General features: G+C 39.4%; 1 protein-coding gene and 1 pseudogene across 1 annotated transcript; one reads left to right on the top strand and one right to left on the bottom strand.

Moving 5' to 3' along the window:
• Nucleotides 1–5,811: 5,811 nt before the first annotated feature.
• On the top strand, nt 5,812–15,749 carry LOC139461605 (uncharacterized; annotated as a pseudogene).
• A 24,997-nt stretch (nt 15,750–40,746) lies between these two features.
• LOC139461981 (E3 ubiquitin-protein ligase rfwd3.S-like) lies at nt 40,747–67,812 on the bottom strand. The gene is made up of 15 exons (XM_071243473.1): nt 67,767–67,812; nt 65,715–65,834; nt 64,197–64,313; nt 60,464–60,859; nt 58,733–58,818; nt 57,210–57,312; nt 56,500–56,678; nt 53,486–53,606; nt 52,078–52,179; nt 48,646–48,809; nt 46,379–46,582; nt 45,096–45,190; nt 43,452–43,543; nt 41,650–41,838; nt 40,747–41,023 (listed from the first exon to the last, which is right to left on the bottom strand). Exons 2-15 carry the CDS (start codon nt 65,814–65,816, stop codon nt 40,874–40,876), a joined length of 2,100 nt encoding a protein of 699 aa, XP_071099574.1. The 5' UTR covers nt 65,817–65,834; nt 67,767–67,812; the 3' UTR covers nt 40,747–40,873.
• Nucleotides 67,813–72,089: the final 4,277 nt, after the last annotated feature.

Raw genomic sequence — 72,089 nt, 5'->3', positions numbered from 1 at the left:
TGACGAAAATAAAATGAAACGGCTATTCATGGACATTGCTAATATGAACTTATACACATCCCTAGAAATGCGTACATGCTGCAGTTACATTTACACTTCTTGTAACACTTGTCCAAAGGAAAGAAATATCGTATGCGACACTAAAAAACTACCAATTGCTATGTAAACAATGTTCTAACAAACAGGAGATAATCAAAGGTTCCTTCATACATGTTGTGGCCGATATTTACGTATGATATCATTTTGAACATTGACAAATGTCCAAAGTGAAATTAGAATCTAATTGTGTGAAAAAATGTATAAAAGATATGCAAAATATACAAAATATACATCATAACTGAAACTGTAAACAGCATGATACAATGATCGTGTGCACTCTCATTCAAGGACCTTCACCTCAAAGAAATTACCAAATATGTACAACAATGTTGACATATGACATCACTACCTGTGACCGACTTTTACAAAATGGCGTGTTCACTGTCAACAGTACGCGGGATTTTACGACGGGACTTTCGTTGATTCAGGGATCGTATTTACATAAATGTGACATGTAAGTAATCAGAAAAATTCTGACAATCTATGTACTGTTATTTGTGGTTATAATTTTCATTGAAACAAACCGAAATAGTCAGAAATTCCGATAAATACCGTTGTCGTTGTGCGTAATTTTGCGTCAGTCATGGCGTCACACAGGACGGTAACTTTGCAATGATTTGATATTTTCAACAGAAGTTGTCAATGTATCTATTATAAGTTCCCTATTTCTTCCTACGATTCTCTTCCCATGAATATTCTGCAAATGTTGAGCCAATATTTTGAACGAATAGACGAATGGTTAGCTCAAAATAGGAGAAAATGCTACAGTGTGTAAAATCTGTATTTTGCTTTGTTTACACTTCAAACAAGTGCAGTTTTTCGAGCACAGCGTTCGTTTTCACACCTGACATATAATGCTTGATTTCATCCAGGCTCTTCGTATTGGTGGCAAAGACCATTGTTCATTGGATTCTAAAATGTATGAGGAATTCAAGGATGTGTGTATCGCAGCAAAGTTTGAAATATACGGGGTGTTACAGGCGCCTCATAACCTGTGTACCTGAAACGTGATTTTGTAAACACTATCCAATATGGCGGAAAGTTCACTTCGGCGTTCGTGTTTGCGTATTTTCCGAAACATTCTAAACGATTCTAGGGTTATCGGAGACGTTTTGGAATGATCATTGGTGATTTCATAAAGGACAGATACCCGTGATCAATAATATGCTATTTTTGAAATTCATTTCTCCGAGTAAATATCCGAAATTTAGATTCCAAAACATGCTGTAAATAACGCGGCGAGGTGTGATTTAGTAATGTGTAAAAAATGGCGACATTTACGAAGTATCTAATTTTCAGAGGTCATTTTTTGTACTTTTGCTTGGCCTAAAAAGCAAATGAATGCTATCACGGAACAGGGAATCTCCCACCTTATTCAAAACTGTGATGTGTATTTGTGTGCATGGTGTATGTTGAATTTTATTCGACTTCAAAGTGAGGGTTGTAGAGGAAGGACATATATGTCCCTCTGGCATCCAGGGGGTTAACTTCAAAGAAAACGTTGTGAAACAAAAATGTTTGACGCCATTACAAATATGCTACACCCACTATAGTGCATCATTTCCTACTGATAAATTATTGTGACGTGGAAGAAATATCATCATGAGTAGTGGAAATGTCATTGGTGTTACCGCCTTGTCCTGATTCAGATAAACACACTGCATAGCATGATTGTCAACAAGCACAAAGAACATGTTCAATAAAAACAGAATATTGAAATTATAGTATATGATCATTTTGGTAACGTGAAGGACACAGAGAAGAGTAAATTATCAATTTTTCTCTTTATTTCTCACAAAGAGTGATACTCCAGGTTTTAAAACATGGTGATATTAAAGTGAGATTCTTTTTTTTTCTAGGCAGAGGTAACATATTAGTTTTACAATAATACACCGAAAGAAAGCTTGTATTTATTTTTTATTTCGGTAACTATAATGCTTGCACCAGGGACAATAGATTTCCACTGATTCTTCAGTATATTTGAAATATTTTAAAATTTTGTTTCATTGTGTTGGCGTAATTTACCCAACTATTTTAGTTTAGATGTTTCTTGTTAAATCACTAAAAGTTTGAATTTTCTATTTTTATTTTTGCTTATTCAACAGGAGCAAATTTTGATAATGCCACATATATATATGCGATCACAGCATCACGGGAAACTCTACTCTGAACATTCCGCTCACTGGTATCAGTGAACTCGCTATGTTAGGAAGGAGGTCACCGGTTGTGTTGTCATGTTAGTATACCACAACAGATTGTCGTAAATCTAAGATAGCCCCATACCTGTCGTAAGTTTATTTTATCCTCATCCAAGATGGCGGCATACTTTGCTATACATAATTTTCAAACAAATAATCTGCTTTAGGTTCAAACATTTCATTTTGTTAAACTGTGTGATTCAAATTGAGACGTCGAAAACACGAAGAACGCATCAAAGATTTTACGTCAGAAATGTTCTTAACTGCGACAGCTATCCACATAACTATGGAGTCGATAGCTTACAATATATTTCTATCAGAGTCCATGTTGAAAATTTAGGAAGGATAAAAACGGAAGGTGTCTGCAGGATATAGTAATAACCGTGACCTAATTGATAAGGCTCGCTAAATACAATGTTTATTCCTAATACAGGATATTTACCATCCCCAAACACACTCGCGTGATAACCTCTGTATATTTGTATGGCATATTCGTATGAAGAGTATAGTTAATATCTTTCTAGCAAAAGTAGTTGTATTTTATTTCGTTTTCGTTTTCAAAACAACATGTAGGTTATCCTCATCATTGCATTCTTTTAAAACAGGTGATTAACGGTATAGATGTATTTCAATAAATATACTAGCAATTTCTTAAGATTTTGAATGCAAAAGTTAAGGACACATTTTGTATCGTATTTTCGAGAATAGCTATTTGTTTTATATTTTAAAAATGTAGATACTTGAGACCATTCAGACAATAAAATCATTGTAAAGGAAAGGGCCAGCGGACAAATACCAGTAAATGTCCTCAGCAATGCTGTCAGACATGCAAGACGTCATCGAACTACGTTCGGGAATAGATTTCAGAAAATTATAATGTAGTAATTTCGCTCCTCAGCCAGATATAAATCTAATCAGACAAATCAGTTTGTTAGCTCTACTTAATTTAAGAGGATAGAAAAGGACTTCATTATGTGTATGTTCACGTTAACTTGGGGCGTGACAATTCGAAAGTTATCTCCCTTTGTAAACGAAAATTAGTGTCACTTTCAAATTTTGGAATAAAAAATGGATCTAGATAGGTAAAAAAATAACTTCATCATCTAAATACAAATAGCTTAATATTGTATTTGAGCCCTATTTTTATTCGTGAAATATATTAGATATTTATATAACAAAACAACGTCAACAAACTTACATTGTCATTCAAACTCGCTCGTGTGTGCGCTGCTTCTGAAAAAAAATTGCTTTCAGTGTTTCCAGGTATAATGTTGGTCTTTTCTCTATAAACTTGACATTTTACATAAACACAAAAAACAAGCAGTATTGTCAAACCGACCCAGTATATACATCACGTAACATCCGACTTGAACACGTATCTTATATGCTGAACGCCTGCTGTTCGATCAAAGGTCTCGTCATTTAGGAGATAAACCTACTGAGTTTTGAAATTTGATGTAGTCTCACTGTTGAGTAGATACCTCTTATTTTAATTTGGAACTAAGCACTTTAGCGCGAGGTTTCAAATGTATTAATAAGAGGTACTAATTTATTATATTAAGTTTCCATTAACAGTTGATGTAAGTATTTAATGCTGATCTTCATACAAAAGCTTCCTTTTAAATGTCAGAGCGTGAGTTTCCTTGTACAAATATCATATATATTGTTGCGTGTATGATTTGTGGTATACCAATCACCATATACTTGTATCAAAGTTTACTGAAGCATTGACAGAATGTGATCTTTTTTAGCAATATGTATTTTTTTTGTTAATTTATTATATGTGACAGGGATCTGGCAAAACACAGGTGTGTGTGTTGGGGTAACTTAGAAAAACCAGATAATCACTAAATATATAATTATGGGAATAAATTCCGTTTAAAATATGTTTTACTTACAACTGTTCCATTTTTTTATATTTCACACCCACAAATCCCCATATTAATTTGCTAACAAAGCAACGTTAACCATCGTTGTAAAAAGATAGGTTTGGAAAAGTGGCTTATGTCATAATATGTCAGTCAATATGCCGAGACTATGATATACATGACGTTTCTACTCAAGAGTAATGTCTGTCAAAGTCATATTGATATTTTGAAAATAGAAGGTATCATGGGTACATATCTCTTAACTCAGCTAAGCTGACATATATTGTATGTTTTGGTTGGTTTGTTGTTTAACGCCGCACTCAGAAATATTCCAGCTATATGACGGCGGTCTGTAAATAATTGGACCAGACAATCCAGTGATTGATATTATGAGCATTGATCCACGCTATTGGTGTCGATGACATGCATCAACGAAGTCAGCGAGCTTGACCACCCGATCCCGTTGGTCGCCTCTTACGACAAGCATAGTTGCTGAAGACCTATTCTACCCCGGATCTTCAGGGCTCCTGTGTGCTTTGGACATGATATATTGAAACAATATGATTGACCTGATCAAATTCAGCCTTCAGTCTCTATAGTAACATGTCCACTTGTCAAAATTTTAATTTTTCAATGCAACATATCGAAAGTAGACATTTAATTATTTAATCGAAAGTAGACATTTTATTGAAGTATGACCTATAAGGGTCTGTCACAAACAAATTTGTGAATAATATCTATCTAAGAAATAAACGACGAGTGGGAGTTGTTTATCGCACAATAAAACACTGCAGTGAGAATAAACCACGAGGGGCGCATCAATCAGGGCCCGGTTGTTCAGAACCCATTTTTTTAGACGTCACGTTAACTCCTTACCAACCATTAGATATTTAACCATACGTTATATTGGTTAACAAGCCGTTAAATTACTGTTGAAAGATCAATAGATAATAATTAGGTTAGCTAACCACTTGGTAAAATTTTAAGTTATAGTTACAACACACCGAGGCGAGTTGTTTGGGCAGTAAGAGCACGGTTTGGCTTGGCATTTGATTGGCAGACAAAAGGACCGAGGGGCGGAGCCCCGAGCTGATCCTTTTGTCTGTCAATCAAATGCCAAGCCAAACCGTGCTCTTACTGCCCAAACAACGAGTAGGTGGGTGTGTTGTAAGTGACTTGTAGCACGGGTTGCGACGGTCATTCCAAAATTGCGCGAGTTTGTGTAAAATTTAGTGACGTTTAATATGACGTTAACTTTTAACGTTAACGTTTAACTTTTAATCTAATTGTTAAATCAAGTGTAAACTTTGGAATTTTCAAAGGCACATTAGAAATGTCCACTATTAATTTTCCGAATTTAGCAAAATGCGTTCTATGTCCAGTTGTTTTTATGTTTGACAGTTACATTGTAATCTTTTAATTAAGTTTAAATTTCTATTGTTTTGTTGTTGTTTATTTACGTTGTTACTCTTGAACACTGTGTACAACCCTAAAGAAACATTGTAAGTTTGAAATTTCTCAAGCCAGTAGGCGGGGCTTGCTGATCTAGGCACCAGCCAATGGTAATAATCTTTAACAAACCGTGCTCTTACTACCATGATACAGCACGGGTAAGATCAAAGGCATCGCTCGCAACCCGTGCTACGATGACCGAAACAGCGTCGATGACTGAGGAAACTCCAAGGAAACTAAGAAAAAAAAGGAACAGGATTTTTTCTGTGGATGAAGAAAATATCATCCAGTCATTGATGGAGTACAAGTCACAAGTACTTCATGAAAAACTGAGCATTGAATTTACCAATAAGGAGTATAATAAGAAGTCTGCTATTTGGATGGTTATCACCAAGGCAGTGAACATGAAGGGCGTAGAGCTTCGATCTGTTGATGAGGTGAAGGAGAAATGGAGCAACCTGACAAGAAAGGCCAAGAAAACCTTCAAGGACAACACCCAGCAACAGAGATAGACCGGAGGGGGGCCCCCACCATCCGAACCGAGTCAGGCAACTTCTCGAATTGTGCAAGATTCAGCGGCATATCAGCGGAAATTCTTCCAAGTAAGTGCTTTCATAGTAAAATATTTTATAAAAGCTGACAATATGTGCTAAAATAAGTGTGTATGGAATTTTACTTAGCCTACTCCCTTTCATACGTTCGAAAAAACGTCTGTTTTTGTTGACAGGGAATACCCCTTTTCTGTATTTAGACATGACCTTTTTTCGAAAGAATGTGTCTTCCATTTCTACAATATCTGATTTTGGTTTGGTTTGGTTTGTTGTTTAACGCCGCACTCCTATATGTCGGCGGCCTATAAAAATCGAGTCGGGACCAGACAATACCGCCAACATTGTATGAACTTATACTATTCACGAGATTCACGAGTATTAATATCATATCAACCCGGCCCGTGATGCTGTAAACTGTAGAAGAATCACGTAAAAAAGAATGTTGAACACAATTTCGTGAACCGCCGTCAGGCGAAGGAATCTGACAGAATGTCACTACTGTAGTGTCAAAGTCGAGGGCCCAAGCCTGTTGATGTATCAGGAGCCGATATCTGATCTAACAATGGATACGTAAAGTAATGCTAATCCAAAATCGTATGTCATAGTTTTTTGTTTTACGTTTATATTTCACAAATTCCTCTGTTAGCAAATATTATTTATGAGCAAGCTTCCGTCCTATAAAGTCCCAATCTCATTAAAATCAGACCTCAGTTCTCGCTGCCGCTAAACAAAGATCTGAGGACATCCAATTAGGGGTCACGTCAGAACGACCTTTCATCCGACCAATCAGAGCATCGCTTACCAGATTATGAAAGTGACAGTCGGAATCACACTCCGGCGCAGTGGTGACTCGGCATAACACCACTGCCACAGGCTAATTTGCATATCACGTGACCGGACTTTTCCCTTGTTTGTAAACAAACGCGCTTTTTCATATATAACCGTATAAATCGGACTAATGCAAGTAGTTGGGGGCGCTTGACATATTGTTTTGCATAATTATATAGATATGCTACTACAACCGCGACAGTGAGTTGCATGACAATATATATTTATACATCAAAGTGACCGTATCGCTAGCTCTCCGTTGGGCTTCGATGATAGCACGTGGAGCCGAACAACCAATGTAAACAAAGGATAACTACGCAAAAACAAGTAGATGTTCACGTATTAGGATACTTCCTTAATGAACCGTAACCATTCTTTGACATTTGTTTATGAAAATGTGTAGACTTGTCAAACATGAAACGGATGAAAAGCATATGCAATATCTTGAATGGACTGTGAAAGATGTGACGAATCGTCACATGGCGCTGGCCTGTGGCAGAGGTACTTTGCTGGCTGGCTGCCGGCCGCATGGAACTCTGAACTCTGGGTAGGAGAGTGAGTCGGAATGTGATTTCTGATGATACAGCCTCGAAAACGTTAACTCCGAACGATAGATCCGGGTTTAACGACTGTATCCATACAATCTAGACCATCTATTAGCCATTCCAGAATGTTCTTTTGTTCAGGTTTCAAATTTGTAATCGAGAATTTGTCAAAATATGTTTTGAAGCGTAGTCGCCAATTTGAAATTAGTGCCGTAAAGCACGAGAAAGCTGCCTTCTGATTGGTCATTCCATTGGTCGGTCAAAGTTCGCGAAAGGTCGGTCTGACGTGACCCGTTATGGGATGTCCTCAGATCTTTGTTTAGCGGTAGCGAGAACTAAGATCTGATTTTAATGAGATTGATTAAATCCTGTCCAATAAGTTCATATCACCCCTTCGGTGTAAGTTAAATGTGCATGAACTCAAGACCTACTTACGGAATCATGGAGAATGCGTTTCAGGGAAGAAGTCGGACTTAATTTTGCGCGCCAGAGGTGTAAGTGATATTGGCAAACGATCTATTGAAGATGTTTGTGCAATCGACGTGGTCAATGTGAGACAAAGAAGATTTGAGAAGCTTCTGTCACCTCTCGGCGAGCTTTTACCAGACCCATTACCCCTGGAACATGGCTGGGATAGCAATGTTGAACTTGTGCCATGCTACAGTTGAAGTGATTAGTATAAGCATTGGGTTTTGAGCAAACAGTAAACACTCGACACAGATCCAAACAACGCTTAACGTCTGTTGAAAGCTAAAGTTTTCCATGAAGATAGACACGTCCATACAATCCAATATCACCATATATCCAAGGTCTTTTCGCATTGTTATGTCAAGGTGATTTCTTCAATGCCAACGCGGAACATGAAAAAAAAACACGGATTATGGTGTGTGTGTCCTGTCCAAGGTTACTGGCCGAGTACATGCTGCTGGATGCATGAGTACTGTAGGGTAAGTAGCTCAAAGGTGTCATTTGCATTTGCTGAAACGTACCTAAACTAGAGTACGTATGATTGTTCTGCAATTGAATGAATTTTGAAAAACAACCAAATGACAATATTGCATTTTCACTGTGCAGTAGGCCCACTGTAAACCCATATACATATACATGGCATGAGGTTGTAATATATAGCAACATTTTACTGATCCTACATTATTGTGTTATGCTACTTAAACTTTTGGATATGGAATATTTTATTTAAGAATCAGTGAACAATGTATTTGTTTCAGTGAAGGTGACTCCTGGTGCTGCTGTCCTTTATGCTTTAGTTCACATCTCAGAAAAGAAACTTGAGGGATTACATGCATCTACTTCAAGGAATGCAAGTGGGACCAGCCCAGAAAACGCACGAGCCCGGTTAAATCACGAGATATGACATTCACAAAACACAAGTGGACAGAACATATAAAGATAGCAACAATTTCAAAGCAAGATGCTGCTTATGCAAGTTGTAAAACAACTGTCAAACCAATAAATGTGGATAGATTTGCTGCAAAACTTCCTAAAAGTGCTCAACATGCCTGGTTGTTACTGCCTCAAGAGTCTGTTGTCAGTATGGCTGAAGAACCAGATGTAACAGTACCTTCCCTTTACTCAAGTCGTTTTCGTCTATGCAGACACCTCCGATTTGAAAAGTGAGGAGTGTGCGAGCCATTTTTCACAGTATTTCAGTGATTTGTGCCTCTCAGAAGAAGACAGTTTAACTATAGAGAAGAACACGTGGTCAAGTAAACCATGAATTGTGGAGCTCAGCAAGGGAAGGCCGATTAACCTCTTCAAATTTTAGACTTGCTTGTAAACTGAAACCATCTGATAACCAACCCTGATAATGCAGGTGTTTTTGTTATTTATCAGTCGTCCAAGGCGCCGCGATTCGATGTGCAGAGTTGCGTCCCTTCGGCACGCCAGAAACCTATGATTGTGGGGTCGAATCCTGGTTCGCCTCGATTATGTTTCAAGGTTTGTCAGCACTATGTCCTTGCTCGTGGGTTTCACCGAAGTGGTAAACGTCTGAGACCTGCATCACTTCGGGCTTTCCTCCCACATTAAGCTGACACGCCGTGATATAACTGGAATACTATTAAAAGCGGCGTTAAATCCAACTCACTCACTCCTTCGGTAATGATGGTCTAGAATAGGGACGTAATCATGAGCCCACTGCAAGGGGCAAATATTCAAATCTGCTGATAAAAAGATAAAAGTAGTTACATGTGGTCTCTATGTGCTGAAGGAGTATCCTCATCTCGGATCCAGTCCCGATGATTTTGTTCAAATTGGAAATAAAACTGGAAATTAAGTGTCCTTACAAGTGGCGATTTTCCACTATACATGACGCTGCAGGGGATCCTAAGTTTTGTTCTTCACTTCAGGACCTGTGTAGATCCGGGTAGAGAATAGGTCTTCAGAAACCCATGCTTGCCGTAAAAGGTGACTATGCTTGTCGTAAAAGGCGACTAACGGGATCGGGTGGTCAGGCTCACTGACTTGATTGATGCATGTCATCGATCCCAATTACGTGGATCGATGCTCATGATATAAATCACTGGATTGTCTGGCCCAGACTCAATTGTTTACAGACCGCTGTCATATAGCTGGAATATTGCCGAGTGCGGCGTTAAACAACAAACTAGCCAATAATCTTCACTTCAGGCAGGAGAAATTCATTTGAAACTAAACCATACACAGTACTACCAAATACAAGGACAAATCATTTGTATCCTGTGTAATTGACATTAACGGCTTCGCACATCAACCCAATTAGATGATATCTAAAACGTAACTGCAACAGAATAAATGTGGGTGTTGTAGGTGGTTAAGTTTATTTCTTTAAAACTACAGGTATATGGACTCGTAACTAAAGAAAGTGTTCATTCCACTAGCTCAACAAAATGTAGGGCTCTCTGGGCCCATTAAAATGAGATCATTTTGAAAATATTTTTGAAAATTCAATTATAACATCTTTATTATGTAAGTTTTACAAATCCGAATTTGAATTATTTATACTGGACAGGATTAGGTAATCGTTTCACATAATGATGTAAACAGACTTCTGTCTTTTCCCTTTCCAGTCAGATTTCATGTTTGTGAAAAAGACACTGTTATGAAAGATGAAGAAGGGTCTTTTGACATTAAAAGTTTAAATACCTGCCTAAAACCTTACAGCTGTTTGTCTTTTCTATCACCCGCTGTTATCGTTTAGTTGTGGACAGTTGAATTCAGTCTCCCAGCTGTGGCATACCTACGGAAGCCTTTTAGGGCCATTTGGCTTTTTTCCTTGAAATTTCAAGATACTTAGTTGAAATTTCAAGATAATAATAAGAAATTTTTATTTAAGGATGATTATCTTGAAATTTGAACTTAGTATTTATCTTAAAATTTCAACTTAGTATCTTCTTGAAATTTCAACTTAGTATCTTAAAAATTTCAAGTCAGCATCTTGATATAATTTCTTTTATAAAAACAAATGGCCTTAAAAGGCTTCCGTGCATACCAGAAGCTTTTATTGAAATGTAATGGTTGGTACATTAATGGACATGCTGTTTCCCTCCTTGGTGCTGGCATTGAAAGGGATAAAGAAGAGACTTGCTCGCTCAGTCAGTATGTGTCCCAAGTGTGTGAGCGGGGTATCTATGTTTCAACTGCGACATGGTGTCTAAGTGAGCAGCTGAACTAACATTATTATTACCGTGGCGTCCATCGTCCGTACGTCAACACATTTTTTCAAACGACTTCCTCTTCTGAACCCCTGGTTGGAAATGAACGAAATTTGACTGGAATCATCCCTAGGCCAGGGGGCTTAAACATTGTACAAATGGTGGTGTTGACCCCAAGGGACTGAGGGGCGGGGCCAAATAGGGGTAATTTGGCTATATTGCTTTAAACGACTTCTTCTCTGGAACTAAGAGATAGATATCAACCATAATTGGTTAGAAGCATTCTCCGGTGGTGAGGATTCAAAATTGTACAAATGGTGGAGCTGAGGGCCCCCCCCCCCCCCCGTTTGCCCATTTTCCATTGCCTCTTATTATCTATGACCACTTAAATACTGGCTTCCATACCATCAGCGGTAATTACTGTTAAGCGTTGGCCTCTATTGTCTATTGCTAATCACTCATCAGCGCCTATCATGTTGCTTCCCTTGTTATTTTCCATCCCTTGTTATCTTATTAATTTTGTTGTCCTTACATGTACATATATATGCTCTCTGCATTCATTAACTCTGATGAAGGAGTAAGCATATACTCCGAAACGTTGAGTTCCTCATAATAAAGAAGTCGACATCCATAAATTCTCTTCCTTAAAACTGTTTAGTTGGCGGGGATATAGAAACGGGCTCCGTCCGTCCGTCACGTTTCGTTTCCGGAGCATAACTCAAAAACCGTTCAATATTTTTTCATCAAACTTTGCAGGTCTGTCAGGTACATGCTGAACTGGTGCCTTTTGCTATTAAGAAATTTTAGAAATTTCTTTTATTTACGTTTCCATGGCAACAAGATGGACTTAGGTTCTGTGAGGGTGGGGTTCGTTTCCGGAGCATAACTCAAAAACCGTTCAATATTTTTTTTATCAAACATTGCAGGTCTGTCAGGTACATGCTGAACTGGTGACTTTTGCTATTTGGAAATTTTAGAATTTTTTATTTTTTACGTTTCCATAGCAACAAGATGGACTTAGGTTCTGTGAGGGTAGGGTTCGTTTCCGGAGCATAACTCATAAACCGTTCAATATTTTTTCATCAAACTTTGCAGGTCTGTCAGGTACATGCTGAACTGGTGACTTTTGCAATTTAGAAATTTTAGAATTTTTTATTTTTTACGTTTCCATGGCAGCAAGATGGACTTAGGTTCCAAACTCTCTTTTTTTTACAATTTCAATGACAAGTTCCACCTCGGTTAAAAAAGGTTAGGGTTTGTTTAGATTTAATTATGTCACAAATTCTGCAACAGGGGCGGGGGATATAGCCACGTTAGTGGCAAACTCTTGTTATCTCTGTAACAAGATCCCGGGAAGCTCTGTATCTTACCAGCAGAAAAGAGCAGGTCCTCATGCAGTGACTATGGGTACAGAGCAATGCTGAAAACCACCTCTGGTTCGCCAGTATCAGGGAGACCTCCGGATTCACATCGTACCAGTTGTTTCCTGTTACACATATGGCTTCCGTGGGATAACTGAAATACTGCTGAAAATCAGTGAAAATGAGTATTCAACCTAACTCTACTCACTCATCATGATCCTCATTAAAAACGTTGTTCCTTTCATCATTTTTTATATTCTGTTTCACTGTAGAAACGTTTTGCAAAAAAAAGGAATAACATTTATTTAGTTCGACTGAAACAACTGGTATGATTAAAATTGATTATGGTTTTTTTCCGTTTTCATCCATTCTGACAGTGATGCAAGCACTCTTACCACAGGCACCTGTACACAACAAAATTGCAACGAACAGTAAAAGGAATTTATTCCAGATAAGATGTGAGGAAACTCTCACCTTTTCGCAAACACCTGGTATCATCATATGAAAGTGATTCATAAACACATTAGAAATTGGCCCTAATCCTGTAGTCCTTGCCAAACTGGCAGAAATTTGCCATATGTCATTATAGTGAGTGAGTGAGTTGTGTTTAACGCCGCTTTTAACAGTATTCCAGTTATATTGCGGCGTGTCAGCTTAATGTGGGAGGAAAGCCCGAAGTGATGCAGGTCTTAGACGTTTACCACTTTGGTGAAACCCACGAGCACGGGTATGGTGCTGACAAACCTAGAAACATAATCGGGCCGAACTGGGATTCGAACCCACAATCATAGGTTTCTGGCGTGCCCGAGGGACGCAACTCTGCACAGCGAATCGCGACGACTGGGCCACCTGTGCCCCCATATGTTATTATAACAACTAGCAGACTAAACATGTTAGTTTCTACCACTGCACATAGTCGGAATCGTACATTCGATTTCTTATGAATATAGAAAGGGTTTTGTCTCTTTTATTTACACCAACACATCAATGGCATTGAACCACAGTATTCTTTTATAGTTTTGGGCAGTTACATGAACCACGCTTGTTTACATTATTCGTCACACTTACTGTACTAAATTTCGACATCTATCATTTTCGGTTTTGATATAGCATTTGAGATATTATTTTTCAATGTTTGAATTGACACAGTTCTCCACAAATGACTTTTGGCAGGATCTTCTATTTGTCCACAATCGTCATGCATGACAACTGAAGTTTCCACACTTGACCCTGAGGACTTGATACAAATCTGCTGATGGTCAGACACATAATGCTCATTCCCATTGTCACTGCCCCTGGATTGCTCAGTCACTGGCGCTTGGGCCTCCCTTTGTATGGTACTCTCGTCCGAGTTGGAATCAAACTGAAAATTTCTTAGCATTGGCACTAGTCCCGTAGTCCTTGCCATACTGCCCAATAGTTAAGGTATCATAAGGACTAGTAGTCTAGTAGATAAAATGCCACTTTTAAGGGATTTGCTATATGCTATCATTCTAAGGACTAGGGGAATACACATGTTAGTCTCTACCGCTGTAAAAGATAGAAAAGAAAATAATAACTGATGATCACAGCAATTGCTATCAGATCCTTGCTGTCGTGTTGTCCATTCTCAGGATTAACAAGAAATCTGTAATAGATCTAATTTCAGATTACCCATGTTCATTGCAATTCTGTATTTTTGTCTATACAAGTAAAAATACTCCGAAATATTGAAATTTTCTACATTTTGAAGTTTCTAAAAGTATGTAAATAATTCGAATATAATACTCTTATTCTGTTTGATTGTTTAACAATATCGTAATTATAGTCTATCTTTTTGTAAAGTATTTGGTCTTTGGGGGGAATCCATGCATCATTAAATAACATGAACTTTAAGCCTCAGTAATATATTGTTTATGTATACTTTACCATGATACGTGTTTTCCCCCGAAAATGGATGGTATTAAACAACGTCTGAAAGGACCATCCTGAGAGTGTTCCAACCATTGGCGTTGGATGGTGTTGTGTCTGTAATCTTTTTTGACAACTTGAGCCGTCGAATCCACGCTTTCTTTTGTGATTCATTCGCTAGAAACCTATGCAATGTCACCACCCGTCCATGTACCCGCTTCCCTCTACAATAATGCTGCTGTTTCTTTCTCGTTTCGTTCATTTTCCAAAACCTCCCCGGAAGTGAACGTCAAGCGCGTGATTTGTCCGTTCTATCTCTGTTTTCGAAAGAGTTCGCAAGGGGTAATAATAAAGTAGGGGGATATAAGAACTTATTGGAAAGGACTATATATGTAGAGGTCAAGGTCAGTAAGGTAATTATGCATGTCATTGATCCCAATTGCTTGGATTGTCTGGTCCAGACTCGATTATTCACAGACCGCCGTCGTATAGGGATAAACAACAAACAAAACAGTGAGGTAATTAATTGTTAAAATATAATAAAATGAATAATTTAGTTACATGCATTAAAGACGAAACGATTAGTCAGTGACATAAAGACGCAGTCAAGATAATTTCGGTCTCCTGAATTTGCAATGAAATGAATATTCTGTTGATGTTAGTCAACACATGAATAAATATTTATATTGATAATTGTTTCTTCCTCCAGATTGTCCTTAACTTTCATCAGTGGCTGATCCTGGGCTGCCAACTGGTGCCACAAATCCTACTTCAGCAGCTACTACCTCAACCCAAACATCACAGAATCCTGAAGACAGAGACTCTCAAGTAACAGAGCACAGTGAAGCCACACCAAGACTTGATGACGGACGTCCAGCCAGGCAACTCAAGTACAGAAAAGAAAGTACAAAACTCAGTTCTTCAGAAAGAGTCTATCAATTACAGGAAAGCCTTCTATCAGGAGAGCTTGAAAAAAAGAAAATGGAAAAAAGAAGAAGCTTAAGCTACAAATTCAACTCCTTGAGCAAGTACTGCAACGTGATGGTATTGACAATTTCAGTCGATCTCAACTGTTACTCTGTGATGTAATACACCTGCAGTTTCATTATCACTATCTTCAATTCGTGTGTCTTCTGTCTGTAGTTTTCTTAGCTGGAGAAGAACGTATTGGCAGTGTGATCTCTAATGCCTCGTCCATCATGCCTTCTGCCATATGTGTCCACTGTTGGCTGTCGTTGTCATCTTGTAGCTGCTCGTTCAGTAACATGAACATATTGTGGAGGACAGCACAGGCATGGACAATCTGACACCCACGGTGTGGACTCATCCTTATCTGTTGAATAAACAAGAATTGTTTGTCCCAAATACATAAATACAGAATGTCACATTAAAATCTACATTTTAGAAGCAATTTGTTTGCTACTTTGAATTGTTAATATTACTAGTAATTGAATACGGTAGTCTGGAATCTATTAATATTATTTGTTTCTGCAATGTGATCGATGTAAAACGTTAAGCACACAACACAATGGGTCCAAACCTTAAAATGTTGAAAAAAATCAAGATTAGATCTAGAAAAGTAAAACATTGGTCAAATTAAGTACACAAATATACTATGCATATTTACCTCAAAATGAAGTACATGAAACCGTCTTTTCCGTCGACCAAATGCTCTTTCTATTGTAAATCTTGTAGCACTCACGCTGTCATTGTATCTCTGCTGAGCATTGCCTTGTGGAATCATGTATGGGGTTTGGAAAAAGGGTCTGCAAATATATCCACTGTCTCCCAATAGAAAGCTATCTTATACTGAAGTGTGCGATCTCTCTAAGTATTCACACAAAGTGGGGGTTTGCAATCAAATATGTGGCTATCATGAGTCGATCCCGGCCATTTAGCACACACTTTCGTAAATTTATCTACAAATTAGACAAATCATTTCGTAAGGGATTAATTGTATTTCTATTTGCATATATAGTATATATTAGAAACTTATTTCAGCTATATTTACTTGAAATTAATTACAGTCTCTTTACACAGTTTAGAGCTGAAAGGAACACTAAAAACATTAATACGATCCGTTGATAGCTGTCTAGAATATCCAATTTGTATTTATTAAGATTAATGAGAGCATTTAAGCAAACCTTCCTTTAATAACATATAATTTTAATGCGGAATTTTATAGACCATGGAAGGGAAGCTACTCTAATTGCTAAAAGGGACAGTACTCGTATCTCACAAGACGTACCTTCGTGGTCACACACTGCCTGTACGTTGATACTGTGGTATCCTTTCCGATTGACGTAAGCTGGTTCGTCTGTGGTCGGTGCCTGAATACATACGTCTGTGCGTACCATCAATGCAATCTGGGACACTCGGAAAACCACCAAGGGAGAAAAATTCATCTTGAACCTAGCATTTTTGTGTTGGCCATTTTATGAATTCGTTCTTTTTTTAACCAAAGCATCAGTCACATCTACATCTTTGGACCACATCCATCGTATCACCAATCACTTGTAGGAAACTACCACTTGCGTAAAAAACGGAAAGCTATCATCAGTTGTTGATCGACGTTTAGATCATGGCTACGTTGTGTAGGGCGCCCCAAATCTTCCCTCAGTATCTTGGCGGTGTAGTTGATAGATCCCAGTCCAAATCTGTACCTATCACGAAGTTCACTGTCTGTGTAGTTCATTAATGCAAAATTAACAGCTCGGAATCGCTTCTGTTGCCTCGTATTAACCTCTGGAACCATGAAAGCGGCGCTAGGCCTAACCATGAACGCCATTTTGTTTCAAAGATAACCAAGTTGTTAAGTATGGGCCGTACAGTTAAATCAGCCACCCTACAGTCCAGCCCCCAGTGACTATTTCCTGGTCCGGCAAATGAAATCTGCCCCACAAGGGAGACGTTTCCAGGATGACCAGGACATAAAGGCTGCCACAGAGGCGTGGTTAGAGGGCCAATCTGCGGATTTCTATAAAAGTGGAATTAAAAGCTTGAAGGACAAATGGAATAAGTGTATTGAGGTGAATGGAGATTATATTGAAAAATAAAAGTGCAAAAGATATTCTGCGTCTTGGTCTTTTATTGAAGTTGCAAAACTTATTGTATTGAACGCCCCTCGTATGCTTAATCTGATATTAAACAATATCAAAATAGCAACAAAAGGTTCAAGCGAAAATTTGCACAACTAGACTGTTATTTCTCACTGAACTTCTCTAAATATCATAATTATCAATGTGATGAAAATTGTTCTGGGGATGATAAAAGAGCTGTATATGAGATTGCTTCCAGTTTTATTTACGTTGTAACGTTTACATCACAGGCAAAATTCTAACAAGACCCGTGAAGATCCGGATTAGATTAGGTCTTGAGTCGCACATCCTTGCCCTAAAAGACAACTTGTCGTAAGAGGCAACAAAAAGGCTCGGGTCAGGCAAGCTGACTTAATTGTTTCATGTCATCGTATCCCAATTGCGTAGATCGATGTTCTTGGTGCGGAATATTTCTGAGTGCGGCGTTAAACAACAAACAAACAACCATATTAATGCTATTATCATTATCATTATGGATATTTCTCATGAAGGATCTACCTTTTCTCTTATGATATTTGAAATACTTAGCAATGATCACTGCAAAATGGCGGATCAACTCAAAATTAATTTTGGCCAAGCATTTGTGATTAAGTATGCCCTCAATTATTAACTTCTGCAAAGCTGCTATGTTGACATTACTTGCCCTTAAATTTTTTTGACTACCTACAACCAGAGACCATATAATAGATAGTCTCTGCTACATCTATCACAACCCTGTCCATAGAGGTAAATGGTAAATGGCATCATAAGGGACGGTATTTGTGATGCTATATTTTAAGTTCGTATTTATAGACTTATTGTTTGAGCGCACGAGAAGAGCGTGCCAAGAACGATAACTTTAGTATTTTGTTATGTAGTTGAGTAAGAGGCACGCTCGTGTCTGTTGTTTGTCGAAATGCGGAGCGTATAAAACGGTATGTAAACTTCATTTGTGTAAACAATTTAGTGAACATTGGTTTAACCATGATATCTAACGTTTAGAAATTGTATTTTTGGTAAAATGTAATGTTTTTGATAGATTATTCATCGAAAAGCAAATTTGTGTTGTTTGAATGATTTTTGCATTAATTGACTGCTCGATACATTGTTGGTTTATTTAATTTTGCAGTCAATCCTATCCTTCTGAATATATCTCGATCATATCATGGAATAAATCGACGGTTGGATTGGAATTGTCGTTCGCTCTTATTTACATAACAAAGCTTCTATTTTGTCCGTTAATATTTTATCAGCAGAACATACTGTGACGTACATGTCTATTGTAGACAAATGTTTCCAACGATGATATTGAAGACATTTTCGCGCAACTGACACAGGATAGGTGTATAACATATCAGATATATGTTTGAAATAGATGAAAACGTGACTGGATAGGTTCTGGTTGGCAGATATAACTTCCTGCCCATGTTATTTTTATTGTTTGTGGAACACTCCATGATCGATAGCGGACATGGACGTGAATGGTCCAGCGTGTAGATAACTCTGGATGTAACACATTGTTTGTAATCTCTACAGTTGATTAAATAGTGAGTGAGTTTAATGTTACGCCCCTTTTAGCAATATTCCAGCAATAGCACGGCGGGGGACACCAGAAATGGGCTTCACACATTGTACCCATGTCGGGAATCGAACCCGGGTCTTCGGCGTGACGAGCGAATGCTTTAACCACAAGGCTACCCGACCGCCCCGTTGATTAGATAGAGAACACCCCCCCCCCCCCCTTCGTGTCTTTTTATATCAAATAAAAGTGGAAAAACTCTGAGGCTTGCCGAAGAGTTTTTCCACTTTTATCAACGAGTGTTGATATATTTAATATCAAAAGACACGAGGGTGAGATTTTATTTATCATCCAACATCATTCTGCCAACTTTTTTTTCAGTTTGTAGACAGTAATAAACAGTGTCTTAAGTGTAAAAACTACTGCTGAAAGCTTCAGTTGCAGAGCCATTAGTGAAGTCATTTGATTGGGACGTCAAGGTTACAACATCTTCCCCAAGCAAGAGAGTTAACTGACTTTAAAAGTCCAGTTTCCACCCTTGCCGAACTAGGCTGGAATAACTGGGCTCGATCGTAGCGCCACCAGTGGTTATTACCATTTATGTCCCCTCTAAGCCTCTCCTATGGACCAATGAGATTCCACCTCTCGTATCACTTGCGTTTGGTTCACCCAAAATTGTTGCGCCCAGTCATGACGATCTGACCGATAATCAATATCTATATTGTGATAAAACGAGTCTTACATCGCGAAATGCTTCAAATCACCCGAGCACCTTGATGAAAAACATGAAAAGATTTGGAACATAACTGTTGACAACGAATTGGCGGTGCACATGCTTTGCAAATCCTGCAATCGACCGAAATCTGCACGACAGTTTACGAACCGGATTTCGGTTTCGGTGCGCGATTTTGATTGGACTATGCATAGACTCGTTAGTCCAGCCAAAATGTACTTCCATAATACAAGCCTAGTTCGGCAAGGGTGGAAACTGGACTTTAATGGTCAGTTAACTCTCTTGCCTCGGGCCTGATACATGTCATCGTATTCCAATTGCGTGAATCGATGCTCATGATCTCAATCACTGGATTGTCTGGTCCAGACTCGATTATTTTACAGACCGCCGTCATATAGCTGGAATATTGCTGAGTGCGGCGTTAAACAACAAAACAACCCAAACCCTCTTGCCTCGGGAAGATGAGGTAACAATAGTATAAGAGTTAGCAATTGTTCTCGAAAACTGAAAAAGACTGGGTAATAATTTATTTAATAGAGTGATCTATGGATTAAAACTATAGTTACATCCATAGAGTGCATTGACTATAAGTTAATAGAACCAAGAGCCCCTTTAACTAAATGATATAATAACGGGTTCTGGCTAAAACGTCCCCATGGCGCTGCTACAACGACCCCAAATACATACCTTTGTAGCTTACCATTTGTTAATATCGAATTCGTTCTGAAGTGCTGCCTTTATTGTGCTATTTGGGGATTTTTAGAGGTTTTTTTTGTTCCTTTTAATCTTTAAAAGTTTGACTTTGATTCTGTTCATAGTGGTGTGTTTGTTCCGACTCTATCTCTAAAACTAATAGGTATTTGTTCATGAAACTTTGCACACACAAAGACTAGGTTGTCAACTGGTGCCTTTTGTCATTTAAGATTTTTAGAATTTAAATATTTCCGTTTCCATAGCAGCAAGTATGACTTTGACTGTTCATCGTGGCGTGTACCTGACATAGAAATACAAAGTTCGGAATACTATTTCCATGGTATTGTTTTGATAGCTGAATAACTACTCATGTATACGGACAGACAGATCTCTCATCACGTGGGACTTGACTGTAACAGTCAAATGATATCTTTCGAATTTGTGGTGGCCGGGGGATTTGTCATCTTCTGATACCTCTTGTTTTATAAAACAATTTACGGAGCCGTTTTCTTCAATGAAGAATGGGGCCATTTTTGCCAACACCCTATTATAACTATTTATACATATCTCTACTTTGAAGCTGAGAAGCATCTAACGGCGAACCTGGCCGCTATGAAGAAAGGCATCCTTACTGGCTTCAATAGACAACTAGGTGGGTGGCTGGTTGAACACGGCAAAACAGTCAAGTAAGTACAATGCAAATTATAATAAAATTCACGAATACATCATTTGATATTAAATTATTAACCCGAAAGCGACTGAATGAGCGAGATTGGTTTGACACCACCTTGAACTGACTATCTTGTATACCCAAGTGGGAATCAAGATTTTCTTAAAAGTAATTTAAAAAAAAGAAAGAATTATTTTCTTAAATTCAGCAGTATTTTAACATGGCATTCAAATTATTAATGTAACACTAATTATTAAAGTCTCTTCTTTTTTGGTCCTGTTATCAGTGAAACAATAGTCACCTCTGAAAAGCTCTAACATTAATTATCACGTTATAACATGAATGAGGAAACTTTATATTTCAGTTTGGAAATCTAACTCATAATGCTGCTGTGTTAGGACCGAACAGCGGCCACTGAACAGGTTTTGATAAATTCCCGAGGCTGTATTTTCAGTTATATCACTGCTTGTTGATGTTTTGGAAGGAAAGTGAAAGGTGGGCGGGTTCAATAATATGTGTTTCTCATTGTTTCCCCTAATTATTTTTCAAGCAATAAACAGAGGAAGATTCTACGCTTTGTAAATATACGGTACATGCAGACACACTGGCCAAGCTTTCTCAAATTTGCTGAAGACATGATAAAGAAATTGGTACGTTATTTTCTTTATAAAGGTGTAAATAGTGCACTTTACAGTTACATATTTCGAACAAAACAAAAGCTAGGGATCTTGAATATGTAAGGATATTTTTTATAATGAAGACTGAACCCACTATTTCATATAAATATCCTTGATCCCTAACTTTTTTTGTTCAGTACATGTGGAACCGGATTTCTTTTCTTCTAAAAAAAGTTAAGAAGCCCAAATACGCTAGGAATCCAGCGCAGAACATGTTCTCGACAGCACTTCGCTGATCGAAACCCGACGGTGTTGGACGTTGATTCTATACGGGAAAGTTAATTTTATAGCATGTATGTCGACATGTTGGTTTCTTTGAAATTTCAAGCCACACAGCTACCGAAACGAAACATACAAATCATGTACGTAAAATGTTGATGCTAATCTTTTCCGGCAATAAGAGATTTTTCAAAACCGTCTTGCTATTCTGAGACTTAGTCACTTTTCGTAATGCAGATAAACCATGCAATTTGTTCATTTTGTTTTTAAAAGAGCTAAACATGTTTCGGGGAAATATATATCTCATTTCGCTCAATAAACTATTGAGCATTGATCGATTATCTCCTTTAGCTATATGCGTAGTATAGAGCTTTATCACGCACTGACCTTGCAATTCTGTACATCGTATCTTATTCAAACTGTATCACTGAGAGTGAGTGAATATCTCCCTTTATCATATAATGGGTAGGTTTCTCGGCAGGATAAAGCCAACGGATAAAAAACGATATCCGTTGGGGTCATATGCGGATAGAGATGCAAATATCAAAGGTCAAGTAGGGACTACTTTCAGTGTTTATAAACAAACATGGCGTCGCACTTGTCATTCGGCGATCGAATCAGAATTAACCATCGTGAATCCGGATAAACTACAGGTATAATTGATACAATTATTACCAGTCTTATATACTGAAAGTCAGTGTCGAACTGCGACGTAACTAAGGCATTTTATAAGTTTGGGCAACTTTGGAGATATAAATTTCGAAACAATTTTGCGAGGGCACTAGGCCTAGCCAAGCGGGATCAGTAGCCATATCTGTGCTTGTAGGCCTCTGCGGCTTGAAACCTTTTCCACAAATAAAAATAGTTGGGTTTAGGCGAAATATGTATGAATTATTACCTTGTTTCGTTTTGGCGCTGTGTATACTTCTTAACGTTATGACAGACCAGGCCTACTGTGAACAATCACTGGCCGTGATGTATCATAGACTAGGGTTAGAGTAGCTTCCCTTTGACAAAGGGCAGTTACTCTAGCGGACAGACCGATGGATTGTCGCGAAAGGCAAGTAAAAACAATTGTTGTTTTGCGTATATGTTGCTTCGCCACTGTATAAGAAACAGATTTCAGTTTGAACTATATTGGCTACTGTCACTGTCCGACTGACACATCACCTACCCTGTGACGTAATAAATATTAATGCGCGCATTCCAGGAAAACTCGCAATGTTTAGGTAATGTTTGTGAGTGAGGGGAAGCGATTTTGAAGCACAGAATTGAAGAATGACATTATATGATAAAGAGGTTATCACACTTGTGTGTTTAGGGATGGTAAATATCCTGTATTAGGAATAAACATTGTATTTAGCGAGCCTTGGCGAGCTAAATACATAGTGTTTATTCCTAATGCAGGATATTTACCATCCCCAAACACACTCGCGTGATAACCTCTATTGCCCGAACACCTTTATTGCAATGTATCGTATGTTATTCAGGCCGACACCGAGAAAGGTTCCAGGTAGGAATTTAGGCAAGCCGTTTTCACATTTATTACGGAATTGCAGATATCTTCAATTGTTTTAAAGATATCTAGAAATGAATTGAATATATCTTGAATGGAATTGAAGATATCTTGAATGGAATTGAAGATATCTTAAATGCAGATAATTGTAGATATCTGCAATAAAATTTAAGATATCTTCAATTGTTTTAAAGATATCTTGAATGGAATTGAAGATATCTTGAATGGAATTGAAGATATCTTAAATTCGATTATTGATATCAAAATATGATTTAAAGCTATCAAAATGTCATGTTTTGTTATGATGTCATTAATCCAATTCCTGATATCTTGAAACTAAATACAGATATCAATAATTAACTATTGATATCTTCAATTGTTGCCATTATTAAAGATGTTACATTAATAATGTTACTTAAATTAGATAACTGATATCTATAATTGATTTAAAGATATCATCATAATTATTAATGATATCTTGAATTGGATCTTTGATATCAGTAACGGACAGAATTAATGATATATTGAATTGAATTAAAGATATCTGGAATGCATTTGTGGATATGTATAACTTATTTCAAGATATCTTGAATTGTATTTAAGATATCTTGAATTTATTTCTAATATATTTATGTACTGTTGGATGGTAATTGTTTAATGATATCTTAAATACATTTAGAGATATCACAAACTAATTTGTTGATATCACCGAAGCATTTTAAGATATCAGTAATTGTTTTATGGATATCAGAAATGAATTTAAGATATCTTTGATTATTTTTTGATATCTTAAAAACATTATTGATATCTTTAAATAAAATACCGATATCTTTAAAACAATTGAAGATATCTGTAATTCTGTTATAAATGTGAAAACGGCTTGCCATAGTCACTCACACTCAATCTTTCAACTTCACATTGCTATTGCAACATATTGTTCAACACGATAATTATATAAAATATCAGGCTTCTATAAAGTATGACTTTGTTCAATAAACAACACATGTAAAACAACGGGTTTGATATGAGAAATTTGTAATTAGTTGTCTTCATTGCTGGGCATTGTTGACCACAGTATTGTTTCAAATAGTTCACTGTATGTAATATATACAGTCAAATTAAAACTTCACATTTTTTAAAAGTAATCCCATATATGATATACAACGGACAAATGTTTAAGAGAAGGTAATTTTTAATCATTAATGTCCAAAGGATTTTAATTAACGGTGGTAGCCATAATTTGTTCCAAGCACCTACGGTATTCGGTAATAACATCAACAGTTTAAATCATGAGTCCCAAGCACGAGAATCTGATGGCACCCAACTTCAGTAGCGTGTATGGCCACCATGTGCGTTGACAACTGCCACACAACGCCTCCGCATGGACCTTGTGATGCTTGTGAACACATGATTGGGAAGACGACGCCATTGTTGCTGCAAAATGGTGCCAAGATCTTGGAAATTCTGTGGTTGGTTCTGGAGAGTGCGCAGACTTCTGCCAAGATTATCTCAGACGTGTTCGATGGGATTGAGGTCGGGAGACCTTGACGGCCAGTCTATGACGTTGACGCGCGCATTCTGAAGGAAATTCCTTGTCAAAATTGCTGTGTTGGGTCTGGCATTGTGGCGATGGAAGATCAAACCGGGTCCATGTGCTGCCATAAAAGGCAGAAATTCTGGTGCCAGTACCTGGTCGCGTTAAGCAGCAGCGTTGAGGTTGCCACGGATGACAAGAAGCCTGGAACGTGCATTGCCACAGAAAGCACCCCACACCATGACACTTCCGCCTCGAAATATGTCAACTTCCTGTACACAACACTGGGCGTAACGTTCATGACGGCGCCTCCATACCCTCGCCCTACCATCAGCAAATCGAAGATTAAATCGGGATTCACCACTGAAGACGAGTCCATCGTAAGTGTCGCTGTGCCCACAATTGACGTTGACGTCTGCGTAATTGAGTCAGAATCGGCCCGCAGTATGGCCGTCGTGCTTGAAGGTGAGCAGTTCTCAGACGGTTTCGAACAGTTTGCGCACTCAGTCTACCCCTAAACAGTTCATTTCTGGATGATGTAGCCGTCCAAAATCGGTTACGGAGGTGACGTAAGACAATCTGACGATCCTCTACATGTGACGTCACACGTGGTCGACCTGATCGAGGGCGATCAGCGGTGGTACTCGTTTGCTGTAGACGCGTCTGTAAATCATTAACAGTCCGTCGACTACAACCCATCGTCCTTGCGACTTTAGCTACGGACGTTCCCGTCTGCAACATGCCGATGGCACGTTCACGTTGTACATTTGAAAGGCATGGCATGACAAATGGCCGTAAAGACTTTTGTTTTCTTGTGTTTTTCTTTTTTTGTTAATGACTGCTAACAAGTATGGCTGAAAACACGTGCGGTTGCGCGTGAAAAAAACACTTTTGCCACTATAGTGCTGTGCACATGGTTTTGATCGATTCACATGCACAAAAACGGGTGTTATCTGAAGACAATACGGGGCCATTACTGTTTAAATACACAATAAGGCCCCAAAATGATAACTGATCTAAATGTTAAAATTTTAGGATTGTGAAGTTTTTAATTTGGTTCAGTATATGATTCATACCGTTTCATGCGGCGGTTTACGATTCCAATCTCATTAAAATCAGATCTTAGTTCTCGCGAGAACTAAGATCTGATTTTAATGAGATTGTTTACGATTCTGAATGGTTTATTGCTTTGACACTCCCGGCAGAGATTATACACCCGTATATGTTCTTTGCTTCTGGGTACATCGGAAATCAACAGGTTGGTCTGTAGTAGGCAATTATTTGCCTAAAAGATAATGCGGTTGCATGATATCTTCAGGATGTTTGGCTTGAACATGGTAACATTCTTCTAAACAAACTTCAAATCTAAACCGGAAGCAATCACAACACAAACCAAGTTAACCAAACGGAACCGTACACAAGAGTGAGTGTGGGAGTTCGGTTTAACGCCGTTTTGAATAGTATTCCGTGTCAGCTTGATGGTGGGAGCAAAGTGCGAAGTGATGCAGGCCTTAGACGTTTACAACTTTGGTGAAACCAACGAGCACGGGTTTTGTGCTGACAACAAAAGCAAGGCGAACCAAGATTCAAACACACTGTCATAGGTTTCTGGGGTGCCTAAAGTACAACTCTGCATGGCGAATTGCAGCGCCTTCGGCGACTGGGCCAAAAGCGCCTCCGTACATAACTGTAAGAAACTATCACACAACAAAGATGTTTTAGATATGTATTGCGGAACATTCAATGAAGAAACAGTGGCAATTTACAAACTACAAAATACTTGCACAATAATTAAAAACAATTAAAAACATGAACATTCAACATACAAAGGAGGTACATTCGAACAATTTGATTTCAAAACAAGTGTATTATAATATTATGGAAACAATATGAGAATTGAGCAAAACTATGGTAATTTTGTACATACAAGGAATTTGTTTGTAATTGTTAATATGATAACAGATCTTGGAAGTTGTTTCTGGATAACTTGGTAAAATTATTAAGAACTGTTCCTTTTAACAGAGTGTACCAAATTCTTTATCATGATTGAGGATTATTTGTGATTCTCTTATTAGGTTGTATTATGTAAGACAGTGCGTAATGTTGTTCATCTTCTGAGACATCACAGAGACGTTGTTCCAGTGGAGTTGGTGTTTTTGTATATCTACCTATTTTTCAATTTTTAGTTTGTGATTACGGTACTTTAACGAAGTTCTGAGAAAAGTGACCTATGACCTTTGTTTTTACGATATGTAAGATAATTCTCAATATTTATAGATGACTTGACCAAACTGTATGTTCTTAACTTGCTGCTAGATACATGGGAACCCATTAATGAATGCGTGATTTTTTACATTTGAACTGAAGTTTATTTACAGTGGATTCATTACATTTTTTTGTGTTTACTATTTAAAAAGTTTGTTTTATTTAACCCAACCTACATTTTGACCAGAAATATTGATATTTGCTGTAAACGCATGTTTTAGAATGACATTTCAGGGCTCGAAATTAACCGTATTTTGCGTGCCATTACATGCCTTAAATGAAAATGGCACGGCTAAATCATGATCTTCGTGCCTCGATCGCACGCTTGGAAAACAGGAATTGATAACCTACCTTTGCCATTTAGGGCATATTTTAATGATAAATATCAATCTCGTCAGCAATAAATTAAGTCTGATACAAAATCGCGATAATTCGTATTTTCTTGAGTATAGTGCGCACCCCCCTCGCGGGTTCAGTATTTTGAATAAAAAAATCGAATACCAAGCGCAGAAAAAAATTACACCGTACCCCTTCAGCGAAGTCACGCAAACGAACGGGTGAATTTGAGATAATAAAAAAATCACCAGACATGTTAATTTACCGTTTAAATAGTATTTTTGTTCTGCTAGGCATTGTTTTTTTTCCAGGGATTAAGATTACCTTGTGTATTTTCTCGTAAACTAAGCCGGAAACAGCAATCAGCTGTACACACGTTTTCTTGGAATCTACCGGTGATTCGGTCAAGATACACCCAATGATATAACTTTACAGGATTTTAAATCAAGGATCGTCAAAAATTGTATCTGAAACTATTTTTTTTATAAGGAATAATATATTCCAATATCTTGTAAATTTAGATGCAGCTTTTACTAAACATATTTAATATAAAAATAACCCCAAGCGATGCAGCTGATCGCTATTGCTGGGTAACCAGTCTGACCAGTCACCGTCAAGGTTCACGCGCACGTGAGCGCGACAATTACGTGTTGACATAGAATCGTCAAACAAAATCAAATATGACTTTTAACGAATCAAGTATGGCATTTATGATATATGTATCCATTCTCAGTCAACTAAAGTTCGTTTCAAGGCGTCAATAGCGGTTACCTGACCGTGGTTGCTGTTAATAACGGTGAGTTGTGCGATCTTCCGATCGCTTCACACACGATTTCGCCGAAATTAATAAAAACAATATTAAAAGGAATTTTGAATACAATTAATGAAATAAGTTACAAACATAAGTCCAGATATACAAAGAACACTTTTTATAGCCAGACAGTGTAATTACATGATTAATTTGCGTACTTCAGTAAGGATTTGTTGACATGGTATTTCCGGTGTTACGTGCTCACGGTAATGTCTTTCCACGGGTTGGAAAAACATCCAAACTCATATTTTCGTGTATAATGTGCACCCCTTACCCAGTACGGGGTACTATTAGATGTCTCACTTACTTACAATTACATGAATTTATTAACATTTTGATTGAACAACTGACTGAGAGACACAAATAAACCACAAACACTTTAATGGTTGTTAAAAACTTTAATGCTGAAATGTAACAAATAATTGGCTGGGCACCCCATGATATCCCAAGGCACACCTAAATTTTATACCTTGTGCCTTGTGGCACACTTAGCAAAAAATGCATTTCTAGACCTGCATTTGTTGTGTTATCTGTATAGGACTTTTCAAATCAGTTTTCTTTATTCGTACTAATAGTCGGTATATATCAAGTTCTGCCTGACAGGCCCAGTTTTCTTGCCTGGGTTATCTTTGTGCTGACCATTTAAAGACACTGTTTCTTTCATTGTGCTTTCCAAAGATAACTACATTGATAACAACCAATTTGTACTTAATACCAATTCTCTCCTCCCATAACTTACACTTCCTTCCTCTGCACATAGCATTATATTGCGGGGAACAATTGATGCTCGGCAGCCATCTCGACTTGTCATACCGTATGATTGTTGACCTTTTCAAACTCTATAGTGTAAGGCACCCATGATGTGTGAAGTTGAAATATTGCCAATAAATATGATTCACAAAATTTTCTGACATTGAAACAAGCCCTGTCGGGATTCAGGAATTGAACAAGTCCCAAGAACCGGATGTCGTTAGAACATGGGAATCGGTTTGTTAATACGGTTATTGCGTTTATTGTTTCTCACGCGCAGATTGGCGTTTACAAGTTTTAAATATCATTGATATCTGATGTAAAAAGGGGTGAGTAAGTGAGTTGGGTATAACACCGCTTTTAACAGTATTCCAGTTATATCACGGCGTGTCAGCTTAATGTGGGAGGAAAGCCCGAAGTGATGCAGGTCTCAGACGATTACCATTCGGTGAAACCCACGAGCACGGGTATGGTGCTGACAAACCTAGAAACATAATCGGGGCGAACCGGGATTCGAACCCACAATCATAGGTTTCTGGCGTGCCCAAGGGACGCCACTCTGCACAGCGAATCGCGGCGCCTTAGTCGACTGGGCCACCCGTGCCCCCGATGTAAAAAGTGAAAGCTTCAGGAACATGATCGCTTGCAATATATTTCTACTTTTTTGAAATTTGTAGCGTAAAGCGTGTTCATTATTTTGTACACTGAATAAAAAAAGCAAGGGACCATGAACAGTTTTTTGGATATATGTATGAAATTATGTACTCAGTCTCTACTACAAACAATATCCCAAAATATTCATGGTCCCATACCCATTTTGTCCTGTTTATTATCAATCAATTTCAAGGATTTTGTGACGTGGCTGACTGCATGACACTGTCTTTCTGTCACCCTTAGCGCTGGCGTAGATCGTTGTTCGTGCTATCAGTCACTCGTTTTCCCAGGCAAGGCTATTATTTATGAAATATATGAACTAGAGTATAAGTACTTATCTTGATTGTTCATAATGACCATCATGTAGCGTGTTTATTATAATGTAAAAATTCAACTGCTTAATGAGCATTGACAGCTGACCTCTTCATTAACAGGAAAAAAAACCAACAAAAAAAGACTACTTGTCCATTGGGGCTGACATTGGCAGGCGGGTGCCGATTCGATTTTCATATAGCTATTTGATAAGCCATGGCCTTCTCCCCAGGTGGGCTGACTATATGCAAGATCTCCTGGACAGTGAGTATCATACCATTTCTTAATAACTGCGCATTTCGGATTTCCTCTGAAATAAACACCCTCAAACCCTTCCGTACCAAACATCATTATCAAACCAAACTGTCTTCCAAAGGAGATATCACTTGGGTTAGACCAAAGGACAATTTTCGGCGCAGTGATGACATTGCATTACACCACTGAAACAGGCTAATTTGCATATCACGTGACATACGCGCTTATTCTCAAATCAAGAGCATACTGGCCTCATGCAAGCTTTGCACTGCTCTTCACGCATGCTTTGCATAATCAAACAGACATGCTACTACAACAGCAACTGTGAGAAGCATGACAATATATCTTTATACATCCAAGTGGCCCTATCGCTAGATCTTCGTTGGGCTTTAATGACCGCACGTGGATCCCTACAACCGGTGTATAAAAAGAATAACTACGCAAAAGGATATAGTTTTTCCCGTTTTAGATATTTTATCAGTGAAAGTTTACCATTCTATGAAACAGATTTATTTAAATGTGTAGACTCGTCAGTACAGAAACAGATGAAAAACAAATGCAATATTTTGAATGGACAAAAGTAAAATATGACAAATCGTCACATGTCGCCGGTCTGCATCCTCTATATCTCAAGGGCCCGTATTTCGGTAAAATCTACACTGACGTTGGCGTAAGTTTACCGAAATGCAAGGTATAGAGGAATGATCCGAATCGGGCCGCATGGAACTCTGGGTCGCATGGAACTCTGGGTAGGAGAGAGGTGTTAATGATGAAGTACATAACTACTATGTGAAGTTACCATTGTTGACGTGTTTATTTATGAGAAGTCAATATGTTGAAGTCAATTCTTATTGTTTCTGTCCAGCGCCACCTGGTAAGATCAAATGTAAGACATAGCTGCCAGTCCACTGGAGTCGGTTTGTGTTGAACAATGCAAGGACCTAAGAAGAAAGATCACTGAAGTATCCACAGGAGCCTAGTATAATCTACACATATCATACCCCGGCGTGGGGCGCCTGCTCATTGTACAAAGTGTTGATTTACATTGAAGACACCGTAAGCCATTGTAACGTGAAATAAATACGTCTGCCAAGTAGTTGTTATTTTTCCGTTTGTGTGGTTTAGCACTATTTCAACAATATTACGGCCGGGGACACCACAAATAAGCTCCACGCATTGCACCCATGCATGTGGGGAATCGAACCCGGAGTGACTAGCAAACCCTTTACCCACGAGGCTACCCCTCCGCCCCTTTTCGGCTGTGACTTGGTTGTTACTCTATCTCTGGATATCACAAGGTTGGTTGGTTTGTTGTTTAACGCCGCACTCGGCAATATTCCAGCTATATGTCTGTAAATAATCGAGTCTGGACCAGACAATCCAGTGATAAATATCATGAGCACCGATCCACGCAATTGGGATCGGTGACATGCATCAACTAAATCAGCGAGCCTGACCACCCGATCCCGTTAGTCGCCTCGTACGACAAGCATATTCGCCTCAAATCATGTTCAATCTTCATGTTCAGACTTCAGGTGTCACTGGTCGGATCTTTCCCCACCTATAATACATTTTAAAAACATATTCATGGACATTGAACACTTTTGAGAGCATTTAATTTCTTTTTCTTGACATATATCACTGCATATCAGCTTAGTGTGGGAGGAAAGCCCGAAGTGATGCAGGTCATAGACGTTTACCACTTTGGTGAAACCAACGAGCACGGGTATGGTGCTGACAAACCTAGAAACATAATCGGGGCGAAAATGGATTCAAACCTACAATCAAAGGTTTCTGGCGTGTCCACGGGACACAACTCGGCACAATGAATTGCGGAGCCCTAGACAACTCGGTCACCCCTGCTCCGCATTCTACTTACACAAGCAAAATGGTTTGTGCTTATTTCATACCATAAACTGTTATAGAGTCTTAATCCAAACGATGATGCCTTTTGCTTCATAAGGATGTGTAGAATTTATATATTTTTCTTTCCTACTTTGTTTTATAATTCCAAGCGACTTTAAAAGTGCATTTACACATTGACATACGTGTACATTTAAATATATACGTGACGGCTGAATTCAAGTAAAGTTACCCATACAAAAGAAAATTACGCAACATGTTTATACACAATGTGTACAATATACATTACAAATACATGTATATATATGTGTGACGTCAGACAGTGAGTGCACGAGGAATGACGTAATATTTTGTAACTTTGTATTTTGAAATTCATTTCTCGGAGTAATATCCGAAATTTAGATGTCAAAACATGCTGTAAATAACGCGGTGATTGGTGATTTAGTAATGTGTCAAAAATGGCGACATTTACGAAGTACCTTATTTTCAGAGGTCATTTTCAGTACTTTTGCTTGGCCTAAAATGCAAGTGGATGATATCACAGAACAGGAAATTTCCCATCTTATTCAAAACTGTGAAGTGTATCTGTGTGGGTGATGTATTTTGAATTTTATTCGACTTCAAAGTGAGGGTTGTAGAGGAGGGGCATATATGTCCCTGTAGCATCCGGGGGGGGGGGGGGGGGGGAGAAACTTGAAAACTAATTCATGTACTCCTTTCAAGTTGTGTGTACAGTGTCTATACCAATAGGAGAGGGGCAGTGTGGAGTTGAAAAAACTCTTTTTCAATTTTTTACGTAGACATTTTTTACTGAAACATTTGTGCGACCTCTAGCTACAGAACTACTTCATTCTTTTTCAAATATAGGGAACATTTTCCTTCCCAATAGAAAAGGTGCAGTGCAAAGTTTAATTTTGATATGAATATTTTCAGAATTTTTTTCATGTTTTGAACTTAAAGTATGTTTTTACCTGAACATTTGTGCGACCTATGACTTAAAACTACTTTATGGGTTCTCTATACAAATAGGAGTGAGTGAGTGAGTGAGTTGGGTTCAACGCCGCTTTTAACAGTATTCCGGTTATATCACGGCGTGTCAGCTTAATGTGGGAGGAAAGCCCAAAGTGATGCAGGTCTTAGACGTTTACCACTTCGGTGAAACCCACGAGCACGGGTATGGTGCTGACAAACCTAGAAACATAATCGGGGCCAACCGGGATTCGAACCCACAATCATGGGTTTCTGGCGTGCCCAAGGGACGCAACTCTGCACAGCAAATCGCGGCGCCCTAGACGACTGGGCCACCCGTGCCCCCTCTATACAAATAGGAGAGATGTCGTGCAAAGTTTGATTTCGACAAGTGGCTTTATTGCTTTTTCATGTTAGAAATATGTTGGAGTCGAAGTAGTTTTGCCAGTAGGCTTTGAAGACTTACGTCAAATGTAGCAAGACATCTCTAACATGTGCAACATTACAAGAAATGTTCCCGCACATGACTGGCAAAGATTGAACTGCGCTGCATGCAACCATTATTTCATATTTATTTTTCGGATATGAGCTACTTTAAAAAAATATGACTCGTGTGATTCATTGTTGGAAACACGACAAAGATTAATTTTCAACTGGGATCCTCTGCCATTCCTGGTGCAGTGCCTGGGTCAGTTCTTTCAGACTTAAAACTGGGGGGTACCTAGCTCGCAACTTGGCAACAAGGTTATCCAAAAGGTGTTAAACTGGGTTCAAGTCAGGGTTTATCATTAGTTTTGGGAATTGGGCTTTTAACATTATTCAAGTTATATCACGGCGTGTCAGCTTAATGTGGGAGGAAAGCCCGAAGTGATGCAGGTCTCAGACGCTTACCACTTCGGTGAAGCCCACGATCACGGGTATGGTGCTGACAAACCTAGAAACATAATCGGGGTCTGAGGAAAGGCCAAAGACAAGTGACACAGATGAAGACATTTTTATACTCACAATTCATTATTGCTAGCCACAATCACGAGTCTTGTGATCATGTCAGGAAGCACCTTTTGAGTTGGAACCACAATTTGTGAGCACTTAATGACAAACATGGGCACAGTTGCTCCAGTGGTCTAAGGTGCTGTAATTTACTGTGCAGAATTGCACCCCTAAGCTGTCCCAGGATCACCTGATTGTGGGTTGAAACCCAGATTTGTCGTTGATCCTGGGTTTGTCAGTCCAAAATTGTTGCTCTAGATTCCACCAAGGTGATAAATCTGTCAGAGTAAATTCAGGGGTTTCTCTCACATAAAACTAACACACTGTCTTGTTTTTGTTTGTTTGTTGTTTAATGTCATACTCAGCAATATTCCAGCTATACGATGGCTGTCTGTAAGAAGTCGAGTCTGGACCAGACAATCCAGGGATTGATATCGTGAATATAGATTTACGGATGACATGCATCAACCAAGTCAGCGAGCCTGATCATGTAAGTCGCCTCTTACAACAAGAAAAGTCGGCAAGTCTGGATTGCTCAAGACCTATTCTAACCCGGATCTACTTGGGTTACTGTGCCCTGTTTGGGGCCACACTCAGAAATATCCAATCTATATATCGGTGGGCTATAAATAATTGAATCTGGACCAGACAATCCAGTGATCGATATTGTCAGCAATGATCCACAACATCAAGTACAATGCCCAGCAATCAGCCAAGTCACCGAGCCTGACTATAGGATCAATTTAGTTACCTCTGAAGATCAGCGTTGGTTGCTGGGGATCAATTCTCACCTGGAAACCCTACAGGGTCTCAAACAGTGTTGTGGTGGCATCAACTCTATATGCTTGGTATCAAGTGTGTCTCCCAAGTCACACAAAACCCATGCATCACTGGAGAAAGGTTGGAAAAATAACATAAAAAGATGCAGTGATTGCAACAATCATATTTACAGTTCAATTATACATTCATACAGATAATTAGTTCTGTCACATATTTACACCTTGATTTCTTACATATCACAATCTATAACATGCCACTTTAGAAGCTAGAGTATCAATGAAGATAGGGCAATGATGGATGCCAATTCTGCCTGCAACATCATGTTTGTTTCAAGATTCAGTGAATATTTCTGCCCTGGGTTTGGGGCTCATTCTATAAAGCTATCTCAGGGCTAAAACAATAGCAATTCTATCATAATGGGAGTTAGTGTTTGTGAGTGAGTTGGGTTTAACGCTGCTTGTAACAGTATTCCAGTCATAAGTGGCGTGTCAACTTAATGTTGGAGGAAAGCCCGAAGTGATGCAGGTTTCGGACTTTTACCACTTTGGTGAAACCCACGAGCATGGGTATGGTGCTGACAAACCTAGAAACATAATCAGGGCGAACCAGGATTCGAACCCACAATCATAGGTTTTCTGGCGTGCCCAAGTTAGTGTTAGTGCTCAGATAGCTCTGTCGACTGGAGCTATGCTGTATCCATCAAATCATTCCCTTGCAGGGTCACCACACTGTTTTCATAACTTTTTTAAACACTCAAGAATCATAAATATTGGATCTGTACAATAAAGCCAGCTTGGAGAAGATCCCACATCTGCTGCAACCTGTACATATCTTTATGACCCCCCTGACACAACATTGCACAAATCATCGGACATTACACAAATATTATCATTATTTACAGCAATACATTCATTCTCAACAGGAACTGATAACCCTCTCAGTTCCTTAGCCAGTTCAGGTGAGCTAACACTTGTGAACAATTAACAGAACACCTTACAGCCTAGTGAGGATTGTTCCAAGACAACTTTGATAAATTATTAATCAAACTGAAGCAAGGTACCAGAGCCCACATGCACAAAATGATCTTAGCCCTAAGAATATGGAAGTCTATTATAGGGTATCTGTGTTAGATTGTAGCACCAAGTTCGCTTTGTGTACGTGGGCCCAGGTAGTCATTGTTTATTCTGATCCTTAAAGAAAGCAAAAAGTATGAATTTCATGGATGTTTTAGGCAAGCAATCAGCTGCATCAACTAACATTTTGCATCAGGTAAGTAAGAGTGTAAACAGTTATAATACAATCATTAATTTGCTACACTGTGTTCTGTGCTTAGAAAGAGGCACAAATTGATAAAAGCATGCCGCTTTTAAACACAAATGTCAGACCAGCTGATGATGTTGGAAGGATGTCTGGAAATATCTACCATATTGTTGTAAAAATGTAAACAAGATATCTAAACATACCTCATTTGTGTGAATATTAAGGCAGAACTTTTTCCCGACAAGATGAGATTCAATCTCACCTAACGCTCCAGATAACTGTTGACCCATGGAGTATTGACTCAAATGTTATCATTCACATTTGGTATTTTATAGTTTTCTTTGGGTATTCAATACATTTTACACCTTTGTATCCAGTCTATAATACTGGCTATTTATAAACCAGTTAGTAGATGGTTTCTAATTAATTCTGATTAAAAGGCTGTTTAAGGGAACTTCTTACTTCCTTCTCTATATTTAGTAAGATATTCTATAGACGAACAACTTCTTTATTACAATTAAGAGCAAAGTTTCGGTGTAGGTTCTAACACTGTTATCAAGCAAGTGATGCTTCAAACTTGATAGATGCTTGATAACGGTGTTACAACCTACACCGAAACATCGCTCTTAATTGTAATAAGGAAGTTCTTCATCCATAGATTCTTATCCTTACTACTCCAACTTCTAAATGCCTATCAAAGAAATTCGCAATAATTGCTGCTACTAAATGTGTTAGATGTGGCAAAACTTCACAACAGCACGTGTGTCATCTCCAAAAAGCGAGATGTAGCACTATTGTTAATTATTCACTGCAGTAGTTATATGTAGGCGATGCATGCATTTGATAAGTATCAGCCTACACTGGCTACAGTGTTGTTATACTATTGGTTTAAAAAAAACATTTCATGGGCATTTGTACGTAAGCAACTTAAATTTAATTTGTTAATGGTGATTTATTTTAAGCAAACTCACAGCCTTTGGAGCTTGGTTCGCCTCCAGTAACACTAGGGTTGCATGTATAAGTTGTACCGATAATCATGCAAATCTACATCAATATAGCCATCATTGTTGAGCTGTCTTATGTTTGTGATTTTAAATATTATCAAATTATTGTGAAAAAAAAATCAGATCCCCAAAGGACTAATCAAAGAAATTAAGGCTAATGCATGGTTGTGGGTTGACATATCAGACATATGAACACAGATTGTAATGAAGACATGGCAGTAAAAGTAGGAAAGACCAAGGAATCGGAAGTGTAAAGTGCATCTTCCCGAGGCAAGTGAGTTAACTGACTATAAAAGTCCAGTTTCCACCCTTGCCGAACTAGGCTGGTATAATGGAGTTACATTTTGGCTGAATTAACGAGTCTGTGCACAGTCCAATCAAAATCGCGCACCGAAATCGAAATCCGGTTCGTAAGGTGTCATGCAGAGTTCGGTCGACTGCAGGGTTTGCAAAGCATGTGCACCGCCAATTCGTTGTCAACAGATATTTTCTAAATCTTTTCATGTTTTTAATCAAATTGCTCCAGGATTTGATGCACTTCGCGATGTAAGACTCGTTTTATCACAATATAGATCTTGATTATCGATCAGATCGTCTTGACTGGGCGCCACCGTTTTGTTTGAAACAAATGCAAGTGATACGAGAGGTTGAATCTGATTGGTCAGAAGGAGAGGCATTGAAAGGACATAACTTGCAATAGCCACTGGTGGCGCTACGATAGAGCCCAGGAATTCCAGTCTAGTTCGGCAAGGGAGGAAACTGGACATTTAAAGTCAGTTAACTCTCTTGCCTCGGGAAGATGTGTAAACTGTGACTTGAGTTTGTTGCCAAAGTGCTGTACTCCCGACCAAAATACAATATATATGATATATATCTAAATTACACTGGAAACTTCAGGTTCATGGGACATAGTAAACCTACCCATACATGGATTTTGATAAACTGTAGATTCTTTTGTGTTAATTTTCATTTCACAGAATGGTACATGTTGCCTGGAACGGTATGAAAGTATAAAAGCTATGTTAGAATATATACCTGATTTCTGGAAGCATGTGTCCGTGTAAGTGTCTATGAAGTACACACAATAACAAGTTCTGCCTTCAGATTCCAAATGTCTGAACTATTATTAAACAACTGCTTGCTCTGTTGTGGCATGTGGTATTGTGTGAGAATGTCAGCATGAGTGTGACTGTGATTGTGGGTAGTTGTTTGGGTCATGTGGTTGTGGGTGTTGTGTGAGTGGTTGTGTGTGGTGTTGTGTGGGTGTGTAGGTTATGTAGTTGTGTGTGGTATGTGTGTGGTTGTGTGGGTCATGTGGTGCTGTGTGGTTCATGTGGTTGAGGGTGGTATGTGTGTGGTTCATGTGGTTGAGGGTGGTATGTGTGTGGGTCATGTGGTGCTGTGTGGTTGTGTGGGTCATGTGGTTGAGGGTGGTATGTGTGTGGTTCATGTGGTTGAGGGTGGTATGTGTGTGGTTCATGTGGTTGAGGGTGGTATGTGTGTGGTTCATGTGGTTGAGGGTGGTATGTGTGTGGGTCATGTGGTTGAGGGTGGTATGTGTGTGGGTCATGTGGTTGAGGGTGGTATGTGTGTGGGTTATGTGGTTGAGGGTGGTATGTGTGTGGTTCATGTGGTTGAGGGTGGTATGTGTGTGGTTCATGTGGTTGAGGGTGGTATGTGTGTGGGTCATGTGGTTGAGGGTGGTATGTGTGTGGTTCATGTGGTTGAGGGTGGTATGTGTGTGGGTCATGTGGTTGAGGGTGGTATGTGTGTGGTTCATGTGGTTGAGGGTGGTATGTGTGTGGGTCATGTGGTTGAGGGTGGTATGTGTGTGGGCCATGTGTTTGAGGGTGGTATGTGTGTGGGTCATGTGGTGCTGTGTGGTTGTGTGGGTCATGTGGTTGAGGGTGGTATGTGTGTGGTTCATGTGGTTGAGGGTGGTATGTGTGTGGTTCATGTGGTTGAGGGTGGTATGTGTGTGGTTCATGTGGTTGAGGGTGGTATGTGTGTGGGTCATGTGGTTGAGGGTGGTATGTGTGTGGTTCATGTGGTTGAGGGTGGTATGTGTGTGGGTCATGTGGTTGAGGGTGGTATGTGTGTGGGTCATGTGGTGCTGTGTGGTTGTGTGGGTCATGTGGTTGAGGGTGGTATGTGTGTGGTTCATGTGGTGCTGTGTGGTTGTGTGGGTCATGTGGTTGAGGGTGGTATGTGTGTGGTTCATGTGGTTGAGGGTGGTATGTGTGTGGTACATGTGGTTGAGGGTGGTATGTGTGTGGGTCATGTGGTTGAGGGTGGTATGTGTGTGGGTCATGTGGTTGAGGGTGGTATGTGTGTGGTTCATGTGGTTGAGGGTGGTATGTGTGTGGGTCATATGGTTGAGGGTGGTATGTGTGTGGGTCATGTGGATGAGGGTGGTATGTGTGTGGGTCATGTGGTTGAGGGTGGTATGTGTGTGGGTCATGTGGTGCTGTGTGGTTGTGTGGGTCATGTGGTTGAGGGTGGTATGTGTGTGGTTCATGTGGTTGAGGGTGGTATGTGTGTGGTACATGTGGTTGAGGGTGGTATGTGTGTGGGTCATGTGGTTGAGGGTGGTATGTGTGTGGTTCATGTGGTTGAGGGTGGTATGTGTGTGGGTCATGTGGTTGAGGGTGGTATGTGTGTGGGTCATGTGAGGCTGTGTGGTTGTGTGGGTCATGTGGTTGAGGGTGGTATGTGTGTGGTTCATGTGGTTGAGGGTGGTATGTGAGTGGTTCATGTGATTGAAGGTGGTATGTGTGTGGTTCATGTGGTTGAGGGTGGTATGTGTGTGAGTCATGTGGTTGAGGGTGGTATGTGTGTGGGTCATATGGTTGAGGGTGGTATGTGTGTGGTTCATGTGGTTGAGGGTGGTATGTGTGTGGGTCATGTGGTTGAGGGTGGTATGTGTGTGGGTCATGTGGTGCTGTGTGGTTGTGTGGTTCATGTGGTTGTTGGTGGTATGTGTATGGGTTATGTGGTGCTGTGTGGTTGTGTGGGTCATGTGGTTGAGGGTTGTAAGTGGTTGTGTGGGTCATGTTGAGTGGTTGTGTTGGTCATGTGGGTCATGTGGTTGTGGGTGGTGTGTAAGTGGTTGTGTGGGTTGTGCAATTATTAATTTTTTCTACTTTGTAAAAATGATAAGGTTAAAATTTTAAAAAGGCAGGTTGAAAACATGCTGTTCAAAAACATCATTTTGTTTGCATTTTTTGTCGAAAGATTTTTATTTCAAGGCAATTTTTTAGGTATATACCTCTAAAACATCCTTAAAAAGTGTCTTTAATGTTTTGCCACAAATTTGTAACTACTCTCCAGACAAACTGAAAGAGCTGTTTTCATTGTATAGCTTATTAGTCAGTTGTGTCACCTTACAGTAGTGAAGCATGCTATTTCAGCTGACAATGTAAAACAACCAAATGTAAAGCCACAGGTACATGTCTGTTATGGGACAAACAGCTTGATGACTTCATAATGCCCTTAGTTTGCTCTTGGCAACGACATGAGTTGCTCCTCATCACGACAGTTTTAACTAGCACCACTTGTGAACTTTGAGCATCTTCTCAGTTAATGCAACCAGGAAGTGTTGACTGTTGACAGCAAACGTTGTGAGATCCACCACGAAGGCACCTGCTGCAATCCTCTGAAACTGCTGACCACTACTGCAGTCCCATACATGAATCTGGAACAGATACCATCTTGTTAAATCCTGTGCCTCACTCACAAATGTATTCAGTCAGATGTTAGTTCTCTCTGCCTCTCGGGGGGCACGGGGGGCCCAGTCGTCTAAGGCGCCGCGATTCGCTGTGCAGTGTTGCGTCGCTTGGACACGCCAGAAACCTATGATTGTGGGTTTGAATCCCGGTTGGCCCCGATTATGTTTCTAGGTTTGTCAGCACCATACCCGTGCTCGTGGGTTTCACCGAAGTGGTAAACGTCCGAGACCTGCATTACTTCGGGCTTTCCTCCCACATTAAGCTGACACGCCGCGATATAACTGGAATACAGTTAAAAGCGGTGTTAAACCCAACTCACTCACTCACTCACACTGCCTCTCAACACAGATCTGAGGACATCCCATTATGGATCATTTCAGAAACCTTATAATGTGCCCATGCTAACCATCCGTATCATTGGAGTATGGTCAAAGGGGAGATAACTCTTGCAAATCCCATTACCATGCCAAGACTATTTGTTCAAAACCACAACAGCAACTCTTAGATTAAAGTCACTGTACAAAATCAGGAGCACAATTCTGATATCAGTACTGACATTATTGAAAGCATTCAAAACTGGAAATGTACTCACAGCATTAGACGTCTCATCACCAGCACATACAAGCAATTTGTTGGGGTCACTCGGGTTTGGGATGAGAGCAGACTTGGACAACACTGACTGTGTCCTGCCTCCCTGGAAGCAATGCACTAGGTCACACGAGCACAGGTTGTCTGTGACGCCAGGGTCTGTGCTGAGGTTGCTGCACGACATCTCACACAGCTGGAGCAGAGACGGAGAAATAGAACGATCCGTTTTTTGCAAGTACAACAGCCAAAATTTAGGTAATAGTAGCATACTGTCAGCCAGTCAACGAACTTCAGTTTCTATATACTGAAGTTGCTTGTGGCTTTCCCAGGTTTATTTATCGTTTAAAGCCGCTCTCAGCAATATTTCAGCTATGTGACGGTGGTCTGTAAATAATCAAGTCTGAACAACACACTCCAGTGACTGACATCATGAGCATTGATCTATGTAATTAGGATAGTCAGCGAGCCTTACCACCAGGGCCGACTTGCACAAGGCGATCTTAGCGCTACGACTATTGTAAGCCTATGTTACAGTATGCGAGTTACGATCATCTTAGCGGTCCCTTTTGAGTATGAAAGAATCAAGGCCCACTTGCACAAAGTGATCTTAGCGCTATGACTATTGTAAGCCTATGTTACAATATGGGAGTTACGATCATCTTAGCGGTTGCTTTGTGCAACTGGGCCCTGATACAACAAGCAGGGGTTGCTGAAGACCAGTTCTCACTGTATCTTCACGGGTCAGTGAAGACTTTTGCAGGTTCTATTGCTGACCAATATCCCATTATTTGGGAAACATTAATCACACTAACATCAGATCTTTTACGCTGATACGATTCTCTGAGTGAAGATTTGACAACAATTCTACAGGAGACTGTGTCAGGTGAACCATAAGTAGATAATTGGACAATCAGCATCAAGGCTTCTAAATTCTTGGTAGGGTGAGCAAAGCATTGAGACACTGTATTTTATACACCCTGTCATTTCTGAGGGCCATGACATCCAAACATGACATCTGATTGGCACATGAGGGGTAATCGTATCGGAGTAAAAGATCCCATGTCAAAGAGACTGATGGGACATGGTTCATCATTTTACACATCAATATGAAGCATTTACCACATCTTAGATTAATCATCAGCATTACTGAACTAATAGAAAATCTCAACAAGCAGCATTTATGATAAAATACAAGAAGCATTAATACATGCTTAAAACCCTGAGGCTTGCCAAGGTGTTTTAAGTTGGTTGGTTTGTTGTTCAACGCCACACTCAGCAATATTCCAGCTATATGACGGCGGTCTGTAAATAATCGAGTCTGGACCAGACAATCCAGTGATTAATATCATGATCATCGATCCACACAATTGGGATCGATGACATGCATCAAACAAGTCAGCGAGCCTGACCATCCGATCCCGCGTTCTAATGACGAGTGTCGATAAATTTGATATCAAAAGACATGAGGGTGAGATTCTATTTATCTTCATAAATCATTCTTCCAACTTTTTCAGTTTGTAAACAGTAATAAGCAGTGTCTTGAGTGTGAAGTACTGCTAACAGCATCAGTTGCAGAGATTAGTGATGTCAATTTATTGTGACTCCATGGCAACCAATGACATCGCTTGTTGCAAAACAAAGCATTATGATGCAATTTCACAGCATCAATATCTCCCAGGAGATAATGCTTGATTTCAACCAAGTGGAAGTCAGTTTTTGAGGAATAAAACATATCTTCCCTCTAAAACTTTAAGTATCAGTTTCACACATTGTGTGACAATGCAGCCCTTGCGGTGTGCGACGTACCTGGTGCCTGACCATGGAGTGTTTAGCTGTAGGTCGGAAACTGGCTAACAGATGGCGGGTGTGGTTATCAAAACTTAAGCTTGTTAAACTTCCTGAAAAAATAATAATAATAATGTCAGCATATCAGGCATGTGAGTGAGTTGTTGGTGCCAACGGTTGGCTTCACATGATATAAAGTGTAATCAATCCATTCCTAAAGGTTGGAATTAACGGTATGCTAGTCTGTCTGCTGAGTTCACTTAGTGTAGCTGTGCCCATGAAGATAGTGCTTGTAGAATCACACATACAGAAACGAGGCACTATCTGTTATACATCAGGGATTTGACTTGACCAGTTTAGAGGCCGATATTCAGCCCCAAACTTGCAGCAAATTCCCAAATTGGAATCAAACATTTCCCAATTGATGCTGTTACAGTTGTAAGTGATGTTATGGTTGAGATGACTTGCTGACATCACCAGTACGGAGGAAGAGGCTTAATGCTTAGTTTTAGATTCGGCATTGTCGGTACTGTTAAACTTCATTGCTAAAATACAAATGTACCTCTGAAGTAAGGAAAATCATATTTTTTTTAAATATAAATATTTTGAACAAAAGATAATGGTTTCCCGATTTGCCTTCCAAGGGCACTTAGTTTGGAATCCTTGATAAATCTCTGCACATTTAGGGAGTAACCAATGAGCTGGGAGGAATGACACATTACTTGTACCAAGTGAAGGAATGATTTTTATCAGGAGCCTTTGCCAAGGGACCTGAACATTCAATAACAAGGGACATAGTCCGTAATTCAAAGTTGCTTATTCCACTTACACTCAAAAAAGATTATTGGAAATATAAAAAATCACACTTTCAACAATTAGGGGTTCTTATCATTCTTTATGTTCATACAAAATCAGAATATTTCTGAATTTATCAACTACTGTGGCCAATCTGCCATGGTATCTACCGGTATCCATTTTGTTGTACCATGGTCAAAGGGGAGACAACTCTTGCAATTCCAACTACAATACCACAGAAGCATCTCTTAAATTAAAGTCACAGTACAAAATCATTAGCACAAATCAATGGAAGATGTCAGTCATATCACCAATGAAACACTGTGACATAGTATGTCTACAATTGACCAATCAGCTTTGAGAATACCTAAAATGTACCAGTGCATAAAATGGAAAGTTTTAGGCTAAAAAAATAATAGTCTAGGTTCTCAGGCACCGCCCACATCATCATAAAGTCTGTCACACATTCCGTTTTTATTTCCATTATCCAAAATTATATAAAAATCTTTAAATATTCCACGTCTTGAACACACGACCCTGGCAATTAAATGCTACAATACTTAAGAATAACATGATTTCCCTAGAAATTGTAGTTAAAAAATTTGGTTACATACTAGCTTGAACAGCCACCCCCACCTCCCAAAACCAAAAACCCACTGCCCACGCAACAATTTAAAAAGCCATTGCCTGAGAACCAATTCTATTATTTTTCTTAAGCCCTACAAACTTGTATGTATATTGACACTAAACAAACTAAAGATTTCCACACATGATGACATTAGTGAGTGAGTGAATACTACATAATGCCATATCAGCAATTTGGCAGTTTTTATTCAACAAAAGATGTTGACATCCGGAAACTGCACCCACCTTCTAGAGGCAGGAAGTTCAACCGGGGCTGTTCTGCTCCCTTGTTCTCAAAGAAACTTGTTCTGTCCAGCTGACCCACGACCAGACCTCCTGGTCTGCAAACAATCAAATTCTACAGTTAGGACACAGACACAGGAAGATCTACTTGTTTAGTCCAGGAGGCTCCATAATAAAGTTCAGGGTCCAAGGTATAAATACGGGATTAAGGGACATGTGACAAGCTTCACTTGGGTTCCAAGAATTTCCTATCTTTGCATATGCTCCCAAGCTTAAGCCTGGTATAGACGGCGATTTTAATGTTTGATTGAAGAAAATTTACCCACTGACATCCTGAACTTTGAGTATTTTCTACCAGAATAGAAATGTCACTTATAATTAGGTAAGATATGATCTACATTTTGATAATTTCATTATTGAAACAGCCTTATGGTTTTGCATCCATAGGAACTCACAATGTAAAATATTAAGGTGTATTTGTATGACTAGAAAATGTCATATTTTGCTAGCCACAAAACCCTGAACAAACATCGACTGCATTAAATGCTGTCCTCACAGACAACAAGACACTACTGCAGGAGTGTATCTCAGAAATATCATGCAAGACTATGCAGATTTTGGTCCAAGGGAAGGAGAAAGAATTGTACCCAGAGTGACATAAGTAGGGATTTCTGTATCTTGCAAGTTCTTTGGAGACTCATATCCTTGGAGGCGTCACTGATTATTTCATAAGCGGAAAATTAACATTTGAAACACCATTGGTTCCAAATCATATTTTGATGCATCATTTACTCATTAACACCTGTAATCCTAATAATAAAAAAAACAATCACTGGTAACGATGATCATCATGATCATAATGAACATCCATTATCATTATTTGAGTGTCATCATCCCAATCACATCAAGCCATAACCAAACTTGGTCCAAACATACCAGTGGTCCATAGCATGAGGAGAAATCACTTGACAGCAATTGTCAGACTCGGGGATGAGAATGGATATTTTCCTTTTCAGCTGAAACTTCTTTGCAATGGAGCGTGGTCCATAAGTTGGGGGTGTTTATGGGGGGTAAGCATCAAATTTTAACAAATTTGTGGTTACTATAATTCACGGATCCGCGGAAGATTCTCATCCCTGCAGACTACAATCACAACCAATGTCATGACATGAACAAGCCCAATAATTGACTAAATTTACTTGGCTCTTATGACAAGTGACCCGCTTCGTTATGGAGTACCCAAATGGCCTGTTAGCCAGTTATTCAAATATTCGAAGACTGGTTACCTGAACAGTGCAGTGTGGTCCCGGGGTACGTACTGCATGGCCACGACAGGTGACTTGCTGCCCCCTGTGTTGAGCTGTTGGACATGGGTCTGTGTGTTGCGGATGTCAAACTCCAGCACAGAGCCGTTCATCAGACCTGTATAGAAGTAGTTGGGGTCGTCAATGTTCCACATACAGCTCCACACTGGCACTGGGGTGTGGTACCTGCAGACACACGTGAAGCAGTCAGTTGGTTGGAGTGTGAGATGTGAGTGACTCTGTGTGATGTGTTAAAGGTGTGATATGAAACTGTGGGCATGGGCGTTTTTAGGGATGGGCGAGGTGAGGTAAAATAGGGTTTACCATTGTGTTCAAAATTATTGCACTTATATATTATTGCACACATGCATGTGTGTGTGTGTGTGTGCATGTGTGCGTGCATGCAAGCTTGTACTAGTCATAACTACTGCCCATTTTATAGTGCAAGCTTACTGAGATGCCATGCTGCAGTTTAACATCAATACCCCACACAGACACAGTATACTGACTCCGAGCCGACCATTCCTTCTTTGACCCCCTTAATGCCGAGCGCCAGACAGGGTAATAACAAGCACCATCTTTTAACGTCTTTTGGTGTGACGCAGGTTGTGTTAGAACCCGAGAACTTCTGTTCTCCAAGCAGACACTCTACCACTAGACCACGGACGGATGCGTCATTTGAGATAGGGGTGGGGATGGGGGTGGGGATGGGGATGGGGGTGGGGATGGGGGTGGGGTTGGGGTTCTGGGTGGGGGTGGGGGATGAGTGAGTGAGTGAGTGAGTTGGGGTTAACGTTTTAACAGTATTCCAGTTATATTGCGAAATCGGGGGTGAACATGAGTGGTGTTTGACAGGTGAGTGTGAGCATTCCGTGGGTATGTGAGGGTGAGACGTGATAGGTGGGAGATGGGACTGAGCTGTACCGGCACCTCTCCCATCTCAGTCCTATGGCATGCTTTCCTATCATTAGTGTTACGAAGGTGATATTCATTCAAAAGTCTAACAGTGTCATTATTCAATGTGTCCCAGCAGCATTAATAACAATAACACATGTGGACATGTCCGGAAAAAGCTCAACTGTGTCAACCTGACTGTCCAAACCTTTCGTAAGTTTATGACAGTTAAGGAGAAAAATCTACACCCAAATACTGTCAAAAATGCCCCTCATTCAAAGAGACAACTGAGTAGCAGAGAATCTTTATAAGCCATTATCACAGCCAGACTCCACACCTGAACCTACGCATGGCGGTTGAAGTGGAGTTTCACAACAAGCTACATAAAGCCAGAAAGTCAGCTTGTCAAAAGGTTTTCATTTGCTGTTTGACACCACAATCACAAAAAGACTATATGATTTCGGTCTGTAAACATTCATCCACGCAGTTGAGATAAAATGACATGCATGAACCGAGTCAGCAAACCTGACAACCGGATCCCATTAGCCTCTTAAAACAAGCATTGTTGGTTACTGAAGACCATTTCTCATCCGGATCTTCACATGGGACAAGCATTGGTTACTGAAGACTAATTATATCCCAGATCTTGATATGGGTCAAGCATTGGTTACTGAAGACTAATTCTATCCTAGATCTTGATATGGGACAAGCATTGGTTACTGAAGACTAATTCTATCCCAGATCTTTACATGGGACAAGCACTGGTTACTGAAGACTAATTCTATCCCAGATCTTCACAGGGGACAAGCATTGGTTACTGAAGACTAATTCTATCACAGATCTTCACAGGGGACAAGCATTGGTTACTAGAGACTAATTCTATCTCAGATCTTCACATGGGACAAGCACTGATTACTGGAGACTAATTCTATCACAGATCTTCACAGGGGACAAGCATTGGTTACTGGAGACTAATTCCATCCCAGATCTTCACAGGGGACAAGCATTGGTTACTGAAGACTTATTCTATCCCAGATCTTCACAGGGGACAAGCATTGGTTACTTGAGACTAATTCTATCCCAAATCTTCACAGGGGACAAGCATTGGTTACTGAAGACTCATTCTATCCCAGATCTTCACAGGGGACAAGCATTGGTTACTTGAGACTAATTCTATCCCAGATCTTCACATGGGACAAGCATTGGTTACTTGAGACTAATTCTATCCCAGATCTTCACAGGGAACAAGCATTGGTTACTAGAGACTAATTCTATCCCAGATCTTCACAGGGGTTGTTGGAAGGTACCATCACACTATTGGAACTAATACCCCCATCCTTTGTTGTATTACATACGTTTGTACAACAGTGTTGCTCACGATGCTGGTCATCTTGGCAGTCTTATCCAGACCACAGCTCAGCAGAATTCCATTGTCAAATGTGGGATGGAAGCAGATATCCCGGATAGCCTTGCTATGGATAGTCATGTACTGGGATGTCTTGAAGTCCATAGCACTCAACTAAAGGCATAGAGAAGTAAATACATATTGAAAACATGTCTTAAATAAAACCTTTCTTCAGTCACAGCTAAAGATATACAGCCCAGGTGACAAAACATTTCCTTCTTTCTTCACATGATAATGTTATTCCGGCATCTTAACAAAGGAAGACAACTCACATTATCAAATCAAAATATTTTTCACACCATCATCACCTGTTTCTTCGTTGTTTAACGCCGCACTCAGCAATATTCCAGCTATAATGAGCATCGATCTATGCTTTTTTGATACAATGACATGCATCAAACAAGTCAGCGAGCCTGACCACCCGATCCCGTTCGTCACCATCACGGGACACATCACCAATGACCAAAGTTAGTGCAGATGATGGTGCCTAAGAGAACTAATAATCATTTTAACAACTTTTAATATGAAGTCTTAGATGGGTTACTGAATCTAAAGCAAGAAAATATAAGTCAGCAAATTTAAGGCACTTTAAGGCAATAATCATACTCTTCAGTACTAAAATTAAATCCAAGCGTGCTTTCAAATGAATATATTGCAACATTCTGACCATATCAGGCGGGCTCCACTTGTACAGGCAATTTCACTATTAAAACACGCCCACATACTGGTGTTTCTATTATTTATTGATCAAGTTACTGACAAATCTTGTGCTTCAGGAACATAGTGACCTCATCATGAATTTAGAAAAAAAGTTATTCACCAAATGTATTTTGGGAACGGCAGAGTTTTCAGATTTAATGACGAACGAACGCTCTAACCACTAGACTACACCACCGCCCCAAATTAGCTATTAGTTATTAACATTAATTGGGAAACTTTCAAATCCATTTTGGGAATATTTAATGACATTTGCTGCAGATTTGGGCCCAAATACTGTAAATTTGGAAATTAATGCATCTCCAAATTAATACAACTGCTGACCCCTAGCCAAAGATGTGACTCAATATCAATGCGACTACCCCCCCTCCCTTCCGGAGCGGAATGATACATATCCTTACCGTAATCCAACCTTAAGAATCAAACAGCAAATAGCATCACTGCTTATTAGCACTAAATAGAGGAGTTCCGTAAAAGCAATCAACATTGTTTTCCTGAAAACAACACACAGTTTATATGTTTATTCTGTTAACTGGCAAAAGGGAGGTTCAAAGGCAAAAAAATAACTGAACTCACAACAGTTCAGTGATTGGTATGTGGAGAAGGTGTCAACAAACTTGACACGAGTGGGCAGAACCCTTGGCGCCAGCAGTGATAACTCACAGGATGCCCATTGTGTAATTCCTATTCTTTGAATGACATTGTTATACACTTGTTACAACTGCTGCTAAATAAACCATATTTGTACATATATTCAAGTTGGTATTTACGCTATCCAAAGCGTGCAGGGAGGCCGACTTATTGTTGATAGTCATTTTGGAGACATAAATGCGAAGTTAATTAATGCGAGCCAAAACCACTCGCATTTTTGGCATATAAAATTCACGCTCGAGTTAATTTCAAGATTTACAATATCAGCCTCTGAGTATGTCTAGAGAAAAACCTGTACAGACCAGGGGTCTGGAAAATTTAAAATCCCAATCGTTCGATACGTAAATAATATCCTGCATACCATCTGTACCAAAGTGCTACGCTTATGGTTCTTATAATTTTAAGGATATATGGTAGAAGCTGCAACCAGAATAACATGATACTGTAATATATTATTCCTGATAAAATAATAATTTCCGATACAATTTCTTCTGACCATTGCATCTAAATTCTTTGAAGTTGTATCATTGGGTACATTTTAACAGAATCATCGGTAGATTGGGAGGAAACGTGTGCACAGCTGATTGCTATTTCCAGGCTTAGTTTACGAGAAAATACACACGGTAATCTTAATCTCTACATATAACAACAATGCCTTGGAGAGCAGGAAATACATTTTAAATGGTAAATCATCAAGTCTAGTGATGTTTTATATCAAATTTCATACTTTTATTGACCAAGTTTGTTATACCTCGGTATTCATCTGAATTCGCTGAAGGGATACGATAACGCTAATCAATTATTTGGATCCTGTTTGTATTTTAAAATGTCTGGACAGAAAAATTTATATGTCCGGTATGCAATATTTTAAACCGGACATTTGAGATTCCAAATCGGACATGTCCGGGTCATATGACAGTTTCCAGACCCCTGGTACAGACTACAAACATTGATCTACCAGTACCATCCTTTTTCGTTTACTATCTAGAAACAATTCTATGCCCATGCCAGCGTTACAGATTATTTTCACCATGTTTACAAACAAATTTTAAAGGTTACCTACCCTTGGTTTTAAGGAATTACCATTCAGCTAAAATCATCTTAAGAGAGCATTTCACTGGACCAATCAAATTGACAGCATGAGCACTGGCCCACACCATAACGTCACAGTGATTTTTCAAGGCTAAAGTCAATAAGTGACAGTAGTTTGGAAATTCCAAAATTAGATCTGACGTCATTGTAGTGCTATATTTCCTACCTCACATCAGGTCTCTGTCTTTTATCTTCTAAGAACGTAGTGTATACAAAATCCTGAAGAGTTAAAGGTGAATCAGGACAAATCTGGTATTCACACACACAATTATCTCCTCCTGACACAGCGATAGCCTGTTCGTGAAGCCCACTATAATACCGCTGCCAGCAGTCACAGCTCCCAACAGTGTTAAGTGGCCATGACCATGTTTGGAGTTGAACTGGCAACCGACTGATCGTTATGGGTGCAACTCAGTGACAACTGTTGTTATGCCGGGTATTCTTCCCCTGTTGTCATTTTGAAATTTCTATTTGATTTCAACTATCATTCAATTTGTATAGAAAGAATACACAGGGTAAATTGGCTATTTTTCGATTAGTCTGCAATCTCAAACCAATCTGATAAAACAAACCGAATGAAAATTCATCTGGGAAATAGTAAGTGAATCATAAACATTTTCAAAATTCACTATGATGGCATTCCTGAAGACATACGTTAAAATATAAACGTCACAACATTTGGGGTTAGAGGTCAAATTTCACGATCCGTGTAATGACAGCTTTCACAATCGTGGCAGGGATGTTACCTGCAGTGTAACAAAGACCTAAAGTGCAGGGAAGGAGCTTGATCTGGACATGACCAAGGGGAAGCAACTCTGCACAATCTAGCTTAATTAAAGACAACAGTCTTGACAGTTAAGCAGGATATAAACATGGGTTTAATGGCAAACAAGCTATTCACTTCTTTGCTAAAATAACTCACTTTTTTAATACCAAACCCAGGGAAGAGTGTACTTGAGGAGGGCTGAGACACAATGAGGGCACCCAACGAGGAGCTATACGCCAACACCCGACACTGGCCAGCCTGGAACAGGAAACATACAGACATTAAGGTATTGGGTGATTTTGACTGATTTTGGATGTTTATACTCAGCTTATCTTACATCAAAACATGTCATAACACTCCTACAGCTGCAGGGATGTTTGTTTGTTTGGTTGGTTTGTTTGTTGTTTAACGCCGCACTCAGCAATATTACAGCTATATGACGGCGGTCTGTAAATAATGGAGTCGGGACCAGACAATCCAGTGATTGATATCATGAACATCGATCCACGCAATGGGGATCGATGACATGCATCAACCAAGTCAGTGAGCCTGACCACCTGATCCCGTTAGTCGCCTCTTACAACGAGCATAGTCACATTTATGGCAAGCATGGGTTGCTGAAGACCTATTCTTCTCCCTGGATCTTCATGGGTACCACAACAATGTAATACACTGTATGACAGAACATTTGACATTTAGAAAACTTGTAAAAAGGATAAACTTTCTGGCAACTATCCACAGCGAGAAAGGGACGCAGTAATTTGCAGAGTAGCATATTTTTCAATTATCAGTTCAAGTGGGTGAATGAGGGAATTCTATTTAAAGCTGAAGCAACATTTAAGCAATATCAGGGCACATGTACAAAGTGCAGCCCAGGCAAACCCTTGGTTCACATCAAGTGCAACTCTCCATGCTGTCTTACAACAGGTACCCGTGAAGATCCGGGGTAGAATGGTCTTCAGCAACCCATGCTTGTCGTAAGAGGCAACTAACAGGATCAGGTTGTCAGGCTCGCTTGATGCATGTCATCGATCCCAATTGCCTTGAACGATGCTCATGATATTAATCACTGGCTTGTCTGGTCCAGACTCGATTATTTACAGACCGCCGTCATATAGCTGGAATATTGCTGAGTGTGGCGTTAAACAACAAACCAACCAACCAACCAACAACAGATGCTAGGTACTGTGGCCCAATCCTGCGCTGGAATCCCTGATGACACAATGATGGGCACTGCTAATGTGCATCTGATTTCCGGATTTTCCAGTCCTGGTATTTGTAAAGTTGTAACTTTGTTTGTTGTTTAACTCCGCACACAGCAGTATTCCCGCTATACGAGGCTGGCCTGTCATTAATCAAGTCTGGACCAGACAATCCGGTGATCGACATCGATCGTTTGACATTGTGAGAACTGATCCACGCCATTGGAGAAGGATGAAATGTAATCAAGCAAGTTATTGAGCCTGACCAATAGATTCAATAGTTGTCCTCTTACGACTAGTATCGGTTGCTGGGAACCGGTTTAACCCTGGATGCCCACTGAGTACCAAGTTGTATATCTTACCTCCCATATCTTCACTGTTTTGTCCATGACGAACCTCTTCCCTGATGTGTTGACTGTCGTCTGTGTAGCGCCATCTGGTGTCAAAGTCTGGGAGAGACGCTGACCACTGCTCAATTGAGACCTAGATTAAAGAAACAGAATTCTGACAATTTTTTAACTATATTTACCATGATTACATAAGACATTTTCCAAAATATATGTACGCTACCAGAGTTCAATACCAGTAAAATCCTAGATATTTTTTTATATTTGTGTACTTATAATGCATTACTCCTTAATGCATATTACTGCTTGTTCTTGACAGAGAAAAGAGCTGTGTGAAGATATTTTTACTTGAAGGAAGATGTTCCAACTAGCTGAGAGGCCAACATTATAACACAGCTCCCACGTGATCGAGGGAAGTGACGTCACGGATACTCACATTACTGTGGGGTCCGGAACATTGGAAGGCATTGTGGAGAGGCAGCTCTGTGACAGGCGGTCTCTTTAGATGCAGTAATGCAGGATAAGTATACAAATCTATAAAATATCTTCTAGATTGTTTACTTATCCTGCATTACTCCTCAATGCATCTTTATCCGAAGGAATCGGTGGAGGGCATACCTTCAGATGTGGACTTTCATCTCAGAACTCAATTTCCCTCAGCCAGTCCTCAGCCGTGTGGTCGGCCGCAAATAACCAATCCACAGAGGGGAACCAAGAGTCAGGTATGCAGTGTGTCCAGTTACAATGGAGCCATAGACGATAACCTTTCTCAAGTTAAAGTTGTAGACTGACGTACCGAGCCCTATGTGTGGGGCATGAACCTTTTACTCCAGGGCACTTAAGCCAGGGGAGGTCCAGAGGCCGGCTCTGGACTGAAGGCGAGGTCATTAGTGTTTAGAAGTGGTGACCTGTTGGGCCAGTGCTAACGGACTAAAACTGTGCATGCCTTGCACATCCTCCAAAGTGATGTCTCGCAGGTAGTGACAGGCGGAGACTGTGTTGGATCACCCCTCCATGATGGCACGTAAAGAGCAGTTGCTGCCTAGCGCCATGATGGAGGCGACTGCACGGATCTCATGCGGAGAATGATGGCGCGCAGCCAGAGGGAGATCACTTGCGAGATCGCAGATACCGGTACAAACAAGCGTCGTTGTTATCTATGGCATTCCTTGGACCGGCGGATGTAACAACGGAGTGCTCTTACCGGGCACAGAAGCTCTTGGTTGTCTTCCGTGCCCACAATCAAGTGAGGGAGTGAGTGTGTTGGGTTTAGCGCCACTTTTAACAGTATTCCAGAAATATCACGGCATGCAGGTCCCAGACAGTTAACAATTTGGTGAAACCCACGAGCATGGGTATGGTGCTGACAAACCTAGAAACATAATCGGGGCGAACGGGGATTTGAACCCACAATCATAAGTTTCTGGCATGCCCAGGGGACTCAAAAGCAACTCTGTACAGCGAATCATGGCACCTTAGACGATTGGGCCACCCATGCCCCCCACCCCAATTAAAGATAGGGGAGGGATGAAGAATAATCTATTGGGCTGTCCTGGGAAGATCCAGCAAAACCAAGATGAACAATCCGTGCGCTCCACGCTGAAAGTGGATGCTCACTGACACAGGCAGCTGTAGCGAGTGCAAGCAGCTGATGTCGACCCACCAATCTGATCTTCTTCTGGACGACCCTGGGAACGAGTACAGTGACACATTGCGTGGATCGATGCTCATGATATCAAGAACAAGCAGTATTATGCATTAAGGAGTAATGCAGGATAAGTAACAAATTTATCTTATAGCTTGTAATGATGTAAATACAAATTACTGATTTCAAATATGAACAAGATTAATGAAGTCTGGTGAACTAGCAGACTAGCTACAGACTCTGCTTAACTACGACCATAGATCTACCATCTTAAGAGAGCATCTCACTAGACCAATCGAAATGTCAGCCTGTACCAGGTACACCTGTGGATGACTGCATGAGCACTGACCCACACCATAAGGTCACGGTGATACATTGCGTGGATCGATGCTCATGATATCAATCACTGGATTGTCTGGTCCAGACTTGATCATTTACAGACTGCCATCATATAGCTGGAATATTGCTGAGTGCGGCGTAAAACAACAAACCAACCAACCAACCAGGTAACCATGGTAACATATTCTGTATCTTTACACTAATCACCGTACAAAACGTGGGTCAATCAGTTTTCCCTTATGGGCTAGATGATCCATAAACATTAACCATTATGGAAATGGTATTCCTGTATTTGGTGACAAATGGTAGCCACAGATAGGCCAGTCAGAAAACAGACCTTTCGGTTGGTTACTTCAACTGCTGGAGCTGTGTGCGAGCTGTATTCAGCTCCTGTCTGAAGCGATTACTCTCCTCTATACAGAGCTGATACTGAAGGCAGGGATGTACTTACTTCAACTGTTGGAGTTGTGTGCGAGCTGTATTCAGCTCCTGTCTGAAGCGATTACTCTCCTCTATACAGAGCTGATACTGAAGGCAGGGATGTACTTACTTCAACTGTTGGAGTTGTGTGCGAGCTGTATTCAGCTCCTGTCTGAAGCGATTACACTCCTCTATACAGAGCTGATACTGAAGGCAGGGATGTACTTACCTCAACTGCTGGAGCTGTGTGCGAGCTGTATTCAGCTCCTGTCTGAAGCGATTACTCTCCTCTATACAGAGCTGATACTGAAGGCAGGGATGTACTTACTTCAACTGTTGGAGTTGTGTGCGAGCTGTATTCAGCTCCTGTCTGAAGCGATTACACTCCTCTATACAGAGCTGATACTGAAGGCAGGGATGTACTTACTTCAACTGTTGGAGTTGTGTGCGAGCTGTATTCAGCTCCTGTCTGAAGCGATTACACTCCTCTATACAGAGCTGATACTGAAGGCAGGGATGTACTTACTTCAACTGTTGGAGTTGTGTGCGAGCTGTATTCAGCTCCTGTCTGAAGCGATTACTCTCCTCTATACAGAGCTGATACTGAAGGCAGGGATGTACTTACTTCAACTGTTGGAGTTGTGTGCGAGCTGTATTCAGCTCCTGTCTGAAGCGATTACACTCCTCTATACAGAGCTGATACTGAAGGCGAGAGTGTGCAGCTTCTAGCTCTGCCTTCCGCCGATGTTCTTTTTCCTTTTCCAGGTCAGCAAGCGCCCGATCTCTCTCTGTGGTGTCCACTGCCTGCAGTGACAACATAATCAGTGAGATTCTCCTTCTTAGACTGCATCAAGTACTGGACCCACAAAGATGATCATAGATGCCATACTTCAACATAGCCTTATATAAAATGTGACTTATAAAATGGATGACCATACAGTTTGAAATACAATTTTTGGCATAATATACTAACGCCATGTTTTCAATATTGAGTCAATTCTACACAGTATGTTATAGTTAGGCTACTATTCATTTACCTGAATATAGAAAATGACTTCACTGTCAAGATAGGAACCGTATTGCAAGGGATCTTTACCTCCAGATACAAAACAATTGACCAATTAAATAAAGTCTATTCAGATGACCCATAAGCCCGGAGCTTGCACATTTTCTAAGGTGACATACATATTTTGTCCAGGGCCCTGTTCCACAAAGACATCTTAGCGCTAAGGTGATCGTAACTACCATACTTTAACACTGGCTTACGATAGTTGTAGCGCTAAGATCGCATTGTGGAACGGTGCCCTGGTAACTAAACTGGGTAACCATGGTAACCTTGATGGACTTCGTGTAGAGGACTCGGATGTCCTGTCTCTTGGCCTTGGCATTGCACTGCGGGCACTTCCCTCCCTGACCCTTGAGCCACTTGTCGATGCAGCTGTGAACAAGACAATAGTGGGTTGTGTGAAGCAGTGTGTGAAACAATTGTTCACCAGCACTAGCCAGTCAGGCTAGCTGGATCATTTTGTTTATTTTTTACTAGCCATTTCAGATTTGATTAGCCATTTTTCTACCCTACCAAGTACAAGGAAATTAAATGGTATTTCAGTCTGATATCAATATTAATAGTTTTGCAGAATGATAGCCAATAGAAACAATGTGATCCATTCGGATACCACTCGAGAAAAGTCATCTTTTTCTTGTAAAATGAATCACAGGCGATATTACTGTTTTTAGAATCGATCTTATGTTTCAATTGAACATTTCCTTTTTGAGATGCAGAAGGAAGGTTTACTTGTTGTAGCTCACTAGATAGAAAATTAAGCTAGCTAGTCAAGCTAGGATCTACCTAGAGTTTATTTAAACTTGCCAGAATGAAAAGAAATTAGCCATGGGCTACCAGACAGGAACTTATTTTGTTCACTTGTGTGTTACCCGTAATGTTTTAGCTTATATGATCACTCCTGTAAAAGACTGTGAAAGAAACAAAATTTGCCCAAGAAGCATTTGAGCTTATTACCCAATGACTCATCGGGTGTAATTTGGGGCAGCCCCCACCCCCCATCCCAGCCTCAAATCTGGGATGGACGGCATGTTATCATGATCTGCTTCCCTTTTGAAACTGCTTGAGGCATCTGTGTACATTAACTATGCCACACGAAGCATGTTTTGTAGGACTACGTACAAGGTGTATTTCACAGAGGAAGGAGCGAACACATGCCTCACAGCAGTTTTCGTCATGTAGGGACAACATACTTCAAGATTTTTTTCAAAATAATGTTGACAATAAACATAATTAACATGAATTTGGAAATTTCTCAATTCTGATTGAAGGTTTCAAATCACATAAACCACGTAATTCTACAAACGAAAACAAACCTATCTTGTCAACCTTATCTTGAAAATAAAACACAAAGTTTGTTAACAGTTATCTTGTAAAATAAGAACTCAAATACAACCCTACAGCAACAAACATGTACATCTTAATGAACCCGTGAAGATCCGGGTTAGAATAGGTCTTCAGAAACCAACCCATGCTTGTCTTAAGAGGCGACTAATAGGATATGGTGGTCAGACTTGCTGACTTGGTTGGATGTCATCGTATTCCATCGTAAAAGGTGACTATGCTTGTCACAAGAGGCGATTAACTGGGCTGGGTGGTCAGGCTCGCTGACTTAGTTGATGCATGTCATCGTATCTCCATTGCGTGGATCAATGCTCATGATGTCAATCACTTGATTGTCTGGTCAAGACTTGATAATTTACAGACCCCCGTCATATGGCTGAAATTTTGCTGACTGCAGCGTTAAACAACAAATAAACAAACAAATCATCTTAATGAGGCATCACGCACATACCTTTGACCAAACAAATGACCACATCGGAGAGAGGCCAGTCTATGGCTACCAGATGTTGTCCAGGGCTCAAAGCAGATTGGACAGCACTGAAGGAAAGAGCGGAGATTGTAGTTTGTAACGATACAATGAAAATAAGGACAAGGTGTCCATGCGGGTGCATGTCATGACAGTGATGAAATGGATCTATGTAGGAAATACATCGTTGTATCACGGCGCTCCTGATGCCATAGAAAGGAAAATGAGGTCTTAAAATGTGAAAACTAGAGGATCTAAAACAGAATATCAGACAATATACCATATTTTCTTGAGTATAGTGCGCACCCATGTATAATGCGCACCCCCCTCTAGCAGATTCAATATTTTGGAAAAAAAGAAATTTGAATATTATGCGCAGAAAAAAATTACACCGTTCAACGAAGTCCGGCAAACGAACGGGTGATGAGAAACTTTGTCAGTACAGATTTGAAATTTGAGATAAAAAATCACCAGACATGTTGATTTACCTTTTAAATTGTATTTTTTGTTCTACTAGGCATTGTTTTATATCCAGGGATTAAGATTACCTTGTGTATTTTCTCGTAAAGTAAGCCGGACACAGCAATCAGCTGTACACACGTTTTCTTGGAATCTACCGGTGATTCGGTCAAGACACACCCAATGATATAACTTTACAGTATTTTTAAATCAAGGATCGGTAAAAATGGTATATGAAACTTTTTTTTAATCAGGAATAATTTATTCCAATATCTTGTTAATTTAGATGCAGCTTTTACTAAACATATTAAAAATAATAATAACCCTAAGCGAAGCAGCTGATCGCTATTGCCGGGTATTATTTTTTACATGGAACCAGTCTGACCATTCACCGTCAAGGCTCCCGTGCACGTGATCGCGTGATCGCGAGAATTACGTGTTGACATAGAATCGTCCAACAAAAACAAATATGACTTTTAACGCGTCAAAGTATGGCATTTATGATATATGTATCCATTCTCTGTCAACTAAAGTTCGTTTCAAGGCGTCAATAGCGGTAATCTGACCGAGGTTGCTGTTAATAATGGTGAGTTGTGCGATCCTCCGATCGCTTCACACACGATTTCGCCGAAATTAATTAAAACAATATTTTGAATAAAATTAATGAAATAAGTAACAAACATAAGTCCAGATATACAAAGAACACTTTTTATAGCCAGACAGTGTAATAACATGAATAATTTGCGTACTTCAGTATGGATTTGTTGACATGGTATTTCCGGTGTTACATGCTCACGGTAATGTCTTTCCATGGGGGGAAAAAACATCAAAACTCATAATTCGTGTATAATGCGCACCCCCTTCTACACAGCTGTGTTTTTTGGAAAAAAAGTGTGCACTATACTCAAGAAAATACGGTACCTCCGTTTTCAAACATATATATTCCTACTTCACTGCTGCCAATTATCTGGGAATACGAGATGTCAGCTCCCACCGGTCCCGCTGCTGAATACCGGCTATGATGTAATACAAGTAAAGTATTAAAACGGATTAAGGGCTTCCCACAAGCCAGTGGTTGATAGCATGAACAACAATACATTACGTTAGGGTTAACGCTACCACCCATTATTATCTCTGTCTGTGTTAGAACAAGCAGAAAAAAAGCAAGGCATAAAGGAGGGGGTTCTCTAAAATATTTAATTGATGGAACTACAAATATAAATTGGACAAACATGATCAGGAAACAAAATTACTCACATCACTATCATCGTCTGATTCTACATTTGTTGGTGCCGACTTTTCTGGAGAGCTCCTCTTCCGACGCTTTGGTGATCGGAATTCTGCCAAAGATGCATTTAGTAATGACTGTGTCCTGGCAGAACTCGCTGGAACAACAGGTGTTGTGGGGACATCTGGTGGCGGTAATGGAGGATCAGCCACAGTTACCTCCCCTCCACCAGTAGGTGGGTCATGTGTCCCTTCTTCCCTGGCAGTTCCAGGTGTCGGTGATGTCTGTAGGGGCAGCTGAGGTAGAGCTGGTTCACTTGCTGTTGGTTGCTGTGGTGATGGTTGGAGTTGAGGTAATGGTGGATCCATTGCTGTTGGTTGTCGTGGCGATGGTGGGGCTGAATTCTCCACGTCCACGTCATTACTCTTTTGGAGAAAACGGAAACAGTTGTAATGAGATCATACGCAAGAAGGGGTTAGAAAGGGAAGGAAGGAGTAGGTTAATACATTTGTACACATATCTATGAGTCATTCACACTGAAATGTCTATTGTACAAAAATTTAACTGGCTTAAAAGCAGTCATTTTGAGGTGAAAGGGGGTTAAACGTTGCGTCCAAGATTATTGCACTTCTATAGCGACGTGCATGTACGTGTGTGTGTGTGGCTGCTTGTACTAGTCCGGACTCATGCCGATTTATAGTGCTAGCTCACTGAGATACCATGCCGCAGTTTAACATGAATACCCCACTCAGACACAGTATACTGACTCCGAGCCGACCAGTCCTTGTTTTAGCCCCTTAAAGCTGAGCGCCAGACAGGGTAACAACAAGTACCATCTTTATACGTCTTTTGGTATGACACGTCCAGGATTCGAACCCCGGACCTTCCGCTCTCCGGGCAGACGCTCTACCACTAGACCATGGAGATTGTCCAGTCATTTTGAGTACATTTTAGTGTTTCATATGGACTTTAATAAGATTGCAATATGATACATATTACAAAAAAACATGATGCTTGTCATGTTGGGAGTCATATTCTAGCATCAAACTGAGTTGACAAAAAGCCAACCTAAACAAATTCAGTTAGATTTAAGTGGATTACTCATTGATAAAATGTACTCGTATCGTGATGCACAGAACATTAAGTGTACCGATACACCCTGATGAATTGTTACTCTTATTATTATTATTAGAAACATAATCAGCATGACGACAAACACTCTGGTCATAACTGTCATACTTTGTGACCACCCGGTCTTCCGTTACTTGACCCATACATGCACTGGAAACTGGGGACATATTCTACCACAGAATTCACGGGGGTAAAAATATTTTGTTTCTTTGTTGTTTAACGCCGCACTCAGCAATATTACAGCTATATGGCAGCGGTCTGGAAATAATTGAGTCTGGAACAGACAATCTAGTGATTGACATCATGAGCACTGATCCACACAATTGGGATACGATGACATGCATCAACCAAGTCAGCGAGCCTGACCACCCGATCCTGTTAGTCACCTCTTATGACAAGCATAGTCGCCTTTTACGGCAAGCATGGGTTGCTGAAGACCTATTATCAGTCACAACCATGCACTAGATCGAAATGAAAGACAGAATTAACACAACAGATGTTTTCAAAGTGGTGTATTTACCACACCTGTTACATACTGGTAAATAAACTGTAAGGAATTCCAAGACATTTGATTGGCTAACCAAGAAATTTCTTCTCTATGTATGTTTTCATTGCCATCCCCCCAAATAGGCCATATCCTCTAACACACTACTGTTTCTGGATTGATAATGGAATGGACAAGGATAGTTTTGCATTTTGTGCCAAATGACGATTTTGTGTTGTTGTTTACTTTTGTTGTCTGGTAATCATGGTAATGATTAAATTTACCATGAACTTGGAAATTACTGTGTTAGCTCTCCAAATTGCCATAATCATATGCTTTCAATGAATGTCATATGTTTGTGTGAAGTATTACGGTCTTTAAAGGCTGTTGTTGGTGAAACTGTAATTCACATCGACAACCCACTCAAAACATGGAACTCGGCATCAAAGCAACAAAGGGTGCTAGAACCAAAGAGTTTGTGTTTTATTTAGTCATGGCAGAATGGAGTTACACATACTGTGTTTTCAATGTAGAGCTAGGTTACCTGTAGAGTTAACTCCGCTAAATTAAATTTGGAACAGAAAGCAAAGCATGGTTTCAAATGTGAAATTTTTGTTTTGTTTATCTCCAAAATCAACTGTCTCTGAAATTATGATTGTTGACATACATAGTTATAAGAATGCTTGTATTGAAGTCAATTCTCAAATAATCACCATTGCTGAATTAGATGATCATTTAAAGGGCAAGTTCACACGGAAATGAACCTTTTTTTCTTGTACTTTTTCCACATTAAAAGTGTTAACATAGAAGTGTCATAGACAAAAATATAAAAACATCATATTTAATTAACATATTTTTGCACTAAAACGATTTATATTTTTCACATTTACCAAGTGTTCTATTTCCATAACAAAAACACCATGGATTATGTCCCTTGCAATATGACGTCATTGGTGCCAATTGATAAACATTATGACGTCATCATGCTTTGTTAGAGCCGCTTCACGTGGTGTAGGTACAGTTTTGTGATTCTAGCATCTCAGATGCCAGCCAGAATTGTGTTATGCTGAGTCACCACTGCGCCGGAGTGTGTCGTAGACCATGTTGTTTTACCGCAAACTGGTCCTTGATATCTTTTGCGTTGAGAATAGACAGGGACCCAGTTGAATTGGCACCAATTACCTCATAATCTAAGGGGGATAACTCAGGCCTATTTCGCTCGTAAAACGAAGGCCTCATAACGGCATATCAATTTCACACTATTGTGAGCTTCCTACTTTCACTGTGAAAAAAAATGAGTGTATATTTTCAAACACAGATACTAACTAATTCTTAAATTGCGTTTTGTTTAGAAAAAGCAAGAAAGTGATTTTTGCGTGTACACTTCCCCTTTAAAGGCATAACAGTAAGTATCGAATAGGTGCTGAAGTAAGTTAATAGACCACTGTGCACAGCATGCTGTTGAGTTTCAGTGTAGGCATGGAGTTTTATTCACTGCACTATAGTAAAGTAGAAAACTTTTGAAAAGTTTGAAAACATTGATTTCAAGATGAAAATATCTTAGTGACCATAACAAAATGTGTTAACTTTTCTTGCCAGGGAATGCTCAGTAAATGTCATTACATAAATCTATGAATACTGACTTTAAAAAATCAGAGCAGGACACTGACACCAGTCGGTTACTCAGAGACAAGAGTGAGTGAGTGAGTGAGTATGGTTTTACGCCGCTTATAGCAATATTTCAGCAATATCACAGCGGGGGACACCAGAAATGGGCTTCACACATTGTACTCATGTCGGGAATCGAACCCGGGTCTTCGGCGTGAAGAGCGAACGCTTTAACCACTAGGCTACCTGACCGCCCCCTCAGAGACAAGGGAATCTTGCAGGACTAGTTGTTTTCTTCCATAATCTAGTTGTCTTACATAACCACCAGTCCAAACTGAGCTGTCGACTACTTTTATATGACTAAAGGTGTCTACCCCTGGTATGGTTCTATATATTTTCTTCATATACTTATCCTCCGTATGAACATCCATTTAACAATCACTTAATTTCCTTTATATCCATTGTGTGAGCCACATATCATATGAAATTGATAAAAAAACAAATTAAGAAAATGATTGAATAAAAGCATGATCGTGTACCTCTGAATCAGAGTCTTGCACAATGTCCCCTTCATCTGAATCTGTCACAAATATGTCATCGCCAGATTCTCCGCTCAATGAGTCACTGAGTTCAATAATGTTGGGTGACAGCGCCACCTGCAGGACAGAACAAATTATCTTTAGGTGTGATGAAACAAACAAATTGTCAAAATTAACAAATGCTTAAGGCAGTAATTTGATCATTTTGACCCTTAATATATTTCACAAATCATACATAACAAATTAATTTCAACTGTCTTAACTTGGTGTAACTATCAACTATGTATTACTAAAGTTCAAAAAACCATTTAAATAGTTATTTTGTTTGTTGTTAACACCATATTCATCAATATTCCAGCTATATGACAGTTGTTTATATATACATATTACGACTGCATAATATTACTGGTATACCAAAGTAGTGGAATATGCATTTCAAATGATATGTACTGCAATATTTTTGTCCTGATAAATGAGGTAAAATCTACACAGACAATAAGTCACAAATGATGTTTCCCTTCGAAATTCATTGCCAAAATGTCAGAACGCAGAAGTGATTTCTCTCTCATGTTATCTCCCCTGTATCCATGGCTACCAAATGGTGGCGCCTGACCATGGTCAGTCACATTTACTTAAGAACATAGGATCTTCATGTATACCCAGTGTCAATCAGCATCAAACACTTTAGCTTCCAGCATATTGCAATACGTACAGTATTCGACGTAATAAGTGCCCAGGGCGCTCTCAAAATTAGAAATAGGGGGCTTTTACTAGAATATTATTTTGGTGAAAAAAACTGAGTTGAAAGATAAATATCGTTATTTATGCTGAAAATTTACGTATGACAGATATATTTTTCCATAATTCAATTACCCATAATTAAGGGTGCATATAACACATGAGTGCTTATTATACGCGAATAAATAAGTCTTGTGTACATTGATCAATCGGAAGGGGTGCTAATTGGGATTGTTCACTTGCCAATATCTTAGCAAATGTCACCGTGGGCGCTTATTAGAGCTGGGCGCTTTTTACGTCGAATACGGTATATCAATACACATACCTGTGTCACAAAATTTTGCAATACACTCTTTTTGCCAATACACAGCCCTAATATGAAATCTTTTAACATGGACAAGTGCAGTGCATTGAGTGGTTGATCATCATTTGTCCTGCCTAGGTTTAGCTTGTTCAGGCTTTCAAATCCAGTTGACATGCTGTGACATAACTGAAATATCGTTCAAAGCGGCATTAAAGCCAACTCAAGCACTCAACCATTTGCTACACAACTAAATGAAAACAGTTTCCTAAGTTAAGAAACAAAACCGCTCCAATTTTATGCCCTTTAACGGAATTCCAAAAATATAACAGCCAGGGACACCAGAAATGGGCTTCACACATTGCACCCATGTGGGGAATCAAACCCAGGCCTTCGCCGTGAAGAGTGAAAGCTTTAACCACTAAGCTACCCCACTGCCCGCCACTTGCGCAAATGGAAGGTCATGATAGATGTCGTACCCGCAGTCCTGGCAACACAACTATAGAACCATCATCCAGGTTATCGGCAGCCACAACTACCTCTTCCTGGATCGCCTCCACGCCGACATCACTGACATCCATACCGTGCTAGAGACTGCACTGGAAACAGATCAAGATTCCATCTCACTTCTGAAACTATCTCCAGAGCTACAGATAAGCTGCGTATTTGCGTAAAATATCCCCCAAAACTATTCAAAACCCAATTACTTTCAATTAAATTGCATACAGAAACACATGCATTAAACGAAAAACTCAAATGTTTGAAAACAGCGAGTGTAAATACCCAATGAAGCTTTTTCAGCATGCGTACAATGGAGCTCATTTCCGAAACAGAATTACGAGTTAATTTACTTTCCGAGTCAAGCCTATATTTGGCACCGTCATAGACATCTAAAACATTATTTCATTTTTTTTTTTAAATCTCAAAATGCTTACTCATTTTAAGAAAAACCCAATAGAGTGATGAATAGATGTGTGAAAAAATATCGGTAACCCAATGAAAAATGTAATAACCCAATTAAAATAGAAACCTTCGAGTAAAAACTCAATAGCTCAAAAGGTTATCTGGAGCTCTGGAGCTCTGGAGCTCTGGAGCTCTGCAGAAAGGTTGGTTGGTTGGTTGGTTTGTTGTTTAACACCGCGCTCAGCAATATTCCAGCTATATGACGGCTGTCTGTAAATAATCGAGTCTGCACCAGACAATCCAGTGATTAATATCATGAGCATCGATCCACCTCTGCAGAAAGGAATGAATGAAATTTCCATTTTATTTTGTACAATCACACAAGGTTTTGAACTTCATCACAAGTTTACTTCTGTGCATGCAGCTCTGAATGTAAGACCCAAAGTGATGAGGTGTCCTGTAACGACATTTAGATTAGCTATTTTCTTGGGATCCACTGCAACATTTTAGGGGCAAAAACTATTTCACAAGGCATCCCTTGAAGACCTGGGGTAGAATAGGTCTTCAGCAACCCATGCTTGCCATAAAAGGTGACTAACGGGATTGGGTGGTCAGGCTCGCTGACGCATGTCATCCTATCACCATTGCCTGAATCGATGCTCATCATGTCAATCACTGGATTGTCTAGTCCTGACTCGATTATTTACAAACTGCCATCATATAGCTAGAATACTGCTGAGTGTGGTGTTAAAAAACAAACAAACACAAGGCATCCAGTCTCAAAAACAACAATATCAGAAAGTTATAAGAAGCCATCCACATCAAAAGATTCATGTCGACCAAAAATCTCTTTCAGAAATGAGGACTACCTAACCCGATCAACCTACCACCATCCCCTCATCATCAAGACCCACATGGTATCCGTACTGTAACTACAAGCAGGAGATCCCCAATAATTTATTTACAGGAAATGAGGATTTTATTGTGCATTCCGTTAGAAACTAACAGTTTTCGTCCACTAGTCCTTATAATGATAACATATAGCAAAACCCTTAAAAATGGCAATTTTCTACTAGTCCGTATGATACCTTTACCTTTGGGCAGTTTGGTAAGGACTATAGGACTAGTGCCAATTTTTAACCCTGTTTATGCATCCATTCTAGACATTCGTAGGACTGGATGCACATTTCTGCATCATGTAGAACCCTGTCAGCAACATCACCCGTTTATACTCATCACTTGCTTCAGAAAGGTACTAGCATCTGTACGTCAGAATGTATATTGAAAGAATAATTGAGTTTAAATTCATAAGTCAACTTTGTCTTTATTCACAAGGAGACATTCAAAATATTATAGAACAAAGGCTTCAGATTCATGTTTCAGTCATAGTGAAGCAGTGTAGACATGTCCAATTGTAGGGACTAGTTGTTGTCTTTCCAAATCTAGTTATTTAACATAACCGCTAGTCTGACATATGACCAATGGTATCTACCAATGTGAAGTGACAGGATTAAAGACATTCAAGCATAATATCAGACATAAGCCTGCTGGATTTTCAGTCAGGTGAGATGACCAAAATATATAAATAAATTAACATGATTATTGTGTGCATATGTTAAGATACATACCTGATATATGTCGTAAAACCATTGTGGGGACTTTGCTTACATGAGTCTGAAAAGAAACAGCAAATCAATAAAAATGTATCGTTCAACTGGACTAGCGACGATGTCAAACCTTCTTGTATCAGGTCTGTCAATGTTCATAATGTCAGTTACTGGATTTTCTGACCCCAACTCATTATTTACAAACTGCTGTCATATAGCTATATCACAGAGTGCAGTGTAAAACAATAAACTAACTAACAAAAACTTCAGACATCACATATATAATAAAAATTCAGGTCAAAGGAGTTCGAGATACTGAGGTATCACTTTATCAATTATTAACAAACAAACAATTGCAACAAAAAATAATGATGATCAAACATGTTCTTGATACAAGTATGTCCAGAACTTCATAAGCATTCATATACCCAGGTACCCACAGGACTACCTGGACTACCTGGACAAGGTGGTTAGTCACATGATGCATTATATAATCACAAAAATTCACTATAATTCCATGGTTACACTACATGTCACTAATTAAATAATGTCCAGTGTAACTTTTGCAGCGGTAGAAACTAACAGTTTTAGTCCACTAGTCCTTATAATGATAATATATAGCCAAGTCCATATAAATGGCAAATTTATACTTGTCCTTATGATACCTTAAATATTGGACGCTTTGGCAAGGACTACAGGACTAGTGCCAATTTCCAATGCTAGTAAGCATGATTGCTTTGTATGTGTATCTGAATACGTTTGCCTGGCTCAGGTAAAACAATTCCCAAGCGGATATTTAGTACCCAACACTTGAGAACTACAGTGGGTATCCCGGTAGGGTCAAGTAATTGTGTGTTCGGTACCCGGGTAGTAAATATGTACTCGTCCCAGCACTAATTATCACAATATTGAAATGACAATATATAGTTATTTCATAATCAAAGTGTAAACAGAAACTAACCTTCTCAGAGTAAGACTTAATTTCAGTGTATTTGGATTGTTATTAGAAACATAATCAGAAATACCTTATTCGACGTAATAAGCGCCCAGGGCGCTCTCAAAATTAGAAATAGGGGGCTCTTATGAGAATGTTACTTTAGGTGAAAAAAATTATAGAGTTGAAAGATAAATTTTGTGGTTTATGCTGACAGCCTGAAATGTTTATGTACGACAGATATATTTTTCCAGAATTAAATGCCCATAATTAAGGGTGCATATAAAACACGAGTGCGTATTATACACGAATAAATAAGTCTTGTGTACATTGATCAATTGGAAGGGGTGCTAATTGGGATTGTTCACTAGCCAACATCTTAGCAATTGTCGCCGTGGGCGCTTATTAGAGGGGAGCGCTTATTAGGTCGAATATGGTACTTCATCCTGGCTGAAACAGTTTGCGAGAATGTAACTTCAAAGAGTGACCTCGGTATGTTTACTGTTAGAATCAACACTAGTGGCTGTTACAAATTAGTGAATTTTATGGAAGTTTGTGGTGTTAATTAAATCATAGAGCAAACATAGAGGACAAACGATGAAGTCTCTAATCATGGTAATCCTTGTGGACATTTTGCCAAAATCTTTGGACAGGCTGTCATTCAGATCAAATGGCGATGACAGTAATCGTTAAATGGTAGTAGTGACAAGGATTTCTACACATCAAACAACATCAATAGATACTCTCTGCGGTCAAATGGCGCTTCTATTTCTATTAGTGCTGATAATATTCAAAATATAGAACACATTGGAAATGCTGACTTGTGTAAAAAATGTCTCAGAAATGTCAGTGGTTGAGTTCAGATTATCTAATGATAGTTTTACCCGTAAGAATAATGACATTTATTTCTTTAAATTACAGCACAACCTACACTCTTGTTGTGTAAGACCGTCAATGCGCCTCTTGAATCGTTGTGATACGTTTACTTTGGTTATAAATCGGGTGGTCTTTCAAAACCGCTTTGGCGCCATTCAAGGGATGTAACTCTAACATCCGGTAGATTCAGTCTCCAACCGCTATGAAATGTACACGTATATGCTCTTATGACAGCGTTACAAATGTCACTTATTGCACGTACGCATTACTATTACATGTTTGATTACCGAACTATTTTAGTTCCATACAGACTGCACATCGAATCCAAAATGCTTCAAGATGCATCAGATATTCGTTGTCAGTTCTCTGCAATACTGATATATGTTGTACTTATCGAACTTCTCAACATAAATCAATCTCATTAAAATTAGATCTTAGTTGAGCGGTAACGAGAAATAAGATCTGATTTTAATGAGATTGCAACATGAATTAACGTACGTGGTAATTTTTCTGTGTGTTGAAACCAGATCTTTTCTTTAAAATAACATATTCTTTCTGGTCATAACGCTTTGCAAAAGAGTTACAATACGCTCATAACTATACTTGTATTGTATAAACTAATGTCTCAAAAAAAGCTGTTATTATTTATTATCAACTTTTGTTCAGGACATTAAATGTTTGGATAATTTGCCATCAAACAAGGCGGGTACATCTTTTTTCTAAAAGAACATTCAAAGAACTCAAATTCTCGTCCATACTCAACATTTTTACTGTATCCAGGCTTCAATGAAATAAAAATCAGGTCATGACTAGACTTGCTCAAGTCTCGTGAAACATGCACAATAATAAAATATAGTGTTTTCTTTGGACTATTCAGACTCGTTAATTACAATGAGAGATGTATGAACTTTACCTTCAGTGAAACCTTGGAGCAAGGCTAAGTTAGACCCAGAGTGGTTAGTCCTTGCAAACATGGTTCAGGTCAATGTAAGAGCACTTCACTCGTTTCACAATACACTGTTAAGAGAGTCTGATCAGGGCGAACCGGGATTCGAACCCACGATCCAACGTTACTAGCACTCTGGCCTATGGTTGATTGGTTGTTTGTTGCTTAACGCCGCACTCAGCAATATTCCAGCAATAAAAATAATCGAGTCTGGACTAGACAATCCAGTGATTGACATCATGAGCATCGATCTACGCAATTGGTATACGATAACATGCATCAACCAAGTCAGGGAACCTTGACAAACATGAGATGCTGAAGAACAGTTTCAACCCGGATTGTCACTAGTCCTCTGGCACAAGGCTTATTCTGTACTGACAAATAGTTTCTGTACGATTGCCTTTCAGAATTTTTTATCTAATTATTATTTTGTATTGGTGGCGTTACCTACCTCTCAAATACTCCATTCAATTCTCATCACTATTTTCTTGAAATCTTAGAATACTAGCGACGATCCATAAAGTCGACAGTCTAATATAGCAAATTTAACAAATTACCTTCACGTTGCTATGACCAAGGTCTTGATACAAATAACACAGACTCACCACAGTGAGAGCCTCTGGTGTTTTTAATGCAACACCCGCTACGTAATATATCGTCAACTTGAGTAACCGTACGCTTCAGCTGATTTGGAGGGAAATTCTCAAAACCTGTGACGAATATATTTCTGTCTATAAACTAGACTTCTGTTGATACTTTTTTCGTAGATGGATAAATTCATAAGAAAACATGTATGTGATTCCGAGAAATCACATAGTATAGAACATGGTGGAAAGAATAGTGGAAAGGATTTTGGATAAGCCCACTTCGACCTTTTATCGTTTCCATTTTAGATAGAAGACCTATACGTGTTTTTTAAATTTTATATATTATATATTATATATTATATATTAGATGTGTGTTATAAATTACATGTATGTATCTTAATTGTAGTTTAATTTCTTAAATGGCGCTAAAACTCATGACATCGCCCCTATAATTCATGCGCGTTCATTGTCACCAGAATACATTGTTATTATTCGTTATGTCATCTATATACAGCGTTCGCAGTTAACACATGTGGAACAAAGCCTCTTAACATAGAACCGGATTCCCGTCAAAAGATAGGTCATTAGCGATATAGCAAACATAGACAGTTGTTCACGTATGATGCAATGTAGCCGTTTAAGATTATCACACAAAAACTGGCGTATCTCTTTCCTATGGACGGGTTGACGTTGATAACCGCACAAAATTCCCAATTCCCAATACGTGTTATAACAGGCAAATGGTGGAAGCTACTTTGAATCACTGACAAAAACAGAAACAGTTATGAATTTAAAATGGCTTTTGGAAAGTTACAAGTTTATTGTAAAAGGTTCCGTCACTTTTATTGACTATTGTGTAGGATAAGGCAAATGAATTGAATAAAAGAAAATGGAGATAGAAAGATCGATGGGATGCTCAGAACTTAGAAAAAGAAATCAATAATATCGATTTGGTAGTAATAGTAACTCGACTGGCCGAAACGGTGAACAAGAAACAAGAA

Source organism: Haliotis cracherodii, unplaced genomic scaffold (genome assembly GCF_022045235.1).
Source record: "Haliotis cracherodii isolate W230 unplaced genomic scaffold, xgHalCrac1.p SCAF_15, whole genome shotgun sequence".
In the NCBI taxonomy this organism is placed as follows: Eukaryota; Metazoa; Mollusca; class Gastropoda; order Lepetellida; family Haliotidae; genus Haliotis; species Haliotis cracherodii.
The sequence above is the reverse complement of the archived record's forward strand: the minus strand, read 5'-3'. Positions and strand labels throughout refer to the sequence as shown.

Excerpts from the sequence above, each read along its gene's own strand:
- LOC139461981 (XM_071243473.1), bottom strand. The coding sequence starts at position 65,816 with ATGGATGTCAGTGATGTCGGCGTGGAGGCGATCCAGGAAGAGGTAGTT. Across the intron at positions 57,313-58,732 it reads GGTCATTTGTTTGGTCAAAG|CTGCATCGACAAGTGGCTCA; the intron begins GTATGTGCGTGA and ends TCTTGTTCACAG. Across the intron at positions 53,607-56,499 it reads ACACAACTCCAACAGTTGAA|GTCTCAATTGAGCAGTGGTC; the intron begins GTAAGTACATCC and ends TCTTTAATCTAG.